The 72,089-nt window shown below is 40.2% G+C and overlaps 2 protein-coding genes across 3 annotated transcripts; both read right to left on the bottom strand.

The window, feature by feature from the left end:
* Window positions 1-6,605: 6,605 nt before the first annotated feature.
* Krt20 (keratin 20) lies at window positions 6,606-14,152 on the bottom strand. The gene is made up of 8 exons (XM_027947016.1): window positions 13,745-14,152; window positions 11,796-11,878; window positions 10,029-10,185; window positions 9,519-9,680; window positions 9,234-9,359; window positions 8,127-8,347; window positions 7,343-7,380; window positions 6,606-6,703 (listed from the first exon to the last, which is right to left on the bottom strand). The coding sequence occupies exons 1-8, from the start codon at window positions 14,150-14,152 to the stop codon at window positions 6,606-6,608; spliced, it is 1,293 nt and encodes a 430-aa protein (XP_027802817.1).
* Window positions 14,153-46,743: 32,591 nt separating this feature from the next.
* On the bottom strand, window positions 46,744-60,440 carry Krt23 (keratin 23). 2 transcript variants are annotated; one of them, XM_027947210.1, is made up of 8 exons: window positions 59,964-60,440; window positions 54,952-55,034; window positions 54,149-54,305; window positions 52,913-53,074; window positions 52,705-52,827; window positions 49,929-50,149; window positions 48,817-48,848; window positions 46,744-47,109 (listed from the first exon to the last, which is right to left on the bottom strand). In XM_027947210.1, the coding sequence occupies exons 1-8, from the start codon at window positions 60,357-60,359 to the stop codon at window positions 47,015-47,017; spliced, it is 1,269 nt and encodes a 422-aa protein (XP_027803011.1). In that variant the 5' UTR covers window positions 60,360-60,440; the 3' UTR covers window positions 46,744-47,014. The 2 variants fall into 2 exon arrangements, with proteins under 2 accessions (XP_027803011.1, XP_071458994.1); XM_071602893.1 differs by lacking the exons at window positions 54,149-54,305; window positions 54,952-55,034.
* Window positions 60,441-72,089: the final 11,649 nt, after the last annotated feature.

Below are 72,089 nucleotides of genomic sequence, written 5' to 3'. Positions count from 1 at the left end.
CGATGCCTGGGTCAACACACAGAGAATGACTCCTCAGGGTTTGTTAGAAATAACAGCATGCACGAAATCATGCAAACACACAGACAAACGTGTCCTTAGCTAGAATTTGGTGACTCTCACTGCATCTCCAGAGACCTTATAAAGTACAGATCAGCTTGTACTCCACACCCAGGAACCTGACATTATGTGTTATGGCTGTTAACTATTACTTACAAGAAGCATTCTCCCAACACCCAGTGATTCCACTTCACTGCCATAGAAATAAAAACAGAGGCTATTTCTTGCTCACAAAGCCAAAGAAATGTGCTAAATTCAAAACTATAACTCAGTGGTATGCTCACATAAGAGGGGAATATGGTTAACTTGTATTTTTGAAAATAGAACCAATTTTGTGCTGAAATGTATAATTTCCAACTTTAAAACTTATACAATGTAAATAATTTTGCTCCATATTTACACATTAAGTTTACATATTATACATTTACGTTTCTATAATATATTAACTTAGACTATCAGCATCTTAGAAAGGGACAATGTCTAATTTATTTTTATCCCGAATCCAAGCATAGTGTTTTGGCTAAACGTTGTCATTTCTTCCTTGGAGTTATTTCACTTGAAAGACTTTAAATCTTATTATATATATTTTTTGACACTGTGGATTGAACCCAGGGTGTGGTAACTGTGTTACATCCTTTTTTTTTTTTTTTTTTTTTTTGAGTTACGGTCTAGCTTGCTTAGGGCCTTGCTGAATTGCTGAGACTGGCCTTGAATTTATGATCTTCTGCTTAATCTTTCTGAGTCGGTGGGATTACAGTGCCACTGCACTCTGCAAGAATTTAATTCTTAATGTGTTTAAATGTGTCACTTAAAATGAATTTCATTTAAAATGATTATGGCCTAATTTATAGGTACACTTTAACCAAGATTTATTCTTAATCCAGGTAGGAGACGGAAGCAGCTTCAGAAGTTGAAAAGAGACATAATTCTTTAGTGGCTTGTTTTCGGAATGGGAGGCTGAGTGAGTCAGCCTCCTGGTGTGCCTGGTTAGCTCAGTGGGTTGAATCGTGGTGCTAACTATGAAGTATCCGTCTGAGAGCTTTCAGAGGTGACCATGATTTTCTTTGACAGCTGTATGAATGCATAGGCAGGCAGGTGGGAATGTTTAAAGCCAAAACAATCCTGGGCTTGTTGGCAAAGTGATTGCATAAGTTGAGGCACACAGGGAAATGACTAGATCCAGGGTGAACTAAGAATTATGTCTTCTTGGAGTAGGGGATGGGGTGTTGGTGGAGCTCAGTGGTAGAGCACCTACCTGGCACGTGTGAGGCCCTGGGTTCCACCCGGAGCACTGCAAACAAGAAGGAAAAAAGAATAATATATCTTCCACTGTTGTGAAGTTTAGGGAATATACACCATTGAGAAAATTATTTATGTGGCATTTAAAAATCTTTAGATTTTTTTTTAATTAGATAAAAGTGTGCACTTCTTTCGTGTCAGCTGGATTAGCTTCCTGGTCTTTGATGGCAGGATTTTTCATCTGAATTCTTTCCCTGAAAGATAGACCTGTCACTTTCTGCAGTTCACTGATACTTGGGCTGTAACATCTCTTGCTTTGAATAACACTTTAAAATCCTGGGAGTGAATAAAGAATATGGGGTTGCCTCTGTTTTATGTTGTGCTTTAAAAAAACACTTATTTATTTTAAATAGGTATATATGACAGCAGAATGCATTTTGATTCATTGTACACAATTGCAGCACAACTTTATATTTCTATGGTTGTACATGATGTAGCATCACGCCATATGTGCAGTCATATGTGTACCTAGGGTAATGATGTCCATCTCATTCCACCATCTTTCCTGCCCCCGTGCACCCTCCCTATGCTCCCTCTCCTTTGCCGAATCAAAGTTCCTCCATTTTCCCCATGCCTCCCCACTCCCCATTATGGATCAACATCCACTTATCAGAGAGAATATTCAGCCTTTGATTTTTTGGTTTGGCTTGCTTCACTTAGCATGATATTTTCCAACTCCATCCATTTACCTACAAATGCCGTAATTTTATTCTCTTTTAATGCAGAGTAATATTCCATTGTGTGTGTGTGTGTGTATATATATATATATATATATATATATCACAGTTTCTTTAACCATCCATCTGTTGAAGGGCATCTGAGTGTCTTCCACAATTTAGCTATTGTGTGAATTGAGCTGCTATGAATATTGATGTGGCTGCGTTACTATAGTATGCTGATTTTATATTGTGCTTTTGAGCTGCTGATGAACAAGATCCCAAGGGATCATGATGAGTGGTCCTGAGTTCTGGGCTTAAGCGCTCCATGGATCTTGAAGCAGGGGAGGATTCTAGAGGCAGTGTGTAGTTGTGGAGAGGAGCAGGATAAAATAATATCCCAGTGAGGAGAATTTTGGAAGTGAACCTCAGAGAGAAGAAAAGAGATGCTTGAAAGGGTGTTTGAAAATGATGGACATTCTGAATTACTGCTTTAAGCTGCAATTGTTACTTGGGGGTGTAATCAGGTACTTGAGACCAACCCTGAGTGAGTAAGGGTGAGAGAAGAAGGTGTCCAGGAGTGTCACTGGGCAGGCTTTGATTTCATGTCACTTGGTATCAGTCTCCTTTTTCAATGTGGCAGGGCTCAGTATAGAAACAGTCCCCAGAGCTCAGAAAAAATAGCTATCTCCGTCCTAACCTCGGTGGAGGGGTTTTCTCTGAGTTTTTAAGCTCCACTTCTGCATTGATGATTTCACACATGGCGAAGGAATACATGGATGATGATTCTAATGTGTGATCACATGTAGTCCTGAATCTAAGGACTACAGATCTTCCCTGGGTCTGGCTACCCGTCAAAAATAGGTTTGTGCTGTTCCAGTTTTTAATCTGTAGAAGATGAATACACACACACACAAAGGTTAATGTGTCGCTTTCACATAGAAACTACTGGCAGAACTGGAATTAGAAACCCGCCCTCTGGTTCCGCATGTCTGTATGGTCTCAGCTACTTTCTTTGAAAGATTGCTTGAAAGAAACTAGAGATAGATCAAAAAGCAGGGGAGAATCTGATTTAAGAATAATCATCCTACCTCTTATAACCAAGTGTCATTATTGCCACATGTCAGTGGTCATGCCTAATCAATTTCAAACGCATCTTCGTAGGTCTTTTATTAACCAGATTCATAGTCTCTGGTATTTGTATATCAAAGCTTCAGATCATCCTGAAGTGTGTCTTCGTAGGTGGAAGAGAATTCACTTCAGAATTCTTAACGTCTTTTTTTTTGGTATGATTTTTAAGTTTATTTTTCTCTAAAAAGTAAGTTCACATTAACTCAAAGAACAGATCATGAGAAAACAAGAGGAAATGGTGAGAAAAAGGGATGAACTGAATTGAGTATTGCAAAAACCCAGGATAAAACATTAACCTCATGCCCAAAGTAATTACCAGCTGGCATGACTTGGAAGGAAAGTAAGGAATAACCAAGGCTGAATCCTTTTTACTTCTTCAGAAAAGCAAAGGAATGAAAATATCTCTCCTGACAAAAGTCATGCTGAATCAAGTCTTGTGCGTGATGTTAGCTAACTAAGCTGGACAAGTGCCACTCTGGCTATTATATTTGGCTCGTGAAAATGGCAATTAGAAAAATAACAAAGCAACCCAGGGGAGGCAAATGCCTACTTCAAAAGAGGATCACATATTGCCTATTGCTTAAGAGGGCGTCATGGCTTTAGAAACAGCCCGAGGTTCCATCTTGCTTTGCTACTTGGTAGCCGTGACTTGGGGAAAGTACTTCTCTTATGTTTTCATATAAAATACCTATAAATAAAATGGATATAATATAATAAGGTGCAGCCACATGAAGTTGCTATTTGTTGTATATTGGTATAAGATTGTTGTGGGAGTTAAATGAGAAATGTGTGAAATACTTGCCGCACCGTTTGGCTCACAGTACTCAATAACTGGCAGATACTAGAAGAAAAAGTAGGCTCAAATCTCCATCATGTTGGCTTAGCTACTGAATTCCTCAACAACACTCCTAAAGTGCAAAAAGTAAAATCAAGAATCAATAAATGGGATGGTGTCCAATTAAAGCTTCTTCACAGCAAAAGAAGCAATCAAGAACATGAAGAGGGGGCTGGGGTGGTGGCTCAGTGGTAGAGCGCTTGCCTAGCACGTGTGAGGCCCTGAGTTTGATCCTCAGCACCACATAAAAATAAATAAATGAAGATATTGTGTCTATCTACAACTAAAAAAAAAATCAAAAAAGAAAAAAAGAACATGAAGAGGGAGCCTACGGAATGGGAGACAATCTTTGCCTCCTGCACCTCAGATAGAGCATTAACTTCCAGGATATGTAAAAACTCAAAAAAGTTAAAACACCCCCAAAACAAGTAACCCAGTCAATAAATGGGCAAAGGAACTGAAGAGACACTTCACAGAAGAAATATGATCTGTCAACAAAAATATGAAAAAAATGTTCAACCTCACTAGCAATTAGAAAAGTGCAATTAACACTACATTGAGGTTTTTATCTCACTCCAGTCAGAATGGCAATTATCAAGAATACAAATAAAAATAAATGTTGGCAAAGATGCAGGGAAAGAGACACACTCATAAATTGCTGGTGGGACTACAAACTGGTTCAACCACTGTGAAAACCAGTCTGGATATTCCTCAGACAACTTGGAATGGAACCCCCATTTGACCCAGTTATCTCACTCCTTGGCAGATACATAAAGGACTTAAAATCAGCATACTACAGCGACATCAATGTTTATTGCACATCAATGTTTATAGCAGCCCAATTAACAATAGCTAAGCTATGAGACCAATCTAGGTGTCCTTCAACAGGTGAATGGAAAAAGAAAAGGTGGTACATATACACAATGGAATATTACTCAGCTTTAAAGAAGACTAAAATTATGGGATTTGCTGGCAAATGGATGGAACTAGAGACTGTCATGCTAAGTGAAATAAGCCAATCCCACAAAAATCAAAGGTTGACTGTCCTCTCTGATATGTGGATGCTGATTCACAATAGGTGGGGACGGGGAGGGAGGAATGGAGGTTCACTGGATTGGACAAGGGGGAAGGGGTGGGGGAGATAGGATTGATGGGAATGGGAAAGACAGTAGAATGAATCAGACATAACTTTCCTATGTTCATATATGATTACACAACCAGTGTAACATCATGTACAACCACCAAAATGGTAAGTTATACTCCATGTATGTAAGATATGTCAAAATACTTTCTACTGTCATGTATAATTAAAAATAAAAATTAAAAATTAAAAAAAATAACTGGCAGATATTATTACTTTTAGGTGAGCCACATCATTATATCCCATATAATATTCAAACTCACTATCCTAATAATTTGGAAACTTCTATAAAAAATTTTAAGTTTGACCAACCAATCAATTCACTAGTATACAACTATACTAGGCAAATTAATTTTTCCTATAAACATTCACAGGCAGTTATCACTCACTAAGATGCAAAAATGGTGAGAATACAGTATGTATATTTTCACTTTTGAGCTATTTTGACTAACAATGCTGCAAACATTTGTGTACAACAGATCACACTGTATAATTCCATTCATATGAAACATCCACAATAGGCAAATTTGTTGAGAGAGGAAATAGGTTAATGGTTTTCAGGGGATGGAGGGAATGGAGAATGAGAATGGGAATGAATTTGGTGGGTGATAAAGTTAGATAGTGGTGATGGCTGCACAATCCTGTGAACATCACCAAAGGCCACTGAATTATACCCATTACATAGGTAGATTTCTGTGTGTGAATTACATTTCAGTAAAGCTGTTACTTAAAAACGGTGAGAAACATTTCATAATATACATTCGGCACATAAAGAAAGAGGGCACTCGATGATTTTAAGCAGTTTATTTTCAAAAGGAGATGCGGTCTGCCTTGAGAAGGGTCTCTCTCATTACAAGCAAGGTGTGTGTGCCTCATTCTTCTGCTGCTTAGCATCTGTGATTGGAATTTGACTCTCAAATTATTCAAGGAGCTGGGCTGAGTTTTAAAAAGCAGTAAAGACAATGAGGGAAAAGCAGACATAGCTTAAAAGTGGCAGAATTGTACTGATCCTGAAAAACCCAACAAGATTAACCAGGAAATTGGCTCAATTAAGAACCCAGGAGCTCCCAAAAGGAGATTTAGCAATTCAGAAATAGGAAAAAACAAAACAAAACAAAACAGAGACAGAGGTCTATTTGCAATTTGCATAGACTTCTCTGCTCTGGTGAGGTTTAGTATCATGGAAATGTGTATAATTGATATTAGCATCTAAAGCTTGTAATAGATGTGCTCCAAGATAAAGCTGGCAGTAATGGTGTTTTAAATATTTTAGAGCTCATTGGATTTCATTTTTGCAGGCAATTTGCAGCTCCTCTGATAAAAGGTTTATATTTAATTACATAGACTGATAAATAGGCTTCCCCTTCCCCCTTCTGATCACTACAAAGTATGAAGAGTGCTTTTAGATGGCCACTTTCTTATAGGGAGTAAAAATCACAGCCACGTTTCTTTTGAAACCTCAGCAGCGTCTCCTTCTGGCAGCTCTTTATATACTTTCTTCCACCTCTTGGACTTCAGATGACACAACCTTGCCATCCACTACTTCTTGCACGACTGTCTTAATCTTCCTGGTTTTCTTTACATCTGAGTGCATATCAGACAATAATGTTAATTCAGGCCCATGTCCATGATTTGTGAAATTCAACTTTAAATTATTATTATTATTATTTCATATTTATTTCCTTTTTTTTTTTTTTTGGTACCAGGGATTGAACTCAGGGGCACTCGAGCACTGAGCCACATCCCCAGCCCTATTTTGTATTTTATTTACATACAAGGTCTCACTGAGTTGCTTAGCGTCTCGCTTGTTTTGCTGAGGCTGGCTTTGAACTCTTGATTCTCCTGCCTCAGCCTCCCAAGTCACTGGGATTACAGACATGTGCCACCATGCCCGGCTTATTTCCTTCTTTTAGAATAAAAAAGTTGAACTCATCCTTTTTCTTAAATAATCTTAAATTCATTTTACAAATACATGCTGAAAATGCACCACCCTTCCCCCAATTTATAAATTTCTTACTCTTTCCACCCCAAACTGAAATACATGATCTTGAAATAAGTAAAGTTCACATTTGAGTTTTCTCTTTCCTTTTCAGGCTCTCAGGACAGCAATAACAAGGGCCAAGACAATGATCCTACCATAGGGATAAATTCCCACATGGAATTACTGGATAGCTGCTGAGATTTCAGAGTCAGAGAAAAAGTGCAAAACCGTGGAATACTTACCTCTCTCCTCCAGGTTGCTTAACTGAAGTTGCGCATTTCTTTGATTTTTTTTTTTTTTTTGGAAAAGAAAGAAAAAAAAGAAGAAGAAAGTATAATTGCCAGTTTGAAAATGGAGTGCTCTCCTGTCTTTTCTATTTCAAAGCCAAGTTGAGTGATATGTTTGGATGCTGTTTTTCTATTTTTTCCCCCTTTGACAAGGCTCGTTATTTCAAACTTGAATGATCTGCTTTTTAACTTGAAAAATACGTAGCTTCAAAACTGACCCACTGAACATATACTGGAAATTACTGTTATTAAAACAACAGAATAGAAGCTCAAGTCTTGGGTCCTTGAGTGTAGTCTTTGCAGACTACATTGTCGATGTCCTTGGGTATAGTCTTTGCAGACTATATTGCTCTAACATTGATGGTTCCCAGATTGGTTCCCATGAACCTCTGGGACCTGCTGATTACTTTGTGAGCCCTCAAGGAGAATTTTTAAAAAATTATTGTGCTTTCAGTTATATACCAATCATAAAAACGAACATAAGCATAATCTGTATGACTTAGATAACCATCTTCTAATTCATTCCTACCATATGACTTCAAAGGCCATACATGGTATTTTGGGTGTGTGTGTTACTTTTGGGTATATTTTTATCTTGATGTTCTGTGTGTGTGTGTGTGTGTGTGTGTGTAATTGCTTTTGTGCTACGATTGCGTTGGTGCTGGGTAATGAGTGGTGGAGAGCAAACTAGAATAGCTCACAGCTGTGGACACGTATTGCTTGATTCTAAGAGCCTTACTTTACATCTTCTCCTTCTAGAAGGTGGCGGTAAGTAGCAATTTCCTGCTCAAGCCTGGTCTTTATGTCAAGAAGAATACTGTATTCGTTGCTCTGACGTTCTGATTCACTCCGAATCTGCATCAGCTGGGACTCTAGAGAGCTCAGCCGCCCCTGGATGCTGGCCAGCTGGTTGCTGTAGCGAGCCTTGGTGTCCTCCAATGTGTGTTCCAGAGCTTCTTTCTAGGAGCACAAGACAGGCAGAGTGTTCCTTATGGGAGGACTAGATGTAGGAAATGACTCAATTTTAATTTCTCTTGGGAAGAATTTCTGCAGCTAGTCCTGGTGGGTATCAGTTTACAACCCTTTCTCCCTTTAACCATCAAGGCAGACTCAACCAGGCAGCGAGGATCCTGGCCCCTGGGTTTTTCCTCTGTGGTTTTCAGCTTTACACCCACCTTTGGTTCCCTCTGTGCGTTGCATTGTGTATTTGCTTCCCCACCCTGTGGGAAGGTTACACCTCCCATCCCTTCATCAGGACTGGCCACGTGATTTGTGTTGGAAATGGAGAATTACACTTCCTTGACCTATTGATGCCGGGGCTGGTCATGTGACTTTCTCCAGCTAAAGAAATGCAGGTGAAACTGACATGTGGCCCTGCCATTGGTCCTCTTCCTGCCACAACACTTGGGGGTGTCCCAGATGCAGCCTACTCCCTTAGCCTTGCCCCAGTGTCATGGAGCAGGGCTGCAGCCCAGCCACCCCATGATGAACGTGGTGTTGTTGGTGGTGACCACAGCATCACTTACCAAGGGCTGGCCAATTTGCTTAGCTTGCAATGTCTTGACTCCTATTCTCCAGCTTTAATATTCACTCAACTTTTAAGACCTAGCTTACACGCCACCTTCCAGGTGAACTCTCCCAGATCTACTCTTCCCTCTGCGTTGGGCAGTGCATTGCCCTTTCCTCGATTTCTTTCTGTCTTTTAATTCTTACTAGTTGTTTAACCTGTTTCCCCGTTGGCTTTGCCAGGGGAGAGGTTATTTCTTAGAGGTCTTTGCATTCCCAGGGTTCCTCACACTTGGTAAACACTCGCTGGATTGCGAAGTGGGAGGGAGCTGTGCTTTACCATGCTGAGATGGGTCTGGAGTTCTATCTCTAGGTTCTGATAGGTGCGTCTCAGCTCTGTAACTTGACTCTCCATTCCTTTTAGCTCTTCTGTGTTCACTAGGACTTGTTGCTGCAGAGCTTCTGTCTGAAATTCCAAGAATGGAAAAAAAAAATATGAGTAAGGAAAGGAAGGAAAGCAGGAAGGTAAGAAGGGAGGAAGAAAGGAAGGAGCAAGGAAGCAAGTGATCTCCTTTGGGAAGGCAGCTTCTATACATTTGCTCACACTGGGGAATTATTCTGTTACCTGTCTCTCAAACTGTTCTTTGGCCTCTTGAAGGTTCTTCTGGGCCATGACTTCGTATTTCTGCCTCATCTCATTCATGATGTCACCGAGGTTCAGGCCTGGAGCTGCATCCAGTTCCACATTGACAGTATTGCCCAGCTGCCGGCGCAGGACGTCCACTTCCTAAGAGAGTGAAAATCCTGATTTTAGTGTGGAGCACATTCTTAGATAAGGCTGGTCAGAGAAGACAGAAGATATCTATGGCTGCTTTCATTGGGTATGCGTAAAAAAGAAGGAGAATAATAACTTATGCCTGGCTTCTGGGGTCCAGGTATTGCTCTATGTCATCTGACCTAGAGCAGCCTTATGAAAAGGAGCGAGGGCTGCCATCATTATTGACATCTTCATCCTGGTCACTACCACCACCACCACCAACCGTTCCTCCTCCCCTATTGCTCCTCCTCATCCTCTTTATTCTTCTTATTGGAGCCATTCCATCATCCCCAGAACCACTTCTGATCATTTTCTCACCTCCTGATGCTCTTTTTTGAGGAGAATCAGGTCTTTGTTCAGCTCTTCAATCTGGACCTCCAAGTCTGTCTTTCTCAGGGTTAGATCATCAAAGAGCCTACTCAAGCCTTGGAGATCAGCCTCCACTGTTAGGCGCATCCCCCTCTCAGTCTCAAACCTGTGAATGAATTAGTGTGCAGAGACAGCTGAGGCTGAGGCCTTCTGAAGTCATTATAGGAGAGAGAATCTAATATAGTGAGATAGATTTTTTTTTAATGTGGAATATGTGATCAGTTGCAATACTTTATAATGTCTCCCTTTACACATTTATAAAATATGCATGAGAACCTAGGAATCAGATAATTTGCTCCATAATGTAATCTCTGTGATTTGCAATTACTTAAAAAGTTTCTACATTCTTTAAGTTTTTTTTTTTTGCACTGGAGGTTTAACCCAGGGGCGCTTAACCACTGAGCTACATCCCCAGCCCTTTTTGTTTTTTATTGAGACAGGGTCTTATTAAGTTGCATTAGGGTCTTGCTAAGTTGCTGAGGCTGACCTTGAACTTGAGATCCTCCTATCTTAGCCTCCAGAGCCACTGGAATGACTAGCTTGAGCCACCGTGTCCAGACACATTAAAAGAAAAATTTCAATTTTTAATTTCAATTGTTTTAATTACTGTGTTAGAAAATGATTCTTATTATTGATATTAATTATGGCTGGCTTTGCTTAATGAAAGCACATGATCCATTTATTTTTATTACTTAGTAAACAGATGTGCCTCGAATGGTCAGATATCCTCCTCTGCAATCTTAGAGACCCTCATTTTTAAAAAATAGCAAGCTTTAAAACAATGATAATGCAGTGGATCGCTCTGATGCTGACCTATAAAATTGGAATTAATGAACTTTTACTGCTTTAATCTTCAGATATACTTTCCCATTTCCTTCTTTTTTAAAAAAATATTTATTTTATAGTTGGACACAATACCTTTATTTCACTAATTTATTTTTTACGTGGTGCTGAGGATTGAACCCAGGGTCTCTCGAGAGGAGCTCTCTACCACTGAGCTACAACTCCAGCTCCCCGCATTTCCTTCTTTTTAATCCATTTTAGCATTAAAATGCTACCCTTCTAAGCCACAAAGGACTTTTTTTGTTGATACAGATTCAGGATGAGGAAGCCCCAGTGTGGGAGTAGTTTGATCACATGCATTACAGGACTGAAAGCAAGTGAACACAATGGAAATGCATTAATCATAGGTTTGTCTTAGCTCTTTGGTTGGTCAGACAATATTGTAAAACACTGGTAAACTAGTAAATATCGAAGGTCGCCATACATGTAGGTTCTTGAAGGAATCTGGGTATCTGCTTGGAGGTTCACTAAATGTAGACATCTGACTCTCTTTAGGTAACAGAAGGGCATTTGTACAGAAAAGGAATTTCAAGCTGTTTTGTTATTATGCCAAAGGACAGGATAAGATTCAGTGGGTGAAAAGGCAGATGCCAGGTTTCTGAAAAAGAATGTTTGGGCAACCAGAGCTAACCAACAAGAGCAGTAGCAATTATCGGAGGTATTCTGCTATGAACTTGGTGGCCGAATCTTAAGACTGTGGAAGAGAGGTCTATCCCTGAATGTTGGGCTGGATTAGGTAGCTTCTAACATCCCTTATGTCTTACATTCTGAAAACATTTAAAGGCAGTTTCTCCACCAACAATGTGGATTTCTGAAGGACTATTAAAAGGAATTCTTTTCCTGTAAGTTTTACTGTGCTTTTAGAACACCTACTTCAGTCTGAAGTCTTCAGCAGCCAGTTTAGCATTATCAATCTGCAGGACACATCGAGCATTTTGCAACTGAGCATCTGTAATCTGGGGAAAAAACACAGGAAAGACACTTTCAAATGGATAGGAGTTTAAAATGATTGGGTTTATTCTCAGATATACCCTCAGTTACATCAAAGATGTTCATGTCAAGAATCTCCACATAAGAATATGTATGAGGAATAATAACATGGGTATTTCATATAAAAAAAAAATGCATGAAGTGAACTCTGGTCCCCAGGGTTTGGCCCACTTTCTCGTTATTTTACAAAAGGAGACTTTCAGTCAACTTGGGTCATCAAGCTTTATTGAGTGCCTTGTCTTTAATGTTGTTCCTGTCTGGAACATTCCTGTCGTCCCTCTCAGCTGGCAAACTCCCACGTCTTTTTCACATCTCAGTTTAAGCAATGTGGCTTCAAGGCAGCCTTCAGTGACATCCTCAGAGCAGAGGTGGAATGACCAGCCCTTGCTTTCAGTGTCCTGCACAGCTTTCCTTGTCAGCATCGACCACTCTGAGTGGTAGCTTTGTCCATCCCTGTTTCCTCCTAATTCCCCCATTGTATTCTCCTATGCCCAGCAGGTACTCTGTGCCTCGTTAGTGTCCACTAAGTGTTGACACTTGGTGAAAGAACACTTGCCATATGATAGGGAGGTTAGGATCTAGGGATATCAGGATGGATAAACCCGGGGTCCTAAGAAGTGGTTAACTAGTGGGCGAGTTCTCTAACATGCATGCAGGGAGAAGTCTACTTGTAAAAGATGTTACCGTGACATGTCTCTTTCAGTGGATCTAGTCTTGGAGAGAGGGCTGCCTTCATATGCTGGCTCTGCCCAGCCACACGGGACTGATGGCCGAGCCTATGTATTTGGAATGATTCCAAGTTGATTCAGAAATCATGAGAGACATATGGCAGAATGGTTGGTTTATTATGAACATTTTTAGTGATAGCCTGAAAAAATGATCTGTTGACAGGAAGACTAATTTAAAGAGCATTGCTTCATGTGTGCATAGTTTCAGAAATCCTAACATAATCTCCTATAGAACCTGAATTCAAATTGCACTTGCGGTTATGATATGGCTCGAGAAAAAGAGACCTGCTGCTAAGTCAGTGAGTGGCCTTTGCTCTAAAGGAATATGAATTATAAAACAGAAATGAAAATGAAAGGGACACGTTTTTCTTGATTAGATAAGAACGGTAAAGCAAAAAAAAGTGCCTCAGGTCATATCTGACATCTTCAATTAGGAACAAAGTCTTCTACCCTTATTCCATATGAGATAAAATAGAGAATTACACCTGTCTTGGATAACAGAGGTGAAGGTCGTGATATGATTGCAATAAACGTGGATTGGAAGCAATAGAATATTTTATTATTGTAAAAGTGGTCTCTTAATCAGATTATTAAACAGGACATTTAAAAATTCTGGTATCATTAAGATCTATACTCCTGCTTCCCTATTTCCACTCTGAATCACTTTATTTGTTAAATCTATAGGATCCGAATACTTGTAACATTTACATGACTGAAAGTAGAAAGATCCCTGAACTGACTTTCAAAAGTGGGGATTGGGTGACAAACTAAGAAAAATTTATGATCACACATAAAGAGTTAGGTGTTTTCAGAAAAATTGTTTTCTATTCATGTATCCCTAACATGGTGAGCTGTGACAAAGATAGACTGTAAGATTGGAGGATAAAATTATTGTAATTAGATTTAAAAGTTTGATTTAAAGTCACCCTGTTATATAGTCAGATGCTCCAATATTAAGGGTGGATGATAGGTGTGGCATTTTTATAATTAAAGCATTGCAACCTAATTTGCTTTACAACATGCATTTAGACCCACCTAACTCTTGAGCTATCAGGAGAGGCACGACAGTGAGATAGTTTTAAAACACAGGCATCAGGGCCTTACCTGATCTTTCAGCTCTTGGATTTGTTTGTAATATGCACTGTAGTCACGGCCTGCGCTGGGCGCGTTGGCTTCGTACCACTGCTTGATCTGCATCTCAAGGTTGGAGTTGGACTGCTCAAGGGACCGCACTTTTTCTAGGTAGCTTGCCAGCCGGTCATTGAGGTTCTGCATGGCCATTTTCTCATTGCCAGCAAACAGGTCCCCGCCGCTGAGATCGCTCCCATAGTTTGCAACGTGTCGGGAGGTCGAGATGCGGGTGCCATGGCCTCCAGCCCCTCCATAAACGCTGGGTGCAGCCCCAAGACGCTGCACGCTCCCCTTCCTGTACAGGGAACTGCTCAAGTTGAGCACAGGGCCCTGCGAGGAGGAACTCAGGCTTCGATTGAAGCTTCTGCGACTGAAATCCATCGGGGACTCTGGGAGCAGCACCTGCAGCTTCAGGAAGGTTGGAGCAGCGTCTGTCATGGTGGCATTGGGCTGACATTTTTATGGAGTTCACAGAGAAGAAGCTCCTCCCTACTGCCATGTCACACACCTTAGGACTGACACAGTGCACTTTGCTTGGCTTTTTTTTTTCCTTTCCCCTTTCCCCTTTTGTACAGCAATGTGTTTTATTCCATTCCAGAAATTACCACTAGAGGCATATCTTGGAGGTTTTTTCCTCAGGGGTGATTTTATTTATTTATTTTTTAAATAAAGGTAACAAAAGTAACCAGGAAGGGGTATTCTTTTAGTCCCTGCACCTGCCTTGGCAGAGTTTTTCATCCTGGTAGGTACATAAAGAATATTTACAATTCTCATGAAGAATTTAAACATCTGAAACGACAGATGTGGGTACATATTGTAAGTCACACTGGTGATAAAGGAAAATGACTTATTTTTAGTTATGAATTGCTTTTCAGAACTTCTGTTTTATGTTTTTTTTGGCTTTAAGGTTAGACAGTATAGTTTATGATTATATATATATATATATATATATATATATATATATATATATAAAACAAATACAAAACCTTGAACATTTAAAACAGGAAAGAAACATTTGTACATCTAGAGATGCATTTTGGGGAAGCAAATTAAATGAATTTGGATCAGTGGTGAACTAGGTACTTTTGGAGTTTTTTTTTTTTTAATTTTAATATTCAATGACTAGAGAATGCATTTACAAATTTTAGCCACTGCCTGGCTTTAGGTCTAGTTACTGAGAAAGTTAAAATAAATAGCTTTTTTTTTTTTTTTGTAGTAGGCATGGTGCTCATAAGGTCAGCTCGATGCCACCATTTGACAGACTGCCTCAACCATTCTGAGGCTGTAGCTGCTGCTTCCCAGAATCCCTGATGATTTCCAAGTGCAGAGTCTTCCACAGAAGCCTGCTTTTCCTCGAAGACCCCCCACATCTACAGCACGAGTGTTCCATGTATAGGAAGGGTAGCGGCCAGTGCCTTGGGGTGACACTGAATTTCCCAGAGGCTCAAGCTTGTGTGTCCACCTTTAGACACATGGCAGGAGCTCACCAGTGGGACTGTGACTGGTGGCACTCACGAACTACTAGTTGAACAGTTTGCTCATTCTCTCCCTTTCTTTCAAGGCCCCTGGCTGAAATGCTTTGAAGCATTTATATGGCCACCTTGATCAACTTAATTAGAAGAGGTAAGTAAAAAGCAAACATGTCATTAATTCTCGTCTTACTCCTTATTTGAATTGAGATTTGTGTATGATTAAAAGTAAGGAAGTAAACAAACACAAACAAAAAAGAAAAAAATCGAAATTTACTCATCTTGTTTTAGTGGCCATTGGTGATGATGTTCTAAAAGCCAATTAAAAAAAAATGTGTTTTGAGAAATCAGTTGCCTTTTTACTTGTTTCTTTTCGTATTGCCTTTCTTCCCAAATAACGTAAGATCATTTTATTTCTGTCTTATAAATAACATGCTTTCAAATCCTCTGTTGCATTCAATTTGATCCCAGTTATAAGCTTTATAAAACTCACAATTATATGAAAGTAAAAGCTGAATGATACCATTAAACCTACTTCAGGTATTTTGTTAACAGATATCGCTTTAATAACAAATGTCACAACTAAAATCTGCAGTCAAGAAGAACTTGGTATAAACACAGTTACCATGTTCTTCTTTTGCATTATATATAAAAAATGAAAGTGGTATTTATTGTTAATTAATGGGGTGGGTTGAGGTTGTTTGACTAAAATCACTGGGAAATTGTCTATTTAAAATGACTCAAGTTTTGCAGGGAGTTAGTCTCAGTTCAGAGTTTCATATGCTAACCCACGTGATCCAGATATGTAGAAGAACAATTTAAATAAATTGTTAGCGTTATAGTTTGGATCTGGAGGGACCCCCAGAGGCCCATGTGTGGAAGGCTTGGTCTCTAACCTGTGGCGCTATTGGGAGGTGGTGGGAATTTTCGGAGGTGGGGCCTAGTGGAAGAGAGTTAAGAAAAATTGTCGGCTTTGCTTTCTGGCTGCCACCAGTGAGCAGCTCTCTGGGTACACTCCTGCTGTGATGTGCTGGGCTGCCATAGGCCCAAAGCAATGGTGCCAACTAACTTTGCACCCCAACCTCTGAGACTGAGCCAAAATACACCTTTCCTCCTATAAGTTGTTTATCTCTTTATTGGTCACAGTGACAAAGAGCTGACTAACAGCTCTCTGGCTGAAAAGGCAGTTGTTAAACACGATGCTTTCTGTTTTCTCCTTTAGCACCAGTCTTCCTTATGGCTGGACCCAGTGATATTTAAGTCAAAGAGTTCAAATTCCTTTTTTTTTTTTTAAAGAAATAACTTTGTGTGTTATCCCACCAGTTTTTGCTGCTATTTATGAGTTCTTAAGGTTTCAAATTTGAACTAAGATCTGATACAATAAGGCCATTACTATGAAGTCATTCAATCTCCTAATTTGTTTGAGTAGAAAAATTCCTATCAGAGAGCTTTTTGTCTTCTTTTGCCAGGGCAGGAGAACTGTGATTGAGCTTTTTGCTTTGGTAGATTATTTTCTCTTCTAGAGTGATCACAGGAAATCAAGCTAGTATTTCCTAGTAATTCATTTATTTTTGAGTTATGCCTGAGGACTGAGTCTCTACAGACCTCTGTCTGTTGACCCTTATTCATACACAGAGTAATGGATATTCCAGTAACCCTGATGTTCCACGCGGTTGGATGACTGCAGCTGTAAATGAGAACTTTGATTAGAGTCAACTTTCTTGTAGCTAATAAGAGGTGCATTTTGGGGGAGCTGTGGTTGTGGCTCAGCAGTAGAGTGCTCGCCTAGCACGTGCCAGGCCCTGGATTCGATCCTCAGCACCACATAGAAATAAAATAAAGATATTGTGTCCAACTACAACTAAAAAAAATTTTTAAAAGATGTGCATTTTTTTGACCTCTGAGATGACTCTGGTGAGGGTGTTAATGACTAATATTCCATTTGGTTTGTGGTTTGGAGTGCTATCTTAAGCACTATATTTCCAGAGGACTTTCTACTTTCTGTTTTTTTTTCCTTTGTCATGGACAAGCGATTGCAGCTCAGATATGATTGATGTAGAATCTGCAGTCTCTGGAGAGGTTGTCTTCTCCAGATGGTGGGTGGCGTACAGATGAAGGATATTTGACCAGTAGTTATTTTGTTGAAGCTGGGAGGTGGGTACAAGGGGTTTGATGTAGTAAACTTACATTATGGTAGTTTACACAGTTAATATGGCATGTTCAGGTTTGATTTATACTTATTTGGTAATTCTGCCCAGTTACACTTCAGTGAGTCCATTGATTTGTTATCTCAGTTGCTATGGAATCATCTAAGGGAAAATATAAATATACAGTCATCCATCACTTAATGGCAGAGATATAATGATAAATATGTTATTAGGTGACTTCTTTGTCCAAACATCACAGAGTCTAATTACACAAACCTGGATGGTATACCTAGCACACATCAGGACATACTACTTCACAATGTGTGTGTGTGTGTGTACATACATAAACTGGTAACATAGTCATTTTCTATCATTGTGAAGTAGTATGTCCTGAATGTAATTGTATGCTTGCACTTACATGTGCTTGCTTATACAATTAACCCCTCTGGAGACTTTTGTACAATTGTTGGTGCAGTATATTTGTTTACACCAGCATCACCACAGACAATGCATATTCTATGCATGTTCTGTGATGTCACTATGGCTGTGATGGCGATGATATCACTAGGCAGTATGAGCTTTTATCATCATTATAATCTTAAGTGCTCACCATCACTTTGTTGACCAAAATGTTGATAGCTGGCAGATGATTATGCCCAGAATAAAGGGTTTAAGAAGACTAAAGATAAACTTGAAAGTTGGAGTAATTACTAAGAGATTATAAGATCTGCCAAGCACATATAAAAAATAAGCCAGAAGAAATGAATAATATAATTAGGAGTTCAGAGGCCAGGTCCAGGAACATATTAAGCAAGGCTAAACAGAATCACTGAACTAGATGGCTGTGAGGAAATCCTGGGGATGCAGCCAAGTGATGAAGGGGGTCAGGGGGCATGCAGGCGAGAGCTAAATGGTCTAAATGTGTTTAGTGAGAGTTCCAGAACAAGGCAGAGAGCATTTGACAAAATAAAAATGAGAACTTTCCAGAGCTGTTTGAAGACACAAAGAGCTCAGAAAGTGCCATCTATGGAAACTTAGAATGAATTTCAGGAAAAATGAATAAAATCATGACTCCACACATCAGAACAGAAAACCAAATCATTAAGGGAAATGTACAAACAGGTAGAAGAAAGATCACCGACAAAGGCATGGTAATTAGACTGACAGCTGACTCCTCAAGAGCAACACGGACACTGGAAATGAACAGCATCTTTAATGTGCTGGGAGAATATAACAGCCATTCTGAAATTTTCTTACTCAGTGACATTATCTTTGAAGGAGGGTAAAACAGACATTTTCAGGATAACAACAACTGGGTTTACCATCAGTTTCTAGATTTTCACTAAATATATTCTGGAAGTATATATTTAAGCAAAAGGAAGGTGATTTCAGGTGGAAGTTCTGAGTTGCAAAAAAGAATAATGAATAAGAGTGCTAAGTATGTGATCAAACCCGAGTGAACATTGGCTGTAAAGTAATGTAAAGTTGGGACTTCCCTTTTCCCTTGGCTTCCCTTCTCCAATTTCTGTTACCTACAGCCAGACATATTAAATGGAGGATTCCTAGAATTTAATAATACATAAGTTTTAAATTAACAATTCATAATGTGCCATCATGAGGAGCATGATGAAAGTTCACGCTGCCCCTCTCCATCCTGCCCAGGATGTGAATCATCCCTTTATCCAGAGTATCTCTGTTGTATATGCTACTTGCCCTATAGTTATTAGTAGCCATCTCATTTATCAGATCTATTGTGCATTATCGCAGTACTTGTTTTCATCAAATCCTTATTTTACTTAATGATGACCCCAAAGGGCAATTGTACTGATGCAAAGGAGGCACAGAGCATAAAACTTGGAAGGATAGGTGAACTCTAAAACTATGTGGCTATGCTGCAAAGCATATAGGAAAAAAGAAGTTTCTACAGTATAGGGTTCTATACTACCTAAGGTGTTCAGGCATCCACTGGGGGACTTGGAACGTGTCCCCTCCATGGATAATGGGCTACTACTATATACATATTGTGAAGAAAAAAAAAACCAAACTAGAATTGAAATAGATGAGAACCAGAGGGGATGAATGAAGTAAGGTTATTTCAAGGTCCTGGACAGTTCAGGAAAAGGGTAAAAATACACATTAGCTTTATACATTGACAAGTTAAGGATGAATATTACATTTTCAATGTATAGTTTTTCTCTTCACACAGTGAGTAATGGCTCCTGTGTTGATCTGCAAATAAACCAAGGGATTAGCACAAAGAGCTCAGAAACTACTGTATATGGAAACTCAATTTCCAACTGGCTGAATGTTATAAATGAGTTAGGAAAGCAATGGAGTATTTCCATATTTAAAAATGGAATTATATTTCTATCTTAGGCAAATATTTATCTGATACACAAAAATAAACTCCAGGTTCATTAAAGATGTAAATGTGAAAGATAAAAACTATGATGTTTAGAAGGAAATACATGGAATAATGTCTGTAGAAATAGGGCAAAGGAGTGTTTCATAACCAGGATATAAAAAGCATAAACTGTGATGTACAAACTAGATACTGATTGAACAATTTTGTTCATGAAAAGATTCCATATTTATAACAAAAAAAGCCCCAAAACAAGGAGCAGATATTTACAAAATAGAATTGGCAAGAAATGGCCTGGTCCACATGTGCCAACTGGAAAAAGTTAAAAGGCTGGGCAGTACCAGCTGTGGTTGTGAGGAATTCTCCCCCACTCATGGCGGCTATATAATTAGGTACAGTTACTTTGGACAATAGTTTGACATTATCTCAGAAAGCAGAAGATGCATATGTCTCTCACTCAGTGATACCATTCCTAGGCATTTATGCCAGAGAAACTCTTATACATGTTTATCAGAAGATTTTTATGAGAATATTCCTAGGAGCATTGTTCATAGTGGGAGTACATATGCACACACAGGAAACAAAACTGAACAACTCCCAAAGGTAGGTAGGCATCTAAAGGCTTAATTTTTCAGAGCTTTGTCTAAATATTGTGTGAAAGTTTGTAAAATTAAAGCTATGTAGTCAGGCAAGGTAATACAGCTATGTAATGCAGGCAAGGTAGTCATGTGTGCTCTCTTCTGTACAATATTCATTCATCTGGACTTTAAAGACATAAAATGGCTATACGATCATTTAAAACCTGGCTTAAATCTATTTGCTTTGACTAAGTAAATTATTTATTCCTATGTAAAAACAATAACAAAAAACTAAATAACTCAAATGCTCATCGATAGAATGAATAAACACATTAACATATATTCATACAATGGGATACCATGCAGCAGGAAAAAATGAATAAGCTACATTATCAACATGCATGAATCTTCAAAGGCTTAGTGTTGAATTTAAAAAAAGGAACAAAATAATTCATCTGGGACAATTCAACTGATGTCAAGTATATAAATAGGCAAAACTGAGTCATGCATGCATAAAGGATATTCATATAGATAATATGTTAGACTGTAAATGACAGTCACAGGTCCCTCCTGTGTCTATATGCGTGTGTTCTTGGATTTGAGGGATATATGGATCATTTCCTGGTATAATAATAACATTTTTTAAAAAGGGGTTACTAAAATTGTGATACTGAAGTTTTTTTATCCCCTGCACATTATCATTTTCAATATAACAGTCTTATAATACAATATACTTGTACCAAGTACAAGGTTTGTAAAAAAAATACCAACTTATTTTGGCACACTCTAAGCTGTGTGGTTCAGGGCTGGGACACAGTTTTAACTGATGAGATGAATATCTTCTTTTGGTCCTAGAATCGGTCTCTGAAACCAAGTGTCTCCAAGTTCGTATTCAATCTCTAAATAGCCCCTTCACCCCTGCAACTGGGCCTGTCTGCGAGTGATTTCACCAGTGTTTAGTGTTAAAGCCAAGAACGTTGCATACTTATATCACCTGATGAAGAGAGAGCACAAGCGAATTCTTCCCATATCAGGAATAACTTGTTGCCAAGGCAAATCCTGACTTCTACACAGCATCACGGTAAAGCCTGACAATTTAAGGCAACAGCTTAGCTTCTGCTTCTAACCATGCACAATTTACGTGTTGAGGTCTAGTCTCAAGTGTCTGCCTAACAGGGCAAATCTGTTTCACTTCTGTGCAAAATCAACACTTACACACTCAGATCCAATGAGCAGTGCTCCAAGATCGCCCTCAGCCTACCTTCACGGTCACTTTCTCATCCCTCCAGATAGTGAGTTCCAGTAACACACCGCAGGCGACTCTCTGTTCTATGCTCGCACATGCGCTGTTCCCATCTTCTCTGGCTGTCATCTCTTCCGAGAAGCCATTTCCGGGCTCCCACATTCCTTCCCAGGGCAGAGAGGTTTTCTAAGGATGTAAGATGTTCAGTGTCAAAACAGGGTCAAGCCATACGGATCTCTCCTGTGCACCTCTCTCGGGTCCAGCAGGTATGTGCACACACTTTGGCCCAATTCCTCTGTTTGTGGTAGGGACAGAGGAGGCAAGGCACCGAAGACAGCAGGAAACAGTTTTATTTGGCTGCAGCCAGGTTCAGAGGGCACAGCTTCTGCTGTAATCAATCAATCCCCTGAACCCTGAGTTCAGGGAGTTTCAGAATTTTATACCCAGCATGTAGGAGGAGGGGCTCAGAAGTTCACATTTTGCTGAAGTTCACATAAAAGCAGTTTTTTGGGGGCTGGGGATATAGCTCAGTTGGTAGAGTGCTCACCTGGAATGCACAAGGCCTTGGGTTCAATCCCCAGCACCACCAAAAAAAAAAAAAAAAGAGTTTCTTTCTTTCACTGTTCTGGGCAAGTTAACCCTTCAGGACAACACCTTCTCCCCTTCTTTCCTCCCCCTGCCAGCTGTAACCATGGAGCCCAATTGGTAACTTCTCTTATCTTAGAAATGTAGACATCTCTGTGAAGCCCCAGCTCAAGGCCAGAGTCCTTGTTTAAACATTTCTACAAACTACTATACTGGACACATGTTTGTGAAAAACTAATAAGGAGTGTCCATCACCTGGAGTACTCTTTTCTTCCCAGCCAAATAAGACAGGGCAACACGAAAATAGGAAGTTTATCTACATTGAACTCTTTTGCAGAGACTCTTTTGCTGACAGTCCTAAAATCAGCCATGGTGAAGATTTCTGAAGAAGCCCAGTTAAGACTTTTCTGTGGAGAAAGGGGGTGACACTACATGTTGAACGAATGGGCTTGGGGCATGAGGACTCGGATGAGCCAGGAAGATAGACCCCTTGTGTCCCGACTTGGGTGAATGAGTGGGGACCCCCAAGGGCATCCCCTCTTAGGGTTGGGAGAGGGTTTGTGGGGCCATAGTGACTGGGAACATGGTTGTGGGCTTGGCCAGTGTGCAGTGCCTGCATCAGACCTAAGTGAAGAAGATTGCTGGGTATTCTGTTCTGGAGAGGCTGAAGGGACCTAACAAGCTATGTAGGAAGGTTTCCTCCAACTTATTGAGTCTCACATTTCTCCCTCCTGTGTTAATTACCACCACAATTTTAGTTCACTTTTATCTTCCAAAAATCCAGTCAAATCCTGGGAGAAGGTGCCATTTGGTACAGACTTCACCGCTGCCTGGGGTTTCTCTCTTTTTCTCCATCATCACATAAAGTTGATCATTTCATTCATTGTGAGAACCTAAAAATGTAGTCTATTTGGTGCTTGGACACAATTTGTGAAGTCTCTAGAAGATGTTGCCTAGCTATAGGTTGTAAGATCGTTAGTTAAATATTACCTTTAAGCTGTGGTGGGGCAGTTTGCTCAGAGAGCACACCAAGTCCCAGTTTGGTCCAAATGGAAGAGTCTTTATTTAGCCAGTCAGCCGGCGACTTCTCTCTAAACAGGACCCATAACACTCTCTCTGCAAGGAACAGCCCTGAGCCTGAGCATTTTAAGATATTTAAAGGCAAAAACCATATCTGGGTTGATGTAGCTGCAAGCAAGCAGGTACAGAAGCTGAACTGGGCATGAGCGAGACAATGCAGTGGGTACATTGGTTATTTCCCAAGGGACTTTCCAGGTAGGCATAGCAGCAAGCAAGCAGAAGGGATGTGGATCAACATGACCCTACTTCAGAACAAGTTAGAGAATGGTTACTGATATCTAGACAGTCAATCTCTGACAAGGTACATCACCCAAGAAAAATAGAAACCAAAGAGAACAATTTTACATTGTATAAGAATTGCTATTCTGTGTGTCGAAGGATGCTATGTTAGGTAACTATTAATGGGTACAGAGGCGGGGCTTTCCCACGGGAGAAGCATTTCTTACATGACATGAGTCTCAGGGTAAAATGGAGTCTGTTTGTTCATTGCCCATATAGTCTGGCCCATAAAATAAGTGACAACTGCCAATTAACATTGAACTTTTTGGGATGGCATTTGAAGGGGAAAAATGGTCAATGATTCAATTTTATGATGTACTAATATGTTATTTGAACAACCCAAACTGATTATTTTTGAAAACGAGTAAGCAAGTGGCAATTACTGTGTACTTTTGTTTTTCACTGTGCTCATTTTTAAACACAAAGAACTGTATTGGCTCTCATATCTGGAAAGGACCTTGAAAACCTCACAGGCCATCCTTCTCATTTTGTAAATGAGAAGGCTGAGGCATTCAGGGGTTAATGACTTGCCTGTGGCAACAGTACAAATATAGAAAGTTGAGATTAAGCAATATCTTTGCTCTCTAAATTGATTTCCACTGTTAGTTTGACCCAGGAAAACTCTTGCAAACACCACTCAATGTAGAAGCAAAATTGTCATCAATTAAATTACTGCTTAATAGGCTAATATAAGGTATATACTGCATGTATTCTATTTCCACCTCTTTGGACGTCTTCCTTGATTTACTCCTAATAGCACAAAATCGAAATGAAAGCTGTAAGATGTGCAGTGATCATGGACCCAGAATCCTCCCAGGGCAAGGTACAATGTATTTAAATACATCAAAGGAGATGAAGACATGTATTATTAATTAGTTTTTCAGAACACACATGGCAGATGTGTTTGCATTTCGCTTGGTGGGATGCCATGTCATTACTTTTTAATGTACACACATGGAACTAAAAAAAAATTATACATAGCACCATATTGAGTAGAAGAAGCCCATATTGGAAATTTGTTGCAAAGTAGAGGATGGAGGTTGAAATAAGAAAGAGAGATAGGGAGAGGGAGAGGGACAGAGAAAGAGAATGATACGGTCTTCCTAGAAGTTGTAAACAGGTTTTAGGAAAACTGCCCATAAAAATCAATATCAGGGGCTGGGGTGGAAGAGCACTCACCTAGCATGTGCAAGGTCCTGAGTTTGATCCTCAACACCACATAAAAATAAATACATAAAATAAAGGTGTACAACTAAAACTAGAATATTAAAAAAAATCAATACTAATCCAGATGCTGTGGCTCACGCCTGTAATCCCAGCAACTCTGGAGGCTGGGGCAAGAGGATCATGAATTCAAAGCCAGCTTCAACAATAGCAAGGTGCTAAGCAACTCAATGAGACCCTGTCACTAAATAAAATACAAAATAGAGCTGGGGATGTGGCTCAGTGGTCAAGTGCCCCTGAGTTCAATCCCTGTACCAAAAAAAAAAAAAAAAAAAAAAAAATCAATACTATGGTTCGAATGTGACTTGTCTCCTGTGAAACTCAGGTTAAACTTAATCCCCATTATGAGATATTAAGAGATAGGACCAAGGAGGACCTTTAAGAGGTCATTAGAACTCTGCACTTATGATCGGTTAATCCATTCACTCAGTTTATGGATTAGTGAGTTAATGAGTTATCTGCAGAGAGGTCTGCTATAAAAGCTAGTTTGACTAGGTCTCCCACACTCCCTCTCACTGTGTGATATATCCTGTGCACCAGGGGACTCTGCTAGCAGGAATGACATCATCAGATGTGGTCTCTCAACCTTGAACCAGACCCATGAACCAATATAAACCTCTTTTCTTTATGACTTATCCAGTCTGTGGTGTTATGTTACTAGCAACAGAAAACAGACTAAGACAGTCAATATCTTCTGGACCATGCATTTGGTAAAACATGAAAGAACTTTCTGACAATTGGTTTTTAAAAACAGAAAAATAATTTGTTTTCAACAAGCATTTGCTGAGTGCTTCCTGGGTGGTCCGAGTCTGGAGGAGATTGTGGTCCAGCAGAGGAAATACTGATGTGGGCATGTATAACAGGAGGAGGCAAGAGTCCTGAGAAAGTACTGCTGAAAATCAGAGGAGGAAGTGGGGCCTTTCAGCTGAAGAAATCAGGGCAGGCTTTGTGGAGGGCGAGCATGAAATAGGAATAGGATCTGAAATCCCGGAGAGTCTGGGGACAATTAGGGCACTTATTCACCCTAGACCTTGACTGGCTGTCAAGAATGGAAGGGCCAGCAAGTGCAAAGGCTTGGGGGCAGGGAAATGAGCAGGGGCGGGCCAGAGAGGAAATGATGAGTAGAGAGGGGATGAAATGAGGTAAGAAGTGGTCTTCATTAAATCTCTTAACATTCTAACAATAACAACTTTATTATTATTATTATCTATTTAACAGGGATTGAACCCAGGGGTGCTTAACCACTGAGCCACATCCCCAGCCCTTTTTTACTTTTTATTATGAGTCAGGGCCTTGCTAAATTGCTGAGGCTGGCTTTGGACTTGGGGAACCTCCTGGGCCACTGGGATTACAGGCGTGCACCGCTGCGCCTGGCCCAATAACCTCACTTTAATGGGAGTGGCTAAGAACAAAGAGGAAGTGTGGGATGTGGGGGCAGAACATGGAGACGGAGTCACCCTAAAGATGAAGAGTTGATGAGTCCCACAGTCTGCAGGCTCTCGGGCCCAGTTATGTGCTCGCTGTTCACTTGGAAAGCTAGCCTCTGGGCTGCACTGATGATTCTGAGCACTGTGCTCCACCGTAGACATTGCAGATTGAAACACAGACCTTGGAGATGTACATTTGAATCTGCCTGTGAGCAATCCTTTCATGATCCTGCTCCGGCATCAGAGGGGAGGGAGGATCAGCTCCATTGTGAGCAGCCTCTGAATTAAATTTAGAAAAGCAAAGGCTGAGAACTGGAACCACAGGGTTCCCTCGTGACAACAGCCCTTACCGACTACACACATTTTTGTGATTGGGGGTTTTAGTCCCAGGATGTGCTTCCCAGCCTGCTAAACCAAGGACTTTACGCCTTCTTGGGGACTCACTAGGTGTCAGAGGGGCCTTGGTTTATGAATTCTGTTTTCTAGAATGAGTTGCTTCTATTCGTCTCTCGCGATGTAACTAATATTTTCAACGCCTCATTGCTTGGTGTTTTCCATTTTTTTCTAAGCAATGAAAAGAAAGGAAAGCCTGGGGCCGTTTCTTTTGTGTTAGACGCATATTTGAGGGATATTCAATAATTGCAGCCCAGAGCAAAATAGAGCAGGATTTTATGGCCAAGTCTTACGTTGATAGAGTGGATAGGCTGATAGCCATGTTCCCTTTTCTCAAACAAATGCATCCCTGTGAAATGAACTGTCAGAAGAACCACAGGTTTAGGAAGCCTGGGGTAACTGAGGAGTAGTACATGGGTCCCGAGGAGCTGACGTTAATGTTGACACACGATGTTTCTGGGCAATTTGATCCATGCCAATAACTGAGTTTGTTTCCTGCTGCAGGATTCATTTTGCTCCTAAGTCATTTGAAGTTTTATTAAAGATTTACCTGGTGGCCTTTTAAAAGCACAGCATTTACTGTCATGTGTGTTTGGACACCATTTGTGCTTATTGAACATTAGTATGACACTGGACCAGAATGTTTTAAAACTCAACAAGAGCTTCTTAATGTCTAATTCAGGTCCTTCTTTCTCTAATTATACTGACATAGTGCCTTCGCAATGTCAAAACTGAAAAACTATATGACAAACCTGACCTAAGATACAATCATTGATTCATCTAAGAGTAAAAATAGAAACCAGTCATTTTTGGCCTGTCAGGCTCTTATATTAAAATGACAGTTCTTCATCTGTTTTGCTGTAATTATTATGACCATTTTGTCTCTGTCATCTTGCATCTGAGTCACCCAGAAATTTTATCCAACATTTTTAATGCAGAACATTGCATGCAGCCTCTTTTTAGAACTCCAATAAAGTCCTTCAAAGATCTGGCTTTTAACAATTCTATCAAAATGGACTTAGCAAGTAGTTCGGGTATTATTGTTAAGCTTGGTGTTTTAAAATCGCGCTTCAATATTTATACCCAGAGGTGATAATCCCCAGAGTAAAAGCGCTGCCGTTGAAATCTTCCATTTGGGATGAATCTGCTCTTTTGATGAAGAAGAATGCTGATTACAAAAACAATGCTTTAAACCTGAGCCCGGATGCAGAAATTTTAAATCTGTCTTTCAAAGATTATTTCACACAGCTTCGGCATAAAAAAAATCGTTGGCAATTTCTTCTGAATGACTCTTCCATTTTCTTCGTAAGTGTATTTTCCCAGAGTGTTGCTTAGATATGACCCATGTTATACTGAAATGCAGTGTGTGTGTGCGCGCGCACGCGTGTGTGCACATGGGTGCACATCTATGTGTATACACGTGTTCTGGCAGAAAGGATATGCCAGATGATGTGTTCCTTGATTTGGAGAAAAAAGGTTGATGGCTTACCTTTTCTACTTTCTAAATTATTGAGAAATATATGCATTTTTAAAAATAGAAGAAGAAAAAGAAGAGCTCTGTCTTGGTGCAAATATTCACTCACTGTTCAAAATGGCCCCACTTCCTTTTGGCCTCTCTGCTGCACTGATGATTCTGAGCACCGTGCTCCATTGTAGACATTGCAGATTGAAACAAAGACCTTGGAGATGTACATTTGAATCTGCCTGTGCCACTTGCTTGCTGTGTGAACTTAGACAAGGATCTTAACCTCTCTGAGTCTCACTTTTCCCACATGTCAGGTGGAGGATGGTGAGAAGAGCCAGCGGAGTAGTGTTGTGAGGATGAAATGAAATGCCACCCTTGAAATGACATGACATGACACTTGATCCGTAGGAAGCACCCAATGAGTTGTAGCCACTCATAGCAGCTGTGATCACAGGGGAAGTATGGTGATTACAAACTTGGTGGCGACAAGAAAAGGGCCACTAACATCTACCATTCAACATATACCAGGCAGGTAGCATTGTCATGGGTGTGGGTGGAATTCATGTAGCTAGTGTTAGATAAGCTGGAGGACAGCCTGTTGGGGGCAAACATAACTGAGCCAGTGTGATTACTTTGAAGTGTATATATCAAGTGACCCAAAAGTACTGCCAGTGGGAGGAGCTATGAATGATTGACATAGAGCAGCAACGGCAGGTATTCACAGAGCACTTAGATGGTGGACTGTGCTGAGCATTGAGGACCGAAAGATGCACAGACAAGCTCCTGTCCCAAAGTCTGCCAGCTTCTGTGTGAGTGTGAGTGTGAGTATGAGAGTGTGTGTGCATGAAGGTGTGTGTGAGTGAGGTTGGGTGGAAAGAACTTGAGAAGGAAACTTGGTGTAGCAAGACCTTGAAAGATGAACTCAGCTATCAGGTTGTCCCTCCCTTGGTGACATCCAGAGCTGGTCCTATATTCCCACCCTATGGAGTTTATAATCCAATGAAGATGGATAAGCAGAGCTCAGATCCCCTTCCAGAACTTTGTCTAACAGTGAGCCCCATACCGAAGTTGAAATCTCCTACTAAAACATATAAAAAAAGTAAAAAGAAACAGATGGAACTCATTTTAATAATGTACATATTTTCACCATATATATATGTATATACATATGTATTTTTTTAACCCCAAACATAGTCAATATAAAATTCTTTTTTTCCCCCCTGTGGTGCTGGGGATTGAACCCAGGGCCTTGTGCATGTGAGGCAAGCACTCTACCAACTGAGCTATATCCCCAGCCCTATATAAAATTCTTAATGAGATATTTTATTTGATTTTGGACCAAATCTTCAAAATGGGATGTGTTTTCTGCACTCACAGCACATCTCTAATTTGGCAATTCTAAGGGTGGTGCTTGGCCTCACAAAATGGATATGCTCTGGCCCCCATCTGCACCTTCCAAACCAGGAGGATCGAACAGGATCCATGATGACTCATCTGCCATGCTGTCTGATGACTTTAAAAGCTTGTCATTTGAGGAGATGACACACCCTCCCCTCTAATCATATTTGTGTAGTCCGTTTCCTTATCATAGGTTAGGTAAACCACGTTATCACAGTCAGGCCAAAGGTAGACCTCAGGTCAGCCCTCGGAATCAGTGGCATCTACTTAGGCTTTTCTTAATCAGGAGGTTGAGTTACTTAGCAAAAAATGAAGAGAGGCAAGAGGAAGAGGAGACAGGAACAAGTTTTTATTCAACTATGGAATGAATGACTCCACTGTTCTCATCCTTGCTCTTCTTTCCTGACATAAAGGAAATAGGAAAGGGAGAAGGAGAGAGAAGGGAGGAGGATGAGAATTTGCAAATTCATGGGCTTTCCCAGTCTGAGTTCCTCACCTAAGGCTGGCCTCATGGACATCTGACCTTAGAAGGGCTGGCTCTCATTTAATTCTCTGCTGTCACAGTGTTGAAAGTCCCAACAATTTTTTTGGACAGGGGTCCTGCCTTTCCATCAGGGCCCCACAAATTATGTAGGTGGTACTCTCCCCTGCAGGTGTAAGGGAGTGTGGAGATTAGGTAGGTTTTGGAGGAGTTTATGCTCTTTTTGACTTCTCCATCACTAAAATTTCTAGCCAAAGAAAGCAAGACAGCAAGCAAGCAATCAAGAAAGAAAGAGAAGAGAAAAGAAAACAGAAAACAGGTCTGGGGTAGAATTGGGCTTAATAATGCATTAGAAGCAGAGTGTCAGCGGAAGGCTAAATGCTGAAACTATGTATCAAATCACCATTTATCATAGGACAAAGAGCGAGTTCCTCAATTAATCAGCGCCTATCAACAGTCCCGCCCTCCCAGCCATCCCTCTAGGGTCCTATTCCTGGTGTTTGAATAGAGGCTAGTACTTCTGGGCAGTGCCAGTGAGTCAGCCGTCCCACTGATAATGAAAGTTTTATGTGGATGAAAGTGAACACGTTAACTTGTTTCTATTCTGTCAACAATTTAAGCAAAGAGCAAAAGTATATTGGTAGTTTTAGTGCTCTGATGCGAAATTGAATGTTTTGAGCCTTCTCAAAGCTTTGAGATCCAAGAAAATCACTTTAGTGCTAATCTACTTGGGATAAGCTGTAAAGCTTTCAATTCAGAATTTGTTCTGTGGACCAGCAGCATTGGCATCACCCCAAAGCTGGCTCCCCTACCATCTGCCCCAATAAGAATCTGCATTTTAGAAGCTCCCCAGGTGGTTTATGTGTGTAATAAAGTTTGAGAAGTGGTTCAACAGCTGCTTGTCTTGGTGAGGAAAGGGGGTTTAAACCATCCCCAAATGAATCTATTTAGTGCCTGAGCCACTTGGAAAGTTATGGGAGAGGAAGGGACCTCAGAGGGTGGTCCCAGACCAGCAGCACCAATATCACGGAAGCTTGTTGCAAATGAAGATTCTCAGACTTCCACCTCAAATCCTCTGTGGAAATTCTGGGGTAGGGGCAGGGTCCAGCCACCTGCATCTCTGTCCTAACAAGATTCCCAGGTGACCCGGATGCATGGCAAGGCTCGAGAACCACTGCTGGGGGCTGTTAGTGGTAACGGTGTGGGAAGGGTTGCAACTGATTGTATATTTTCATTTTGTTGGAGGCACTGGGAAATCAGGTCTGGTAGCGCCATGATCCTAGCTTTGAAAGAAGTGATGATGCTCTGATGATGAAACTATTACCTGAAATTTGTTATTTTTATTTTCGAGGGGACAGAAAAAAAGCTCAATGGTTGATTAAATAAGGTGCATGGAATGTCCTGAGATTGATGAATCGGAGGAAGTGAAGTGTTAAAGGAAAAGCAAGAGAGCCAACTTTGTCAGTGGTGGTGGTGACTCACTGCTGGGCTCACCTGGGACAGGAAGAATCCTTTCTCTCTTGCTTCAAAGTGTCAGGCAGTGCCCCGTGTTTTTCATTTGGGCTGCTTGAGCATCTATTGCAATGGGTCTGATGCTGTGATAGTCAAGCGGGGGTGGTCCAGATATCTCCAAGACACCGTCCATGATCCCAAAAGGCTTCAGCCTCATGGGAGATGTTGCTTAATAAATCAGTAATTAGAAAACAGTATGTGTTAGTGAAAAGATTTGGGGCTATAGAGATGGGATTCCCAAGGAAAGCTGGATGAGAGTGAGCCATGGAAGTCTTCCATAAGGTGGTGACATGCCCGTGCAGTGCTTAAGGAAGAGCGACTAGCCAGGCAGTCAGGAGGGACATGGGTAATGCATCCTGTGGATAAGTCATGACGTAAACCTGAGAATTTATTCAATCATCCCATAAATATTTATTCAGTGTCTGCTGTGTACCCGACACTGTTCTTTAATGAACAAAATAGACAAACATGGGTTCATTCTAGCAGAGGAATATAGACCCAACACACACACACACACACACACACACACACACACACACTAATGTGATTGATATAATCATGCTGGTGTGAGATGAGGTGGTGTAAGAATCCAGAACCTTTATCATCATCTTCCACAGCAGGAATTTAAGTCTATAGTGTCTTAAATTATGGATCAAGAAGGAGCATTATAAATATATTGTTTAGAAATATGCAAGCTTATACAAGAAGAAAGAGCTAAAATAGTCTGGAAAGAAAGGTTCAGGAGTGGGAGACTAGGGACTTGTATTTTTCAGGATGAGACTTTTCGAGCGTTCCATGTTCCGTTCACTCATTCATTCATTCATTCATTCACAAATATGCATAAATACGATTGTGGGCCAGCTCCTGATTGCAGGGATCCAGAAACACAAAATTTTCTGCCCTGGCAGAACCTAGCTTCCTGGGCCACAGCTAGAAAGGGTCGGGGTGGAGGGTGTTCTCTCATTTAGAGTAATGAGCTGGGCCTTGCTGGGAACGATATTTGAATAAAAATTGTAGAGGAAGAGCCATCTAGAAGTTGGGTGGGGGAACTTCCCGGGGCAAAGGTCTGGGGTGGTGAGTGTGGGTGGAGCAGAGGGCCCTGTGCTACTGCCGAGGGTTGGGAGGGACATGGGAGTAAAAGAGGGCAGAGGCAAACAGCCATGACCCGCTGATGGCCAATGTCCTGCAAGGACTCGGAATGTACTCTGTGTAACATGGGAAGCCACTGGATATTGTCTGTGGAGCAATTCCCTACTCTTTAAAAAAAGACACAAAGACCACACATGATAAACACGGATTTAAGTTAATGGTATAGGCAATGTATCACTTTTTCAAATGTATTTTTTTCCCAATCATTGAGATGGAAAGTAGTACCAGTGGCAAAAAAACGTGCACACAGATTTGAATGCAATTTAAAACGAAAAGCTAAAGAGCAAACTAGTAATGATTCAGGTGAGACCCTAATACCTCCCGAGTGGGGCAGCAGCTTAGGGCTCTGGTAACACAGTCTGCATGATTGCAGTTTCCTTTCCTACACGCGCCGCCCAGTCCAGCTCCCCTTCCACCAGCTGCCCCCAATCATTAGAAATTCCTAGGACCTCATAAAGATGCACAATTATTATGTATTAATCAAAAATAAAAAAAAATAAGCTTAAGGAGATGGAAATACTAACTACCCTGATTTGATCATTACACACTGTATGTATGTATTAAATTATCACATGGTAGCCCATAAATTTTTTGAGTCAAATAATATTTACTAAAAAGGAGACTAAAAGAAAAAAAACGGTTTATATTTGTTATATGAATTTTACTTCAATAAAAAATGAAATAAAAGGAAAAAAAACCATATGAGAGTATTTTGTATCAGCCAGGTACAAAAATGAGTAAGTCTGTCGTGGATGTAAACAGGACACGTGGCTAAAGGAGGGCAAGGCAGAGACAGGAGGAGAACAGATGCCATCTGGCAGATGTCACGCTGTTATCATGAGAGGTTGTTATTTGGTGTTGAAGTAGCTTTCATATCCCTTGGGAGAATGCTTTCCAAGCCTTTTCCCTTTTCTGACATCTAATTCAGTTGGCACATTAATTCTGAGACAAAAGTGCACAGGATAATGGTAACCTTCAGGACTGGCCTGTGCCGATAAATGGGTGTTGAGTGAGTGAGCAAGTCACCTTGAGTGATGACTCAAGAAGGCTCACCTGGAAACAGTCTGTCTCTCTTACCCATCGCACAGGTGTGTCACCTCCAGCCATGGAATGAATAGAGTGTCACAGTAGCCAATGGTGTCTCCCACGGAATGGCAAACAGCCATGACCCACTGATGGCCAATGTCCTGCAAGGACTCTGAATGTACTCTGTGTGACCTGGGAAGCCACGGAAGCTGACATGGGAAGCCAAGCTGAAGGATGGGTTTGAATACCCCAACTGCAACAAAGGACTGTAAAATACCTTCAGGGAGGTCTGGATTCAGAGTCCAACATAGTGAGCACACAGTTGATGGTCAACAAGTCCGTAAATTGTGAAGGAAAAATGCCCAGTTTATCTGTTTTAAAGGGGAAGAAAATATTTTTTTCCCTTAAAAATTCTGTTTTTGTGGTGTCCACTATCATTCAAAATGCATTTTGACATATACCTTAGTCTAAATAAGAAGTTTGCCTGTTTTTCTAGGTAAAAGTGAACATAAAAGAATCATATCAGCTTTGTCTTGGGGAAAAATTATCACAAGATCTGGCTGGGGTCAAAAGGCACAGGGTAACTGTGACCTTTGAGGAAATAATATCAATGTGATAAAATACATCATTTGGGATCTCAAGTCTTTTATTCCCCCCACTTTTTTTTTTTTTTAAATTGGTGCATCATAGTTGTACATACAGGCTCTCAAGTCTTTAAGATTCTATGTCATGCTTAAAAAATAAGTATGCGTTTCTCTTTGGCTCCCTCTGCTGGATGATTTTCTTTCTGCTTTGGCTCTTGTGATTGATAGCTCATACAGCTGTGAGGTTCTTGCTCGCTCTCCATCCACAAGATTATGTTGAATTATAATTAGATTCAGGAGAAACCCTTCAGCCAATGGTTCTCATTCAACTTCAATTGGGATCTGCTGGACGGTGTGATGTTCTCAGTGGAAGTTATAAAGGCTTTTGTTGTGTGCAACGGTTCTGTCCTGGAGGATGGAGTTCGGTCACACTGTTTGCAGATCTGAGAAATAAGAATCCATGATTCTTTGTGCTTTTAACCTAGGGACCATTGCATCAAACCATCATGGAAATTTAAAGGAATATATCAAAGTGTATGTATCAAGTGGAGCAGAGTGGCCCAAGTGACAAAACAGGTGCCATAAACGCCCAGTGTCCACTTCATCAGACAGAGGAGCTCAGAGGAGGCACTGGGGAAACTCATGTGGCTGGAGGGTTTGTGTCCTGTATCCCCAGCCTCCAAGCACCAAAGCCTGCCACACTGCACACCTCCAGACTCTCCTGGGTATCTTGTCCATTGTTGATGAACTAATTATATTCAGGTGCCATCTGCATGGATCAAGAGTGGAATATTGGCAATTTTGCATGAGTCAATGTATTTAGAACAAAACCCTTGGCCAGCATTCTGTATCAAATGAGAAATAAAATTCTTTGTTCATTGTTACAAGACTTCATGTGCCATAAAGTGGTGTAGAAGGCTAGAGTTAATTTTTTTTTTTTTTTTTTTAGGGAGCGGGGAGGTTTAAGGGAGGTAAAAACCCAGTGGATCCCGTTTAGGTAGAAATTCCTTGATATGATACATATAATACAAATCTCAAATTGCTATGATCTTTTTGGAATGAATTGTGAATGTCTGATACTCCTCTATTCCTCGTGAAACTGTGGACATGATCCTAGATCAGAAAATACATGGAGTCCGGGCCTAGGTTGCTATGAAGCCAGCAGGGGGAGCTCTTGCTCTTCATATCTAATAAGGGCCAAAGCAACCCTCCCAGGCTCTTAGTGAAACTCAGGTTTGTGACTCATAAGGGTGTGTGTGTGTGTGTGTGTGTGTGTGTGTGTGTGTGTGTGTTTTAGCTCAGTTTAAATTGGCAGTTTTGCAAAGGACAGCATGATGTATTTCTTAGTGCACAGCAAAAATTGAACATTATCTTGAAAACTATTTGGGAAACATACAATTTTTAAAATAAAAAACAATACATATCTTTTGTCTTACTTTTAATTTTTGCCATAAACATGAGTTACCTGAGGGGAAACACAGACACTTTTCAATCTTTAAAGTGATTACACTGATCCTAAACTATCCAATTCAAATTATCCACACCTGTTTTTAGTAGCCTGTGTTTAGTGAAGGGGTCAAGACCCTCTCCTGCTAGTGAAGATTTAATGGTCTGTTCACCTTTCTGAGACAGAGATATTGATGGATAGGTCTGACTGTTTCTACTGTAATTTTCTTTTTCTTTCTTTCCTTTTTTTTTTTTGTGGTGCTGGGATTTAACCCAGGGATGCTTTATCCCCAGTTTTTTATTTTTTTATTTTTAGACAGGCTATTGCTAAGTTGCTGAGGCTCATCTTGAACTTTCGATCCTCCTGCCTCAGCCTCCTGAGTTCCTGGTATAACAGGATTACAGGTGTGTACCACCATTCCTGGCTGTAATTTTCATTTTTCTCCTGCTCTGTCATCTGTAGCAGAAGTTGGAAATTTTTTTCTCTAAAGGCCAGAAGATAAATATGTAAGGGCTCGTGGGTCAGAGAGATACTGTTAGCCTAAGCACAGCCATAGAAATGTGTAGACTGAACGGTGTGGCTGTGTCCTATTGAAACTTTATGTGCAATTTGGCCACCCCTTTGACCTATAAACATCTATGGAGATTGAAAGCACAGTTAATATTTTCCCTTTACCTATTATTATATATTCTCTGTAGACTCAAACTCTTTTCTAATTAAGAAGAAAATAACCAAATCAGAAAGTCCTGTTTCAAATCCTTTTGAACTGTTCCTCTTACAACATTCCTGACAAGCAACTTTGCCCTCTGTTTGGAAATCTCGTACTCCCTGTCTTGCTCTGTAAAGAAGGTGGTGGCCCCAAAGGGCAGACAAGCTCTTGAGCAGCAGTGTAGCAATTTAGAAACCAGTGCTGTGGACATTGTAGACTTTTGAACTTTTCATTCAATCATTGTGTATTCTAAATTTTCAAAGAAAGATGCCACAGTATCAAGTAACCGGTGTGACTGGCCCGAAACATCCCAGGAGAATCTGGTTTAAGATTTTTCGAGAAGCTGATCCAAGAACATTTTCTTTCTCTCTTTGTTCTGTGGGGTGATACACAAGGTTTCTTTCTAGGATGCCTTGAAGACACAAATGCCAAGATGGAAATAAATCCTGACAAGTTATCTTGGAAAGCAAGCCAGCCCTGAGAGAAGGGATGATTGTTAGGGTAGGAACGGGGACTTTCTGTCCACCACCTGACCTTGAGAATGGATTGTTTCCTTCAAGTTTGAGTGGGAGGCCGAGGTCTGGATGGCTGTCTGCATTTTCAGCGACGCTTCCCTTGCTGATGGTAGCAGTTTAGATAGTTGTTACCCTCCCTTTTTAGGGACATTGTTCTGGGGCTGAACATGGAAGAGAAGAAATGAGAAGTGACCAAAAAAGGAAAATCCTGGAGGTAGAAGAGATACATCTTTCTGCCTTTTATAATGAGATTTTTTTTTTTTTTTTTTTTTGGTAAGCATCAGAGGTTACTGCAGGCACCAGAAAAATGGTGGGGGGTAGAAGTGAGTGCCTGCCCTTTTCTGCTAGGGCGACCCCAGTGAGCACACAGGCCCCTTCCAGATATCACTGGATCATTTAAGAGTAGCAGAGATCACTTAAAAAGTTTTATTTCTAAAGGATCCTTGGAGTCAGCTGTGAGTTCCTACCTTGACACACTTCTGGTGGGCAAAGTGGGGAGGATCAGAGCCCACGTCCTATCAGGAGATACTGGAAATGGACCAAAGCCCTGGACTCCCAGTCCCAGACTCCATCAGCACAGCTCCCCTATGTCAGACATCTGGGTCACTCCTGTTCAGGCTGCCCAGTCTCTGGACCCTGGGATGGGTCTCCAGCTGGCCCAGAGGTGTGGGTCCCCAGCATCCCTTGTCCAGTTTCCCAAAGACTCAGCATAGCTTTTCTGGAGGGCGTGGCTTTAACCTTTTGCATTGAAGAAATAGTAGGCTGATGCTGATAGAGAAGGAAACTGACCTGCATGTCTGCTCTCCTAAGGCAGCTCCAGTGTAGACTGAGATGGAACTGCCTCTTGGTCATGTTCGCCTCTTGGTGGCTGAGAGGTCATGGGGTAGGGGTGGAAGAGGGAACACTGGAGTGATAGTGTCTTCTCCCTTGGGCTGTGTTGATTTTTGGTGCATTCACACTTGATGTAGGGACAGAGGAAAGACCCAGAAAATACTTTAGCTCCTGGAGCAGGGCCTCTTCTAGAACTTTCTAACCACCTAACACTGTATGGAGAAGAGCAGGAGACTGAGTGAGAAAGGTAATAAGCCATGAACCCACAAAAGGATCTCTTGCCCTTGGCTCAGCCTCCTGCAGGGGTGCAGGGGTGGAGAGAGACCCCTCCTTCTGCAGGGCTGCCAACCGGTAAGTGTGTCCCTCCCCCACTCCCAGCACTGTTGCCAAGTACAGTCCAGTACATCCGGATGACTTCCATTCTCATGCATCGTGTACAAGTTAGCCCTTTTCTTGAGCTAAGCAAACACAACAAACAAACAAATAAATTAGATTTTCCACGGCTTCCCAAACATTTGTAATAATGCGTTTTCTTCTTGGAATGTCCTTCTCTGGTCTGCCAGCTGATTACTGTTTTCAGAGGACACTAATGACAACCCGGACGTGATGTCTACAAAGCCCCACATTAAGGAAGCTTGCGTGGCAAACCTGCCATTCAGGTAATGACTGCTGCTCTCTGGAAAAACAAGCTGATGCTCGTGAGGGGAAGGCCAGGTGGCAATGTCTGGATGCTGGAGAGGGGGCGAGGCCCGTCACCCCTGGCACCGTGGGCATGGGGTCGTGAATGGCTTTATGCAGTTTTTGTTAAGTTGGGAGATAGCTTCCAGAGGGTGGAAAGAGCTTTACCAAAGAGACATATTTCCTTTCTTCCTCCCAACTCGAATCAATTTCATTATCATAACGAGCAGAGGTAGTAATTATTAAGATTGCATACCGTGATCACAGGTGACAGGAATTGTAGCTGGGCCAAGGGACTATGTTGATATTTTAGTTTTCTTCTCCAAAGCTCTGACTTTTTATCTTCTTTTTGTCTTCCTGGTGGTGACTGGCTCCATAGCAGGCACAAGTAGGTGTCTAATAACTACTCCTTCGTTGGTTCTTTACTCCGACTCTGTCCATTCCCATGTGAATTTCTTGAAAACAAAGAAAAATGGTATCAATAATCATCATAAATGCAATCCAGCCCAAGCTGGTTTAGTGTGGAACAGGACATCATTTCAGTTTTATTTTTTTAGACTTGTTTTTTTCTTAAAACTTCAGCCATTGTTTGGCTCACTGAATAAAGAAATTGTCCTTGAAGACAATTTCGGATGATTTTTATAAGTGAATCCTCCTTTAGATAGAAACAGAAGCACACTTTTTAGTGCTGGGCTACTAACACAACAGACAACCTTAGTGTTTTTTCTTCTCTCTAATGGATCTGAGTTTTTGCGGGGGCAGTGCTGGGGACTGAACTCAGGAGCACTCAACCACTTTGCCACATCCCCAGCCCCATTTTGCATTTTATTTAGAGACAGGGTCTCACTGAATTGCTTAGCTCCTTGCTTTTGCTGAGGCTGGCTTTGAACTCATGATCCTCCTGCCTCAGCCTCCTGAGCCACTGGTATTACAGGTGTGCACCACTGCACCCAGCTAGATCTGATTTCTTGTGAACTTCTATGGCTTGAATTGTGCATGGAGTCCAGGAATAATGTGGAACAAGGTGATAAACCTCCTTAATTTTCAAAGTCCATTCTGTTTTCTATTGGCAAGAATGGAAGAAACACCCTCCTTCTAGGTCTCAATCAGTGCTCCTGCAGGTTTAGCTTGCTTTGAGCAAGACTATGCTAATGGAATTCCAATTATGCCACCTGTCCTGCTGTGTCATTCACCCAGCTCAATCTATATTGAGTTGATTGAGACTGGCTTATAGAAATGACATTCAGTTGAGGGGACCTGCCACGATATTGATGGATCGAGATCATCTATAATCACCACTTTGCTACTCCCAACTATGGTCCAGGGATCGGCATCTTCAGCATCATCTCAGAGCTTGTTAGAAATGCAGATTTGTGGGCCCCAACCCAGAGCTACAAGATCATAATCTGCATTTTAATAATATCCCCAGGTTGTATGTGTGCATGTACCTAAGACTTGGGTCAGGGCGGTGACTCGAAGCTACTGCATCCCAAGTCATTGGAGGTGATGAGTGGAAACCTTCACAATATGTTTTTGTGATAAGACTCTGGATAAAATATTTCCAGCTAATGATGGTTGAAAATATGTGGTGTAATGGTGGCCTGTCAATTATTTCTACCTTGTCTTCATCCATCTCATACCTTTATGTTCTTTGAGTGTGGGGGAGAGAAAATTTTGGAAAATTTTCTAATTCTAGGAATTAGAAATAAGTATAAGGTCCAGCTGGGCAGACATTTAAGGTGTGAGATCCTCTGGGTTTGAAATGTGCCATCAGCTCCCCTGGTGCGGACTGGTATAGCTTTAGGGTAGTTGCAAGTTAAGAGGTCATCTCTGTGCACAGAGCATTGAACACTTCCAGGTTTGGTTAATGAGGATGAAGTTCTTGGTTGTAAAAGTCTGTGCCTTTGTGATCCTGAGTGACTATTTCTGAATCATGTATATTGTTCTAGTACCATGTAAATGAGATCACACAACCCATTGCCTCTGAAATAATATGAATTCTGATTTAAAAATAGAAAACTCAAATTTCTCACCCCTGCATTCACACTTTAGACAAATCCATCAGCAACTATTCCTGAGACTGTATGGTCCATTGTTAAGATTTTACACAACTCTTTAGCAACTATTTTTGACATGGGTGACATGAAGCCCAAGTATGTTGGGTACAGATCCAGGTTCCATCATTTTATAGATGAATGATCAGAGGCAGGTTGATGTACTACACCCGAGCCTCAGTTTCCTTAGTCATAAAGTGAAGATAATAATGCCCTTCGGGGTTGTGACAAATGTTATATGAGATCATGATGTAAAGCTCAGTCAAGGATAGTTGTTATTTTAGAATTTCTTCTAGTATGTGTATATGTATATCACGTGAGCGAGGGCTATGTTGTGTCTGCATATCTTGAAATTAGCATAAATAGACGTGTAGTTTTTATGAGATGACTCATAATTCTATTAAATGGATTCTCATTTAAATTTCAAAGAGAAGTTTTGGTGAGTAGGACAGTCCATATACAGTATGATTAGTGTGCGCATACACACACACACAAGTTCTTAAGTAAAACTACCAAGTATAGTTAGGTCATCAGATGGTTAAGTACGTCAGAGGCACTGTCTTTCCTTTTTGCATGACCTCAGTGCAGATATATTTTAGAAATTCTCTAATCCTCATCAGAAAGATGATGACATGTGGATGTTGTAATAGAACAAATGAGATGGGGATGAGTCACACATGGGGTTGAACTGAGGCATGTAGTTGAGTTGGAAAACTAACATTGTTATGATAAACACTTCAGGGGATGTGTTCACACCCCAAATCCTAAAAGCATTTATTGATTAAAGACAATCTGAGAGTACAGCATTTGAAGTACAGCATTGTGAAGAATCATGCCTATAATGAATGAGTTATAGTCTAGGGTCTTAACAACTTATTAAATATATAACTGGGAGCTATCTGGTAATCATGACCATCTTAACCTGGAAAGAACTTATCTATCATCTTGGGGAAGGAAACATTGCTTACCTATGTTGAAACCTGATCATCTTTCAGTGAAACTCTGTGTGATGTTGTAAGCATAAATATTTAAAAGGAAATTGTTAATGTCTCTGGAATGAGGAACTTAAATACAGAGTCAAAAAGGAATCGAAACTCAAATATCAAGAGAATTTACCTGGGCATCCCCATGTTCTCTGGTGAGGAGCAGGGGATGTCCCTCCTCCTTGGTTTGGAGATACACCAGTTGATCCCCCTCTTCTGAAGAGGCAGAGAAAAGAGCTGTGAACATACCTGATAGAATTACTCACTGCCATCTTTGAAGAAGGTAGATTTTTATCTTGGAAGCTTTGATGCTTCATCTGTGGTTATGGAACTAATCCATTTCAATATTAAAATGACTAAAAATGGTGGTCAGTTTGATGGGAATGTAAATCAACATTTTAGCCTTAAGTCAGCTATTGTCACTGGGCAAGTAATAGACTCTTTACACCACTTCACTTATTCCCTGTTACATAAGAAACTATCCCCAAACTTATTGGCTTAAAACAACCATTTATTCACATTGCTACAGATCAGAATTTCAAATTTGGGATTTTGAGGATGGCTTATGTTTGCTCCATGATGTCTGGAGCCTCAGATTTTTGGTTTGCATGACTGAGAACTAGTTGGAATGGCTGGACCTGAGTCATGTGTCTGGAGGCTCAGTTATGACTATTGGTTGGTTTTTCAACTTTTCTTTATGTGACTCCTCCATGAGGCTAGCTTGGACTTCCTCACAGTATGGTGGTCTCAGGGTAATTGAACTTCATGCATGGAAGTTGGCCTTGTAGAGGGAGCATTCTAAGAGGAGAAATACCAATATGCAAGCATTTATTAAGCCTCTGATTATATCCTGCTTTCTGATTTTCATTGGTCAAATCGGGTCACATGTTCAAACCCAGAGAAAATTTGGGTGGGATTGCACAGAAGGGCATAAATACTTATAGTATGGATTCATTGGGGCCATCAATATCTATGGCATACTCAGATAATAATGGTATTATTTAGTGCCATTTTCTATTGTTAAAGATTAAATAGGTAAATATGTAAATATGGTATAATGTTGCTTAATGTCCTTAAAATACTATTGGATTTATGTTATTTTATCCCCCAAAATGGTTTGCTATACTCTTTCACATAAAATAAACTTTTAAAGACTGACCAGATGTTAAATTTAGTCTATGTTAAATATTTTAAGACCAACTGTAAAGAAAACAAAAACAATCCAATCTTTAGTACTTACCCCAGGCTTATTTTACTCTTGCAGTTATTGGTTTCAGCTGGAGTACATACCTTGTTGGGACTTTTCAATAGTTCATACATTTGGAATTGTTATTTTTAATTTGCTATGAGTTTTTAAAAACACATAATGCTTTTTATCCGCACCCCCACCCAATTCTGATGTTTCCATGTGCTGAAGATCCTGGAATGGAGTTAGGGTTTAGCTAATCTTTCTATATTTTAGCCTCTTCATCTCTCAAACAAGAAGGTTCAATAAGTTGTTGCCTACATTTTCTTTTTGCTTTCTTTCTTTCTTTCTTTCTTTTTTTTTTTGTGGTGCTGGGGATTGAACCCAGGGCCTTGTGCATGCAAGGCAAGCACTCTACCAGCTGAGCTATATCCCCAGCCCTACATTTTCTTTTAATGTCAACATTTAAAAAAATATGTGAAGCCTGAATGAATTATTAGAGAAATATAAAATATGCATTTGGGAAATAATTAAACAACCTGGGTATTTCTTTAAGGAAATAACTGCTTATATATTCCCCAAATTAATTCTTTTAGTCACTTGGGTTAGAGATGTATTCCTTAATAGTTTCTTATTTGCAAATGTTACTATTTACTTTGCTGTGAAAAAAATCTAAGAGGTAAAGGAATTGAGGAGGCTAAAACAACACAGGAAATTTTCATCATAGAAAATGATTATAGGAAAGCAACATCTTGTCCAAATATTTGATTATGTACGTGGAAGATATTTTGCTAAAATTAGATCAAAGTATGTTTGCAGAGTTTTGTGAAATACTTTTTGAAAGTGAAGTATTTGTCCTATTTCTTTGAGCTTTAAAGGATTTTAATTTTGAGACAGAGTCTCCCTGGGTTGCCTAAACTGGCCTTGAACTTGTGATTCTCCTGCCTCAGCCTTTCAGGTAGCTGGAATTACAAGTGTGTATCACCACACCTGGCTCTATTTGTCTTACTTCTAAATTTTATTCAGCTGTATTTCCTGGAATCAATTCTCTATAATTCTGTAAAATGAAACTCAAGCGTTTGAGAGTGATGTGACAGAGATTTTTATTTTTCTATTAGTTTCATTAATTTTTATGGGAACCATTAAAAGATTAGGAACATGAAAGGCATAACAAAGAAAAAAGAAAAAGCACTTACCTGAAGCAAGTAAAGCAGTAGGTCCCCAAACTTCAAACTTATTAATTGTGAAAAAATTTTTTTCCAATACTGGGGATCAAATCCAGGTCCTGGGAATCTATATTGAACTATATTAATGCCTGGGCCCCAACCATCAAAAAAATCTCGATTTTATTGGCATAGACTATGACCTGGGCATTAGAATTTTCATCTCCCCAGGTGATCCTTAGGGGAGCCAAGTGTGAGAACTCCTGAGTTGAAGAGATATCCCTGGGCTCCTTTCTGTTATCTCCCTTCCAGTTGCTGCTCTTTTGTCTTTATGAGCGCCCCACCCAGCACACCATTGTTATATCCCTTGATAATGAATTTTTATAAAGTTTAGTTCCCAATTTCACATGTCTTCCACAGGGTAGGTATGTAAAAATAATATTCCAGATATTATTTATAATAATCTATAAAGGCATATATTTCATTGGATTGAGCAATATCAGATAGATCCAAGCCTTGTAGGTGAATATGTTGACATAAACATTAAATTCCAAAGTAATAATACTTTACACTTCTCTAGATTATCCCATTATTTGTTTAATTGGGTTTTGGCTCACAGAAGGATAATTGCTATTTACTCAAAGTCTATCTGGAATGAAAACAATAGAATTTATTACCATCTCCTTTATGTGGGTTGGGTGCATGTTTGTTAAAACCAAATATAAACAGAAACTTCTTTGGTTGATAACTTACCTGAACATACAAGCTTTAATCAATTTGTAATGGGTATTTTGAAAGATTTTATTTTGGGCTGATTTAAACATGGGAAAAGGTTATTCTAGGTTACCTAGAGCCAAAGTTCACACAATTGTCTCTGTATTTAAGTGGTTTAATTTCTCTCTACATCTCTCTCCTTAGAGAAATAGGGGCAAGTCTTTACCAATAGGGTGACCACCACTCCATTTTGCTGAGACTGATGAGTTTCGGAGGAAAACTGTGATGATTTAATTGATATAATGAAAATTAATAGTAAGACCTTAAGAAGATTTTGGTCACTGAATGAAAAACTATTCATGTTATAGTTTACTATTACCAAGTCATACATAAACTATGATTGCAAATGGAAGCTTATTGATTGTGTTCTGGTTCTGGAATTGCAACTTTCTCTTTAGTTTGTCATATTCTTTTTTAATATTCTCCATGGGATTTTTCTAGTAACGCTCACATTTCACCTTGAGAAGAGTATGTGAAGCCATCCCAGGGTATTTGCAGGGGATTAGTTCCAGGGTGAATGACAAAAATCTAGATGTTTAAGTCCATTATATAAAATGGCACAGTATTTCCATATAACCTACACACTTTAAATCATCTCCAGATAACTTATAATACCTAACACAATGTAAATGCTACAATTATATTACTTATAATACCTAATAAATATAAATGCTGTGTAAACAGCTGCTTTATATTTTTAGGAAATGATGATAAGACATAAAAGTCTGTACATGTTCTGTACAGATCCATTTTTTTCCCCAAGAACATTCTATCTGTAGTTGGGTTGAATCTATGAATGTGGAATATGAGAGTATTGAGGGCTGACTGTATATTTTATGCACATTTTCTGGATTTTAAGAAAGTGATAATAACATCCAAAATAGTAGAATAAGTGAGTGCTAAAATAGAGAAAAATTAATTTTTAGATCTGCTTGGAAACTTTTGTACCTTCTCAATCTAAAGAAGTTCTTTTAGTCAAGTAAAATAGAAGAAATGAAGACTAATGAAGTCTAATTTGGGTCCATTCTTACCCCCAAATAAAATCAAAAGTTACTGCAGACAAATATTGCACAGAGAAAACTCATGTTTGTGTATTTGTTATATTTGATCCTCTTTGAAATGGCCACACAGTAAATATAAATAAATATAATTTTTACACCAGGGAATTTGCAGATTTTAGTTCAATCAAAGACACATTTTTGCCATGATATAATTATCCTGAGTTCCTTTTGCTCAACATGAGTTTGTTAGGGGCTGCTTTTCTTTTGAGTATTAGGGATAAGAAATACCAGTTGTTGTCTTCAAGGGAGGATGAATCCAGTTTTAACAGATGCCCAGTTTAGGAAATACCAAACACAGCCCTTTCAAACAGAGTATTGAGACATGGATTTTAAGATGTGTTAGATGATAATGGAACTAGACTATGCTCGCTTTTAGATTAATAACTGCCGGAGGAGCCAAGAATGTAGACCCAGCAGCACCAAGCCAGTATTTGGGTAAAACAACTTTACTGTTCTAAACCTCAGTGTATTTGCCTATAAAATGGGAGATTCTGACTAATCTGTGCCTATGGTCTCCTAAGTGGTTAATATCCTTGTGATTCCATGGACAATATTCTGACTGTCTTAAAGGCTATGTGGATTTCCACTTTTCCTTCTCCCCAGCAATGCTCCTGTCTACAAATTCAGAGTAGTGGCCCACACTCCTAGAATTGGAGAAGGTGGCATCTTCTCAGAGTTCAGAGGTACATGGTCCAGTCTGTAGCTCAGAATGGATCCAGCTCAACATAATGCTCTAGATCCTTATATTTTCAATTTAGATCTTGAGTGAGTCCCTGCTTTAATGTCTATCTGTAACAAGGTCCTATCATCCCCAGAATCTCCTTTCAAAGCTTCCATTCTTTCTTAGGACATTCAGCTCTTTTTCTTCTTTTAAAGGTGAGATAGAATAATTTTTGGTCATCTCACGCTCTCGGTAAACTTTTCTGGACCTCCTTTCTCTATTTCTCCTTCATTGTCTGCTGGCAGAGCCTGGTGAACTTTGTGAATAACCTCTCCTTCTGGGATGCCCAGCTTCAGGGTAACAATATTGCCTGGAGTTTGGCTGCTAAAGACTGAGGACACATCCAATGTGGTAAGATCCCCATGATCTTTCAATGCTCTGAGAACCTCTTGTTAGAACTAGACCTTGAGGTCTCATCTTGCCTTGGGACATAAGAAAAGACAGGATGCAACTTGTGTGGAGTTTTATTGGCTACAAACCAGATGCGCATTGATGGGAATCCGAAGACCGTAGTTAGGAAAGCAGAGTTTTTATCTTGCAAACTCATATTTTTGTTTTGAAAAGTTCAACAGTATATCAAGAGCATTATGAGGAGAAAAAAAAGTTTCTGGAGTTTGATAACTCCAAGGATACCTTTTAAGACTCACCCATTAGTGTCTAGGTAAGGGCTTTCCATAGGGGGGAAATAGTTTTTACAACAGGCAGAAATTATATTGGTTTCACTCATGCTTTTGGATCTCATTCACTTGAGAAAGAACTATTCTTCCATTGATGCTCTCCTGGGTGATGGCCTTGATCTTTGGAGCTGTAGATGCTGAAGGAGAGAGCACCAGAGAGGTCACTGCCTTGTTTTTCCCCCATTTGAACTATACTCATTTTCAGTCCCCTGCATGCAGTCCCTTGTGCCTTCCAAAATAATCACTAAACAATATGGTGGGCTCTGCTGCAGTGAACAGGGATCTCACCAAGGAGGATTTTCCCTCCACCTTCTGGGAACAATATCACTCTCTGGAGATCAGGACTTTCATTCTGCGTGTACCTGATATGGAAGCTCGTCCCTGGCCACGAGCATCTGAAGAGTGCTTTCTGTTTGTGCAGGTTTGTAGCTCTCACAGTACAGATTCTGCGAGTTCACAGAGCACTAAATGCCATTTTGGGATACGCATTTTAGGAAGCATATGCCATGTGATTCCGGGGGGGGGGGGGGTGAGAAACTAGGGCTGATTATCATGGCCACTGTTTTCAAAGCTATTTCTTATTTGAATAAGTACCTCACTGACATTTCAATAAAGCAATTCTAGACCCACTGGGAATAGCTGAAATTCTCAATAGAGACACACCGGAAACTTTTGCTAAAATCAAACTTTTCCTACAGCAGATTGGGTTATCCCACCAAGTACTGAGTTTCCCATCCCTGGATGTGCGGAAGGAGAGGCTGAAGGACCATCTATCAAATATTGCCAAAGGGCAGCCATTAGACTAGCTGTTCTGAGATGGTTAGTCCAACTCTAAGGAACTGCTCACATCTTAGAACAATTTTATCATGAACTAATTAGAAAGTGCCACTTGCTGCAGACTGGGCAGTCCTGAAACTTTTCTGAGAGGTATTAATGAAAATCTGAGAAAATAGGGTTTCCAAGTCAAAGATGTTTTGGACTATTGAATTAAAGCAAACCTTTTTGATATTTCTTTTTCTTCCTTGTTCCTTTTTTCACCTCATAGCAGTCCCTGTCCCATCTTTAACATACTGAAATGCAACCTGACTATTCAAGAAGAGGGTGATGGTGCATAACATGCCCAACCTTATCTGGCCATAGAACATGTCTTTCATAATACACTATTCAAACCTCACGGAGCACTAGTGTTCAACTGAAGTGAGTTTGAGAAATGATGTCTTAATTTCCTAGGAATTTAGTAAACAGACTCCATCACTTAACAGAGACAAAATACTCTAAATTATTCTTTTACTCTACTTCACTGCTTATAAAGAACTTTGCATATACTGATTGAGCATCCCTTATCTAAAAATCTGAAATCTGGAATGAGCAAAAATCCAAAACATTTTAAGCACTTGACATAATGCCACAGTGGAAAATCCCACACCATAAAACTTTGTTTGGTAAAACTTACTTAAAATATTGTTTAAAATTACCTACAGACCATATGTATAAAGTATATGTGAAACACAAATGAATTTTGTGTGTAGACTTGAGTCTCACCGACGTATCTCACTATGTACATAGAAATAGTCCAAAAAATATGAAATCTGAAACACTCTTGGTTCCAAGCATTTTAAATAAGGGATACTCAAACTGTGCACTTGTTGAGGACATAGGAGAGTTCCCTTTGTTTTGTATTACTTAATTTGTTAAGGTCTTTGATAATTCCTGGCTATTTGGGAGCCAAATAAAAGTTGAACACGGGACACTTGGGAATATACCTGAGGATCATGACAACTTAAAGAGTGGATAAACATTCATTTTAAAAAAGCAAATTCAAACAATGAAAGAATTCTTTTTACCTTTCATGCTTGATTTCGATTCTTCCATCATCCTGTTAAAGTGAGAAAGGTTAAAGCTCACATTAGTATTAATAGTGGTCATAAAACCTTGGGATGAACCAACTTCCGTTGCCTGCTTGTAACTTCTCAACTCTTTGATGAAGGTAATTGAGCTCCACAGTCTCAGGGTCATGAGTTCACGTGAGAACCCTCCTCCATCCGGAAGGCAGTTGCCTGCCCGCAACCCTGGGGTCTGGACAAGTCTTCCAAACCATCTCCTCCCTCCTTTCAGCCTGCTGAAGTCCTGGCCTCCACCAGGGTCTCTTCCAGAGTCTCAAGCCAGGAACCCTTGAACTTCTCAGACTGGGCAGTTTAGTCCAATGACATTTTATTTATGTATTTTGAAAACCCCCCCTTTTTTTTTGGATGGTGGTGGGGGGTAATAAAATGTATGTGTCCCTCACCCTCTTTCCATCTCTCTCTCTCTCTCTTTCTTTCCTTTAAATTTTGTAGTACTGGGGATTGAACTGAGGGGTACTCTACCTCTGAGCTACATCGCCAGCCCATTTTATTTCATTTTTGAGACAAGGTCTCACTAAGTTGCCCTTGAACTTGTGATCCTCTTGCCTCGGCCTCCTAAGTTCTGAGCTTACAGGTTTGTGCCACTCTGCCTGGTTTGTATGTGCCCTTTTTATGGCCAGCTATTGTTTCTTGGATCTGCCAGACACATCAGATTGCAAATCTAGATATCTCTTTTATCAATCTTTTCCTGCTTTCAGACTGAAACATTCTCCCTTCCCTCTCCTGTCCTTTTAAGCCAAAATGTGTGCTTTCCCACTGGGAAACACAATAGTTCAAACCATGGCTTTTTTTTTTTTTCCCCCTAGAGACTTTAACATCCTCATTGAAACTGTTCTGAATGCAAATCTTAGCACCCAGGGAGCATTACTGACTAGTTCCCATTTGTTGCTTAATAAAACAGAACCTAGGTATCTAGAACATAGGTATCTTCTAGAAGAAGTCAGCATTAGCCCTTTTCCTCTAGTAGCCAAATGTGCACACACATTTGCACACGTGGGTACCTGTGGGTACAGGCCTTTTGCACATTCCTCTCCCGCCAGCCTTTGCCTCACCCGTTGCTCTCCCCATCCAGGAGCTGGCGGTAGGTGGCAATCTCCTTCTCCAGGTGGGTTTTGATGCCCAGGAGCACCTTGTATTCACTGTTCTGACGCTCCAGGTCGTGGCGTAGCTGCATCAGCTCCTGCTCATAGTGGGAGATGATCTGCTGCATGTCCTGGAGCTGGCAGGAGTACCGAGACTGGGTCTCCGACAACATGTTTTCCAAAGCAGATTTCTGAAAGAGGAAATGATAGTTCTTTTGCTAACTGGCTGATGACTTGATAGATCCATCAGCGTGGGCCTGTTGAGTATTTAGCATATGCCAACCAGTCTGCTAGGTGTCCTGGTAGCTGCTGGGGACACTGAGGTGAGAATCAGGTTGACTTACAGGTTTGGGGCTTGGGTGTTGGGACTTTTGAAGTCATTTTCTGTCCATAAAACCATTTTACCAGGGGGTCCTGGCCAGTCCCCTGCACTCCTGGAGGGGTGATGGTTTAAAGTTCAAATTACAGATGAACAACAAATAATGCTTTTGGATGAACATTTCCCAAATATTGATGCAATATTACATGGGACAAGCTTCTACATAGGAAAAAACCTGTGTTTTTCTAACATTCAAGCTAATCGAAGTGTCCTATATTTTAACTTGGTATATCTAATAACTTTGGTCTCAAGTAATGCTTTCTGATTCTCACAGTGGTAAAAAATTATCATTTTTGAGGAAATTCCAGAACTGCAGAATGAAGTTTCTGGGCCAGATTATGAAAGGCTGAACTCAAGTCCATTTTTTGGTTTGGATTTAATACCGGCTCTTCTGGAGCACATAAGTTTAATCTTGAAGAGAAAATTGTAACTGCATTGGATTCTCCCACTTTAATGGCTACTTAATTTTCAGGGGCCCCTTAATGCTGCCTGGATAAGAAACCATAGGTTTCTAGTGTAGTCACTCTCTCTCCTCCCGGAGTGTTATTTCCTTCCTTCTTCTCTGTCCTCAAACTTCCCTTCTCTCCAACCTTTCTTTCAGTCCATGAACTCACTCACTTCTCAGAATCCTTGAGGAGATGAAAGCACTCAGGAGAGCACTCCCAGAGTCTCCTGCCGTTACTTCCAACCACAAACGTGAATCTGTGTCCAGGGACTCACTTTCCTCCTGTTGTGATGCATGAACTACTTGTGCTCCATGATCTCCGCAATGGCCCGCCATCTTGCCTGTTAGATGCTATTCTCTGCTCTGTTCGATTATTCTCACCTTATATCAGATATCTGCCTCCAACCATCATCCAAACTAATGGAAGTGTCCTATACTATTCTTCTGTTGTTCTTCACCTACAGCAAAGTTCTTCAAAGAGTTGCCTATACTAACTGAAATGAAATTCCTGTCTGTCCTGCTCCAAGGTAGCATACAAAGTCCAGTGCCATCGTGATGCCTCTCCCTTCTGCCCTTCTCCCATTTACTCCCTTAATTTTCTCTTCTCTTCTTTTCATTCAGTCCCTGTAGCCACACTGACTTCTCCACTGTTCCTCCAACCTATAGGACATACTTGTGTCTTCGGCGTTTGTTGTTCCCTTCACCTGGAATACTGACCTTAACCCCTCCCATAGCTACATAAACCACCTCCTTATGTCTTTCCGGCCTTTGTGCAGCCTGTCACCCAACAGTAAAGCCTTTCATGACCACCTTGCTTAAAATGGCAGCTTTCCTCTCTGCCACATCTAGCATGCTTCATTTCATTGTTGAGATTTTTTTTTTCCACCTAACAAGTACCTGTTTTGATGATTTGCCCATTTATTGTCTGGATGAAGGGTGCTGACTCCTTCATTACCAAGTCCTCAGATTTTAAAACAGTATCAGATAGGAGAACGAATGACAATGGTCTAAATGCTTCTCTGACCTCAAGAGGTTGTGGTGAAATGATGTGGGTTAAAATGTCAAGAAAGCTGCAAAACACCATGCCCCACATACTGCTGAGCTCATTATTGTCATCTCAACAGTGGCTATTTTTAGGCTCCGCTCACCATCACTGATTCATAAAACGTGACTTCATTTACCATGTGCTCCTGTGAGACAAATGAACTAAGTATGGGCTCTTAAGACGGAGAAGAGAATGGCACTCGGGAGTTATATTGATGAATGATCAGATTTCAGTAGGCTATGAAGGGAATCATAGAATTTTGAACGATTATGACCCCCCCTTACAATGCATTTTATGAAACTATAAAGATGATAGAAATGACTTAGACATGGTAACTTATAGTTTGCTGGGTGATAAGACAAATACATAAAGAATAGAGCAGTACTTTGGAGTTGCCAAGCCTGGATTTGCGACCCATCATGTTGGCATTGGAATTTCTCTGTGTTAGAGTTTGGGGGGTTAGCCTGGTTCTAAGTGGAGAGAGCACTGATAGAGATTTTGGGGATCTAGAGTCCCTATTCTTCTAACACCACATCATTTCACCACTGTTAATTTACGAGTTGTTGACCAACTTGCTTAACTGCCTAGAGCTTTGGCTTCCTCGTCTCTAAAATGGAGATGCTAAGACCTACCTAGAAAGGCTAATGTGAGGATTAACAGCACTTAAAATAATGAGGCACCTAGCCTGACATCTGGCACCATCTGCACACTATAAATGAAGCTCTTATTATCATTCTCATCATGAACAATTTGGATGGAGAGTAGAGAGTGAGAGATGTCCCAAGGGGAGTGGGGGTGTTGGGGCCCAGGAGAGAGGTGGAGGAAGACTTGGAGGAGGAGGTGGTACAGGACCCAGGTTTTCCTAGCTCCCACTTACCCTGTTGTGCTGTGTCTGCAGGTCAATCTCTAGGGCCTGGAAAGTGCGCTTCAGCTCGTGGATGTCACTTGGGCTGCCCTGCACAGCAGCTGGACTGGCTGTCTCTTGGGATAGGGCCGTTGACTGTGAGACCAAACACAGGCAGAGGCATCAGCATGGGGGCCACGTGGAATTGAACCTCTGGGGAGTCTGGACACCTTTCATTTACCTGTTCTTTAAACCAAGTATCCAAGTCTTGATGCTTCTTCTTTATGATAAGCTCATATTCCTGCCTCATATCCTCCAAGACCTTGATCAGATCTTCTCCTGGAGTTGTATTCACCTTCACATTGACATTGAAGTCATTTGGCACATGATGATCCCTCAGTTCCTGTTTAACAATAGAGAAAAAAAATCAACCAGCTATGCCAACCAGAAGGCTGGAATTTGTGTTGATTGGCAGAGGTAAATGGATCTTGAAAACATTTCAGCTGATGTGGTTGCTACACTTTTGCGGGTGTGGTTTGATTTCTCAATTATCGTTGATGACAAAACATTATTTACTTTTTTTTCCCCTAATAATTTTATAAAATAAAGAATAGCACAGACAGGTAATCAAATGTCTTCTGTAATTACTGACTTAATCTCTGTTGGAAAATATTTCAGAAACAATTATGCCTACATAAAATATTAGTTCCTCTGCAGGAATTGTTCATTGGTGAAGTGATTATGCAGCTAAGCAATGGAATATTCTAGGTTTTAGACCAAAGCTTTTGGGAAGCAGTTCAGTAACCAGAAGGTGGAGTTCAGTAATTGAAAGGTGTAGAGGCTTCTAAGATCTCTGTGTATGCTTCTGTAGGATTTCCTAAAAGCCAAGCAGCTGTAAGAAAGGTTTAATTAATAATCATCGTCTAACCAGCTCTTAGGAAACTGGGCTCTTTGATGTTCGGAAGCAATTTTGTTTGCCAAAAATGGGGATTGTTTTTCTATCATTTTATCAGTCTCAGGGACTTGAAATGAATGGTAATTCTTTAAAAGTCAGCTAAATACTTCCGGAAATTGGGATCCTTAATTTTTGCCATTAGTCATTTTACTTTGGTTCATAGCAGAGTCTTTTTATTCTACTGTCCCAAATTTGCCGCATGTTTGGCCAGTAAAGTTCACCCTCACACATTCATTCTTACAGTATCATATTAACAAAAGGGTCAAGGTAAACATTGTGTGTTAACAAAACTGTTGGCCAAGTCATCGTTAATTTTGATTGCATTTTGGTGGTTGTGTTTGACATCTAGGTAGGTAACCTTGAAACTGGAAAAATGAGGTACTCATATGATTCTTCATAGTTATTTGGGCATAAGGTCAACAGGACTGGCATTCAGGTGGTTTCCTCTTTGGTTATCGGATCACCTTGAACCGTGCAGGGAGAGAGCTCAGCTGAGCACTGGGGGTCCCTGGGCAGTCCTACCTGTTCATGGTGCTTCTTCATAAGGATGAGCTCTTTCCTCATTCCCTCCACCTCCTGTTCCAGGTCTGTTGTGACAATGGTCAGATCATCCAAGGTCTTTCGGAGGCCCTCAACTTCAATTTCCAAGTCTTTCTTAAAGGAGTGTTCATTTTCATACCTTTGGTTGGAAGGAAGGGAAGAACACACCTGTTGTTGGAAGGCCATGGGCTTGGTAAGGATCTGCCTTCGTTGAGACGTGAATATCTGACTTTTTAGGTTTAATCAGAACAAATGAATGCACACAGGATGTCCTCTGTATGTCGATTTCACACTCCACTTTTCTATGATAGTGACTCAATGTCCATTTTTTTTATTGAGTAAAGAGAAAAGAATAATAAACCGCCATACGCCCACCACCTATCTTGAGCAATGGTCAGTATTTTGCCAACTTGCTTCATCTATATTAACTGCTATAGTTTTTCAAAGTGAATTATAGACTTACAGACATATGACATTTTAACCCTGTATGCTTCAGAATGCATCTTTCAAGAAACCTTTCAAAAGTAAGCATAATAACATTATCATACTTAAAATGAATAACTCTAGCATCACCTAATTCTTGGTTCATAGTCAGATTTTTCCCCTCTATACTGTGTTTTATGTCTGGTTTGTTGAAACAAAGGTCCATTCAAGTACTGTACACGGCATTTGTTGTCATTTCAGCTTTTAATTATAACCCAGTGAGATTTCAGGTGTGACTAACGGCAAGGTGAGTTTTCCTTTTGGAAAGGAAATAAACAAAACCCTGTGAAAAAGGAACTTACTTGAGACTGAAGTCATCCACTGCCATTCTGGCATTGTCGATGAGAACAACCATCTGAGCATTGGTCATCTTGCCGTCCACTATCTGGAAAACACGCCCCAAGACTTTTTTCAGTCTGGCAGACCCACAACTGACAACTGCATTTCTTTTCTCTTCTTTTCTTTCTCTTTTTATTTTTGGCATCAGAGATTGAACCCAGGGGATGCTTTACCCCTGAACCACCCCAAGCCCTTTTTATTTAATTTTTTGAATTTGGAGACAGGGTCTCACTCAGTTGCTGAGGCTGGCTTTGAACTTCTGATTCTCCTGCCTCAGCTTCCTGAGTTGCTGGGATTACAGGTGTGCACTACTGTGCCTGGCTCTGACAGCTGTATTTCTGCCCTCTCATTTCCTGGGTTTGTGACTTGTCAGCAGAGACAACTTCTTTTTCCTCAGTGGAACAATGAGAATCAAATCAGCACATATTTACTGAGCACGGACTAGGTACAAAGCACAGATGATGTGTACAGGACAAGATCTACAGCTGGTTTCGCCTTTTTTCACATTGAGTTTTGTCAGGCTGGGGTTGGTGCAACTGTTTAAAGAATGGTTTTGGAAGAGGAAGGATGGAGATTGTTCAGAATGTCTTTCAGCTTTCAGTGTGATGAACAGGTCTTGTGGTTTTGCTTCCGGTCCCTCATGAGGAGATGTTAAAAACAACTTAGGCTCTGAGTTGTTTCTTATTGTGAATATTAGCTCCACTCTCCTGAAGCACAATCAGTGATGATGATTTTAGATGCCCATCATTATTACTTGTGATATGTTCACATTTCCCATCAGTGTTATTGAGCAACACTAACCCTGATTTTAAATGCATTCATTATCATAATCACATGACACATTTTTTCCCCCCAGAGGGCTAAAGCCACGTACATAATTTGCAGGCATGTGTCCATGTTTTTAGTGTAGTCCATCATGAGAATGCCCCACTGGTAGCTATTAAAACATTAACTGAACTAATTCTTTACCAGCTAATGAAGATGCTTAATAAGCTTCTCTGGGGTTAAAGCTTCCAGTTAAAGACTTTCACTAGATATTTAGATAGATTTTGTTTGCTTTAAAAAATGTTGTTGGAGGGGCTGGGCTTGTGGCTGAGTGGTAGAGCGCTTGCCTAGCACGTGAAGACACTGGGTTCGATTCTCAGCACCACATATAAATAAATAAAAGATCTACTGACAACTAAAAAATATAAAAAAAAAAATTGTTGTTGGAGGTGTTTGCTTGGACAATTGTGTATATAGTGTGTTATAATCATAGAAATAGTGAACATTTAATGTATGTCACTGTCCTTGGGGAAATGGAATGGAAGATAACCTCATTTTTCCAAAGTATGCTACTATTTTGGTACCAAGTATTAGCCAAGTATTGTGCCCAAACTGGAGCTGTCCTTTGGTTCTTTCTGTCTTTCTGACCATTCACGTGGTCTTGGGTGAGACATTTCACTCCCTGTGCTTCAGTTTCACAATTTGTTAAATAAGAAGTTTACACTACAAATAGGTGACCTTACTTGCTCTAAACTTCTACAGTTTAGTTGGAGTCAGAGAATCCTGTGATATTTCCATTGTATTTTTACAGCTAATCCCTTTATTTAGAAAGCATTTTCTTAGGACAAAACTACACCTCAATACAAAGGTACCTTTTAAAACTCTGGTCCTATTGAAAGCTCCACTGATTACTTGGAATTTGGGATCATGAATGGACAATAGGTGCCTTCAGAAGTGGTGAGAACCCGGGATCTGCACTCCGAGTGCAGACCTGGGATTCTGCTCCAGCACCAAAGTAAGTTTGGCTGAGCCTCAGTTTCTTCATCCATAAAAATGGCAAGAATAATAGCCACTTCATCAAAGAGTCATGAGAATTAAAAGGTATTAAACAAAATAATGTTGTAAAACAGCATATTCCGGGCATATTACATAGACACTGAAAAATTAGCTGTAATGGAATTAGTTCAGAAAAATATCAATTGTACAATTTTCTTTTTATAATTTTACAACTTTTATAATTAGAGTCGATGTGTGCATCGGACAAAGTGTCAAGTTTTATGAGTTGCGACACATCCTCCAACTTTTGCTGTTCGTGGTGGACATTGCCAGGCTGGCTCCTCACTGAATTTCTTTTTTCCCTTTGTGGGATTCCAAATGGTCCTATGATTTTTTCTTTTGCTCTAAAAAAGGAAACTGCAGATCTTTCTTTGTCTCCCGTCCACAGTGCTCCTTTGTCACATCCTTACCAGTACCTTTTCTTCTACGACCCTTACTCTTTGCATTCTCTAAACTCATGCAAAATGAGGAATAACTCCATGCCCCAAAGCCTGGGATCCTGAGGTAAGCCTTATTTCCTGTGTGTTGATTTATTCTATCTGACACACTCCTAGGACAACTAGGAAATTTTGCTTTATATATAACACAGAATCAGAAAAACTAAAAGACCACAGGCAGGTTTATTTGACTTTTCTGAGTTAAAGCAATAATATATTCATTGTAAAACCCACCAGCTAGCATTATCGTGGTTCATGAATGTAGGCTCTGAAATGTACTTAATATAAAACAGATTGAAAACTATTTTCCACGATCCAGGCTTACTAGATATGGTAATACAATATGCCACTATTTCTGAGACATCCTCCATGGTCATAAATGGATGAGGATGGATTGAGAAATAATACATGAGGCACAGGTTTTACATTGTATGTTGTAATAATCACCTGGCTTCTCCCCAAAGCCCTGAGTTCATTCTTTTAAAATCTATTGGTGTGCTAGCATAACATTGTTGCTCCAGGGTGTGTGATCTCCCAGGGAGAGGAAAATAGAATTTTTGTCCATAAACCAAAATGTTAAATATAGCACCATTGAGAATCACTCAGGAAGTTTTATGTAGACTATTCCTAGGAGTATGTCCCATTCTGTGTTTCAAAAGGATTGGATTAATTTTTGAATTCAACATCTTATAGGCTTTTTGAGTAATATTTAACACTCCAAAGTGGGGCAGAGTGCTATATCTACTCGAGTATTTCATTAAATACCAGGATAGTGCCAAACTCACGTTACTGTGGGATCTCTTTGGGCCAGTTTCCTCACTTGCAGATGGGGTAAGTCAGGACAGAAAGCATTGCTTTCTTCAAAGCTGGAGGAAAATGCATCTTCAGAAAAAGTCCAGAAAAGAGTGGAACTTGAAGCTGAAGAAGCTTCCTATTTAATCTTAAAACCCAGAATTCTGGGCCATCTGAGGGTGGACTAGTTGCTCCCTCCTCATAATCACACCTAATCACTTTTCTTGATTGTATTCTAAAGAATTTAAACACTCAGTCTCCGTCTCCTTCAGTTGAAATAAAAATACCTGCTTCACCGAGCTGTGATGATTAAATGAGATGCATACAAAATGTTTTGAATAATAATGCAAACGTGATGAATTTTACTTATTAGTAATATCTAAACATCAGTTTTGCATGAGGTCGGCTAGGCAACCCCAGGATGACAAGGAAATCATAAAGCCTTTGCAAACAGATCTGAGTTAGAATCCCACTCTGCCTCTTGCTAGCAGCTACTTCACTTTTATAAGTTTTAGTTTCCTAACAGAGCTCTGTCAGAATTAAATCAAATGACATGGACAATCCCATCATTGCAGAAAGCCCTTACCACAAATATGTATATCAAACACTCAACACGATGCCTGGGGAACAAGAAGTGCTCACTAATTGTTTCCCTCTCTCCTCTTCCTTTCCTCCCTTCTCTCTTCTGTTGGCTAATATATTATGTGCTCACATTTCTTCTGGGACTCATGTCCTCAGCTCTCCAATGGCAAGTATCTTCTATTCCCTCTCTTCTCAAACCAAAGCAACTTTAATAAATGAAAAAAACATGAGGAGGACTGTTGAGTCACCTTGTTTTTTTGGTAAAGACAACCATATACTATATAGTTAAGGTAATTACACAGTCAGTTATTAGGCTGATTATTCAATAATTAGGGTTCATTACAAGGACAGATTTATATTATCTTGATGGGTCCTTTCTACATGCTTGCAAGGACGACTGAGTGTTGGGAAATAACATGGTATAAATATCGGGAGCCTGTGATGCCCTTCCTGGGGGAGGTTAAGTCATGATCTTACAGGGATTTTCTGGGACTGTTTTATATAAGAGGGAAGTTAAGCAGCTTTAAAAAGAATAACCGGTAAGATGACTGGGTTCCCTCTACTTCTAGCCAAGTGACCCAGAACTCATGAGTTTGCTTTTCTGATGTTTGTTTGACTCGTTATTTACTTATTGAAGAATGTCCATACCCACCCAACTCTCGTATTTTAAAAACTATGCCCATTTTACTATTTTCTCCTAGCAATATCCTATTCTCAGAACCATGAGTAGCTTTATCATCTAGCAACCCCCTCCCCTGCAAAAAAAAAAAAAAAAAAGAATATTCAGGGACGTCACGATGATATATCTGCTAGTGGAGTGACGGCTTTTAGGCATGATCTCCAAAAGAATGTAACTCAGCTTTCTGTCGGTGGATCGCCACACTGTCACCAGGAATTTGAGGTGGAGCAGAACTGATGTAATGAGAAAGTAAATATTCTCCTGTGCCTTGTGTATGGAGCGTGCAACCTGCATACCAGCCCTTATCATTACGGTGCCATTGTTGATCATAAGTGATACAGCACGGGTGGCTGGTTGCCTCATTTTGTTTTCTTAGATTTTTTTCTTATTGTGTGAAATATCAGAGTCTCACTTTTTAAAAAGTCTATAACACTTCTCTTATTTTGTCTGCTTCATTTTCTACGTAACTGACACATAGGAGATCATTTATACCAAAAAGACTTTCCCAAGTCCATATTTAAGGTCTAATAAGAAGATAGCCTCAAATATCTTTGTGAGCAATTGAATCACTGCTACTTTCTTGGAAGTTGTCTTTTGTGCTGATTTTTCCTTGCCCTGGCGGTGAAGCCCCACCTGGAAGCTGCAGGGTCACACAGCACCTTACCTGTTCCTGCAGGTGGCTGATGTTTTCCTCGTATTGGGAGTAATCCTTCTGGCTGTCAGGGTCTCTCTGCTGATGCCACTGCAGGATGCGACTCTCCAGCTTCATGTTGGCCTCTTCCAGGGCGCGCACCTTGTCCAGGTAGGAGGCCAGGCGGTCGTTGAGGTTCTGCATGGTCTCTTTCCCATTTCCACTTAGGAGGGACCCACCTTTGCCAGACCCCCAAGACCCTCCATGAGGCAGGCAGCTTGGTGTGGCGAAGGAAAGGGAGATTTGGGCACCCCCTGCGCCACCGTGCACGCTGGGGGCCCGGGGGAAGCTCCCGGGCCGGGTCCTGGCACCTCTGGGGCCATGGAGAACGGCTGAAGGGGTTTGGCTAAAGCTGCGGCTGGAGTTCATGGTCCCATCTGTGTTTGGGGCTGGGCTGGGCTCTGCTCTGTTCTGCTCCCTGGCTCCACAGAACTGAGCCGCCCCAGACAGCCCTGGATGGTTTTATGCCCTTTGCTGTGGGAGTTCCCTTCTCTGACAACTGTACCAGCAAGATCATATCATTGTGCAACATGTGTTTCCTCTTGGTCAATCCCAAAGTGCCCTCGGGCCAGCACACACTGTTGTTGTTTAGAACCACATCAATATACCAGTTTGCTTCCTCCCTTCCAGTTGAACCCGGGAGGTGTGGCCCATGTCATCAGGTGGGTATTCGTCTCAGGTGTCCTTCTAATCTCCCTGAGGAATTTTTCCTTTGTCCCATTCATCCGAAAAAGGCCAGATTAAAGCCCACACTCGGGGTATTTGGTAGGGTACAGGTTTTCTTTTTTATAAAGGAGACATTAAGAGCGCTGGCACCCCCACACACACCCAGATAAACAAATTACCTCTAAAGCAAGAGTGAGAGAGATTCATAAAGGTGGTTCCAGATTGGAACTGAGTCTCAAGTCCTAGAAAAAAAAAAAAAAAACTACGCATGCTGAGGAAATAGAGATGGCTCTGAATATCTGATTCCTTTGTGACAGTTGCTGTTTGATGGAAAGTAATTTCAAAGGAATCACTCTTCAGAACAAACCTTCAATTATAGTCGTAATTAATGAACGAATGACCGAGCCTTCCACTTCCAGTTGCCTTTCATCCCAGCGCACCTCTAAACCAAACAACTCTGGCCTCTGCCCAGGACTTCCCTTGAACCCTGGAAGGAACAGCTGATGGCAACTGCCTGATAGGCCTGTCCCTGGCTGAGCCCTGGAAGGGTTGGCGTCTGTGCCTCTGTGACCTGCAGAGGGGGTGGCGGAAAGCAGGAAGCATGCCTTGGGTTGTTTGAATGCTTGGGGAATCTGCCAAGGTAAAGGTTAGGAATGAACAAAGACGTAGTCTGGGGGCAGGCGCGCTGGGCTGGTTACTGGTGACAAGATTTAAAAGGGACTTAAGAGTAAAGGGTTGGCATCAGAAGAGACGTTAGTGTTCCTGGTTTCTGTGCCACTGATTTTACAGAAGAGGCCAACTGAAGCCCAAAGGGGGATATGTCAAGGGAAATGTTCAGTTAGTGGTAAAGCCACAGTGGGATTCTGCCATATGGTGCTGTTGCTGGGTCGAGTCACCAAGGGGTCCTGTATGGCACTTCTCTTTCATAATGATAATGGGACTTCCCAGGGCACGTAGCCATTTGCTATTCTTTATTTAATTGTTACAACTCTTACTGTAGCCAGGCAAGTGTTATTGTCCCCATTTTACAGACAAAGAATCAGGACTCATAGAGGCAAATGATTCAGAGCTGATTTGCAGGAACAGTATAATGAGCACAGAAATTTGTAGGTGTCACTACCTTGGTTTGTGCCATCCCCTCAGCCTTAAAAGTCACCAACCCCTGCTTTCCCGGTAGTTCAAGGTTTACCGCCTTTAACAACCATTTTCTGAGTTCTCCTGCATGATTTGGATGACCCTTATAGTAGGATACAGCCTCATTTGGACCCAAGACCCTCCAGTGGAGGAGATCCACTGGGCCCAGCCACCTCCTGTGTCTGGACTGGGTCCAGCCCTACTCTTCACCGACCACTGTGTATGCCACATTTGTTACATGCCTTCTGGAAAAGCTTCAGTCTTCCATCTTCTAAGCACCCAAGTCTAGTTTCTTGGGGCTGTTTTATAAATGGTTGCTAACTCTGTCATGATCTTTTTGTGATTGAGGTTTTAACTCAGGACCTCAAATGCCATCACTTCTTACTCCTGTTAGGAGTGTGAATTACAGAATCAGAGGGAAAAGCCTCTCTCGGGAGTGCACAAGTCATCCATCAAGGCCATCTTTCCAATTGGAAATAAAGCCATCAAAGCCCACAGCTCTGCGCCTCCTGCTCCTGCAACAAAACCTACCAAGGAAAGTTCTCTGGATTGTCCTCATCTCACTATATACATGATGGACAAAAAATGTAACCATGACTAAAAGAAGCTTGGAGAGTGACTGTGGCCACTTGCATCTCTGACATGAGGAAAAGACCAAAGGGAGTGGTTTGAATTGTGGTTTTTAACATCTCCTGCAAAACTCAGGCTGAATTTAATCCCCATCATTAGGGGTTAGGAGGTGGGACGAGGTGGGACCTTTAAGAGATGATGAGGTCATGAGGGCTTTGTCTTCACGGACGGATTAATCCATGAATTAATGGATTAATTGGTTAGTGGGTTATCTTGAGAGTGAATCTATCATAGAAGCCAGTCTGGCTCTGGCTCTTTGTGTGTCCTTCTTGCTATGTAATAGCCTGAATTGCCTCAGGACCTTGCAGAGAGTCCCTATGGATAAGAAGCCCCTCCCCAAACACGGCCTCTCAACTTGGGACTTCCCAGTCTCTGGCACTGTAAGATACAAGCATCTCAGGTATTCTGTTATAGCAACAGAAAACTAAGACAGGGAGATATGATAAAAGTAGAATAAATAAGGGAAACACAGAGATTGTTGGAGGTGTGGTAGGAAGTTATGTTCTGATGGACATGAAAGGTTCCTGATTGCTGATTTTAACTCAGGGTTGTGGTTGCTTCTGACTCCTGTTGCCATGGACCCAGCCTTATGAAGGAGAATAGACACCCCAGTCTGTGCAAGGGTCAGGCTGAACTCCTAATCCCTAAACTCTCACCAGAATCCACAATGAAAACCCATTACCTCCCTGATCACTACAGGCGTGTCTGAAAGGCAGTGACTTATTAGCCCCATAAATTGGCCCACATCTCATTTTATGTTAGTGTGTGGGAGTTTTGATTTATAGGAGTAGACCTTGAGCAAAATGTTTCTTGTATTATACAACAGGACCAGGGTGGGGAAAAACTAGTGGTGAAATTTGAGAGGACTGGGAGAGACAATCTTTTCTAGTTCTATTGCATAACAATTTTCCTTTTAACTTCTAATGTGTGGGATGCCATTGGATTTTAAAAGAAACAAAACCTTTTTTTTTGTTTTTTGGTAAAAATAGTAATGCTTATTATAAAAATTCAAGCAACATATGAAAGTGCAAGAGAAAAGACTTAAAAACAAACACGCTGATTCCTCTACACAGACATAACCATTGGCAAAATTTGGTGAATATCATTTCAGAGGTACTCTCTATATGTCTATTGCAAGACACATGCATAGCTAGAACAACTTTAGAAAAATGAGCTCCTACAGTTTATTTTATTTTATAAAGAGTTAATTAAAATTTTTAACTGACAAATAAGAAATGAAAATGAATTCATATTAGTTAACTCTTTACTATAGAAGTTTAAACTTTCATCACATTTCTTTAAATTCTAAGTTTTTAAGAAGAGTAAAATGATCTATAAATTTCAGTATTTGTTGACTCTCAGAACTGGAAAGAACATTAACAAGTTATTTGTTTTGTTTTCATGTTTACCAGCAAATTTTTTATTGATTTAAAAAAAATAAACGACAGCGAAATGCATTACAATTCTTATTACATGTATACAGCACAATTTTTCATATCTCTGGTTGTATATAAAGTATGTTGACACCAATTCATGTCTTCATACATGTACTTTGGATGATGATATCTATCACATTCCACCATCCTTGCTAATCCCCTGCCTCCTCCCTTTCCCTCCCTCCCCTCTTCCCTATCTAGAATTCATCAATTCCTCCCATGTTCCCCCCTCCCTACCCCACTATGAGTCAGCCTCCTTATATCAGAGAAAACATTCAACATTTGTTTTTTTTGGGATTAACTAACTTCACTTAGCACTTCTCCAACGCCATCCATTTACCTGCAAATGCCATGATTTTATTCTCTTTTACTGCTGAGTAAAATTCCATTGTGTATATATGCCACATTTTTTTATCCATTCATCCACTGAAGGGCATCTAGTTTGGTGCCACAGTTGAGCTATTGTGAATTGTGTTTACCAGCAAATTACTGAGCCTATTTTTAAACTATGTTGAAAGAACTCAAAGGATGAAGACTCCCACTGCATTTTCAGTGGATGTCCAACATTTAATCATGATTTTGTTCAATGAGCATTTTGCCCATAATATAATTTTAAAATTTTCTTTTTTTTGCATTTCTGAAGAATTCCAGCTGTTTCAGAATCCAAGTGATATCTCTTTGCATGATTTTCCTGTTAAAAAATTTATAATTTTCACATTCAATTGATTTTTCTGATGAATTGAGGTGTCATCATGAAAAGGGAGTAGGTATTTTGTAGGAGAGGTGGGGTGGTGAGAGAATAAATGGGGACATGAGCAGGTGTATCAGAGGAGTCCTGTTGGCAGTTAGTTGACATTTCCTGAAGCACCGTCTGCCTTTTAAAGACATTAAATCCATCACAGAAGCATCTTATAAGCACCCTGTTTTTTTTTTATAGTGACAGAAGAATAGCCAAAATAATCCCCAAATACATTTTTACTGTGCATGACATTTCAGAACAGATGAGTAGTAGATCTTTAGGCCAAATTGCTACGTCATTATCCTATGACTTGGTGGGTTACATAAAAAGATAAAACATTTATAGAAATAAAACACAGAATCTGAAGCAATACCAAATTGAGCATTTTTTTTGTGTGTGCTTCAGTTTATCAAACTATGGCCAAGTTAAAAAAAAGACTAACCAATTTTCTCATATTTGTATTTATCCGGGAAAAAAGAGATGACAGAAGATTTGAGTTGATTAGTGTTACACTATACTATAAATACTATAGTATAGTATTTCCTAGGAGGAAAAGGGTCAACTTAAAGTTGCTTGCAAATAGTTTTAGTATATAGGAAATTTGGGTAAGTCATATGTTTCAGGAAATTTGTCATTATCTTCTAGATTTTCCACTTGACTGGAAGATAAATTTTCAAAACAGTTCTTAATGATCCTCTGGATTTTGACAATGTCTGGGTGATACCTTCTTTTTCATCTGTAATTTTGTTGAATTGCATTTTCTTTCTTTTGGTTAGTATGGCTAAGGGTTTATCAATCTTGTTTTATCTTTTCAAAGAACCAACTCTTTGTTGCATCGATCTGTTGAATTTTTTTATTATCAATTTCATTAACTTTGGCTCAAATCTTAAGTATTTCCTGCCTTCTTCTAGTTTTGAAATTAGTTAATACTTTTCTAAGGCCTTGAGATGTGAAATTAAACTGTTTATTTGGGATCTTTCTGTTATTTTTGTTTAGGCGCTCAATGCTATAAACTTTCTTCTCATAAGTGTCTTCATAGTGTCCCTGAGATTCTTGTATGTTGTATCTCTGTGTTCATTTGTTTCTACAGTTTTTAAATTCTTCCCCGATTTCTTTTCTGACCCATTCCTCATCAAAATATGTTAATCAATCTCCATGTGTTAATATGGTTTCTGTTAGGATGCAATTTTGATTCTTTTGTATTTGCTAACACATGCTTTGTGTTCTAAAATATAGTCTAGTTTGAAGTGAACTTCCTTGTTATCCCAGTGACATTATTCATGTAACTAGAAAATAAATCCTAGAATTCATATAGAAGAATAAAAGCCCTAGAATAACCAAAGCAATACTGAACAATAAAAGTGATGCTGGGGGCATCACAATACCAGATCTCAAATTATATTATAGAGTTACAGTTACCAAAACACCATAATATTGGCATCAAAACAGACATGAAGACCAATGGATAGAACAGAAGATACAGAGACAAACCCACATACTTATAAGTCATATGATCCTTGACAAAGGTTCTGAAAACATATATGGGAGAAAAGACAATCTTTAACACATGGTGCTGGGAAAACTGAATGTTCATATGTAGAAAAATGAAACTAGTTTTCTTTCTCGCACCCTGCACAAAAATTAACTCAAAGTGGAGCAAAGACCTAGGAATTAAACTAGAAACACTGGTTTAATTTAAAACTTCTAGCAACTGCTAGAAGAAAACATAGACTCAATACTCCAACATATTGACACAATTACTAGCTTTCTTAGTAAGACTTTTTAAAGCTCAAGAAATAAAACCAAGAATCAGCTGGGCGCAGTGGCATACGTCTGTAATCCCAGTGGCTCAGAGGCTGAGGCAAGAGGATCGTGAGTTCAAAGCCAGCCTCAGCAATTGTGAGGTGCTAAGCAACTCAGTGAGACCCTGTCTCTAAATAAAATACAAAATAGGGCTGGGGATGTGGCTCAGTGGTTGAGTGCCCCTGAGTTTAATTCTTTGTACCAAAAACCAACCAACCAACAACCAAAAACCAAACCAAACCAAACAAACAAAAAAAACCCCAACCCTCTCTCCCCCCAAAAAACCCTCCAAGAAACAATAAGTGGGATGATTTTAAATTAAAAACCTTCTGCACAGCAAAAGAAACAAGAGCATGAACAGATCCTACAGAATGGTAGAAAATCTTTGCCAACTTCAACAGGAGATTATTATCCAGAATATACATAGAGCTCAAAAAACCCCTTAACACCCTCCCCCCAAATAACCCAATCAATGAATGGGTAAATGAACTAAAAAGACATTTCTCAAAAGAAGAAATGAAAATAGTCAACAAATGTGAAAAAATGTTTAAGATCCCTAGCAATCAGAGAAATGCAAATCAAAATTATACTGAGATTCCATCTCACCCCAGTTAGGACAACAAGCATCAAAAATACACATAATAATAAATGCTAGGTAATATGTGGGGGAAAAGGTACATTTACACATTATTGGAATGGCAAGTTAGTACAACCACTTTGTAAAGCAGTTTGGAGATCTATCAAAAGACCAGGAATGGACCTGCCTTCTGACCAGAAAGAAGAAAAATCAGCATCCATATCAATATTTATAGCAGTAATCAAATTATGGAACCACCTAGGTATCTATCCTCAATAGATGACTGGATACAGAAAACATGGTGTATATACCCAATGAAGTTTTGTTCAGCAATCATGTCATTTGCTGGTAAATGGATGGAACTGGAAAACATTATGCTAAGTGAAATATGCCAGACTCAGAGTGAATGGCTGAGTGTTTTCTTTTGTGTGCAGAAGCTAGAGAGAAATAAGGAATTAAAGAAAAAAGGAGAGGATCTCATAAAAATAGATGGGAGAACAGTGGAGTAGAAGAAGGAGCGGGCAAGGGAGGAGGGATGGGAGAGGGGAGGAATAGAAGAATGAAATGAACCAAACAATGTCATATGCACGTATGAACCTATCGCAGTGAATTCCACTTTTATGTAGGACTCTAATGCACCAATTAAAAAATAAATCAGTTAGGGGCTGGGGATGTGACTCAGTGGTGGAGCAGTCCCCTCGCATGTGCAAGGCCCTGGGTTCAATCCTCAGCACCACATAAAAATAGATAAATAAGATAAAGGTATTGTGCCCAACTACAACTGAAAAATAAACATTTTTTTAAAAAAAAATAAGTCAATTAAAATGGTTTAAGATCATATGAAGAATTTTTATCAAATGGTCAGTAATGATACAGCAATGGTAGGGATTTTTCTTAGTTTGATTTTTAAAAGCAAGAAAAAAACTTGAAAAGGTCAACAAGACCTTATAAGTGAACACCAACGAATAGCACTGGGGAACTTTAAGAGTTAGGAAATTAGAAGAGGCAAAGATATTAGAATAATGGAAGAGAAAGCAGATATCAATCCAATAGGATCTGTATTCATAGAATCCAGTAATTGAAGTCTTTATGAAGGTCCAGATTAGTACAGTTCTAAGTGACGCGCACACACACACACACACACTCACACATACACACACACACACACACTCAAGAAAGATGCTTACTGCACATACTGAATGGCAAACCTCTGCCTAGTAATCTCACCACTTATTCAAGGCTCTGGCTGACTCATCTCCGATTTCCTATCATTTCCATCTTATGGCAGGTCCTCTATAAGTGTTGGTTAAACTTGGTCTTGGAAACTATATACAGCAGAGATGGATTGTGTGGATTAGACTTGATGAGATAGAATGAGAAGAAAATGAAGATGAGTCTGAGCATTCCCAACTGGGGGAAAAAAAAAATCAATGTAGTACTTTCATCTAAGCTGAGGTTCTATCATGGAAACCAATGGGTAGACCTTGAGAAGTTCGTCAAGCCTTTAAAATTACATGCAGAATTTTTCTCTGCCTGTCGGTCTTTCCCTGGGTTTTTGTTGACTTCAAAACAGTACAACATTGAAAAGGTAAGGATCCAGTAATGTAAACTTTAAAGGTTCCTTTCTTCTGTTGGCCTTTAATTACCAATAAAACATTTAGGATTTTCATGTTTTATAGGAATACAATATTGACCATGAAATAAGCCACTTTTGCAAAAATGTGCTTCATGCACTTCATTTTACTGGCAAAGAAATAGAAACCAACAGAGAAGAAGCAAGAGCACTTGGGTAGAGCTGGGATGCTTGCCATTGTGCTGAGGTTGAACTCTTTATTCCCTCTACCCTTGCTTTTTTAAGCCTTAGAAATGATGCTTTATGTTCACTAAAGTTTTTACTCTTGTGAGATATTTATTCAAGCACCTGTTTATTTGCAAATGGCCAGCTATATTTATGTTATTTTGCTTGACTTTTGGTACTGGGGATGAAACCGAGGGGCATTTTACCACTGAACCACATCCCCAGTCCTCTTTTATTTTTTTTAAAATTTGGAGACAGGGTTTTGCTAAGTTGTCGAGGCTGGTCTTGAACTTTTGATCTTCCTGCTTCAGCCTCCTGAGTCTCTGGGATTCCAGGTGTGCACCACTGTGCCTGGCATGGCTAGCTCTGCTTAAGATATTTTTGTTGCTTTTTCTTCCTACCTCCAAACTATCCATTTTGTCTCTAAATCTATGGTTGATTGAACTCCATAGTCACACACATAATTTGAATTAAAACCTTCTAATTTAGTTCTTTTAATTATTAATTTTACTGAGCGATTTCTGGGAACACAGAGGCTAGTAAGACACACCCTGCTTTTAAGGATTCTTTAGTGTCTGGATTGAAGGGTTTCATTTGCTTTGCTCTCTTTTCTTTTATTTCACCCTAGTTTTAGTATTTGCCAAATTGCCTGCCATATGAGGGCTTGGTCCATGGTGCTCAGCAACAGGTCTTCACCCATTTATACTTTAAATTCAGAATTCAACTTGCACCATCATCAACAGAGAAAGCCTTCTTTTCCTGGTTGTGGAGGTCTTTTCACCTGTGGGCGATGAAGTCATCATTTGAGTGACATATTTGTCACTCTATACCTGGACCTACGCCTTGGAAGAATAGACGGGCCTATCCCATGATACTGGGAGCTGAACCTCTTTTATCATTGCTGCCTTCACAAAAGGAGGCCCACTCCTTTCCCTCTCCCAGTTTCCTTCCCAGCCGACACCAAATGCTTCTGGGAAGGCAAGCCATGTTGCAGCTGGATAACTTTTGCAAAAAGACACCCTGCCTTAAGCCTGGCTTTAGAAAGACCCTTACGTCCTTTTGTGCTACCTTGGCCAGCCACCAGGCCTATTGGGGTGATTTTGTTCATTCGAGAGGACAGCAGAAAACCAGATCCCCATTAGTGGGTGGGGAGTGCTCTTTCTGCAAGTCTGAAATGGTTTTCCTCTTCTATGGTCTTAGTCCAATGTACATGATAGGTAATCAAATAAATCCCTATACAAAAGCTGCTGTCATCCATAATCCTTGAATCAACTTGCATGTTAGCTTTAGTGTTCACTGGGCGTTACTTTCCTTTTCTTTTGTCACATTTTTGAGTAACAGTCGTGTTGGTTGGCTGAGGTGTCATCTCATGCAATTTGCTAAAATGCTGTCCTTGTAGGTTTTGCCTTTAATCTGGCATTCCTGTGGTAGCAGGGCCAGGGTATCGAGGGCTGTGGGAAGGTCCTGCCCCCACGGCCCTGCCATTCTTCCCTAAGTGACAGTTGTTGGTGTTTCAACCATTTATTTGTTTGATTCACCAAAATGTTGCTTATTAAAGGTGAAACCTTAATCTATGGTTCACCCGTTCATTCATTGGTTCAACAAATATTTTTTGAATATTCATTCTCAGTCACTGCGCAGAAAGAGCAAGGAGAAAAGCCAGATGAGATGAAAAGCCAGCAATGCAGGGTTGTTCCAGGCCTTCTCAGGCCTGTTGTTTACTCTGACCTTCAACAGAGCACTGAAGGAAAATCATGGAGAGGTTCTGAGCAGGAGGGCTGAGCCACCAGCATACTGATTGTTCAAAAGATAGCCTTGGAGAAAAATCAATGAGGACAGGAGTATGCATTTGGAGACAAGGAGGAGGCTACTGCACCTGTCCAGACAGATTGTGATGGTTTACTTAACATTTTTTAATATATGTTTTTTTAGTTGTCAATGGACCTTTATTTTGTTTATTTATATGTGGTGCTGAGGATCGAACCCAGTGCCTCACATATGCCAGGCAAGTGCTCTACCACTGAGCCCCAGCCCCAGCCCCTACTTAACGCTTTTGGTAGAGGAATGGCATAATAACACAGGCAGGATGTGAGAGTGGTAGCTTCGCATTAATTATTTTCCTCCTGTGAAAAATGTCAATAATAAAATTCAATTAATTATTTTTATAATGTGTACATGCTGCAGTTGTCTGTTTGACAGGATTGTATAATAAACACAGTGTTAATTATGCTCCCAAGACTGTATCCATTTGATAACATTCCCTGATCAGTATGCTTTGAGATGGGAAGTAATCAGATATTTTGCTAAAGTGTTCTTTTTGTTCAAGGTTCTCACCTTATTTTATGAACAAGTAACTATTGTAGACTTTTTTTTTCCTTTTAAATAGATGAATGAATTAAAACAGCGAGAAGAGGAAAACTTTCCTGAGCTTGTCCTGTGGCAGAGGTGTGGGGGAGCCCGGGTTCCAGGTGACTATGGGCTTCCTGTTTTATCTGTGTGTTTGTGAAGGTTCTCTGTGTGTTTATAGTTCTTGCACATTTGCTTCTAAATGCATCTTTTCTTTCCTTGAGTGTATTCTTTGGTTACCTATTTCACTGCTTATAAATCACTAATCATGGATTGACTTTTATTTTGAGAAACAGTTTTATGATTTACATTTCTCTCTTTTGGTTAGGAATGCTTGCTTTTCAAAACTCTGTACTTCTAGTTTCAAAGATTTATTTTCTTTTTAAAAACCACCTCCCTGATGACTGCTCTACATCTAGGTTGCAGAGCAGGATTCTGGAAAGAATTTGGAACTGGGGGCTAAAGTTACTGCTTTGCCATTAACCCACCTGGAAACCTTAACCTCTCTGGTCTCAGTATTCTTATCATAAAAATGATACTACTAATAATATTCCCTGTAATTTTACAGGAAAGATTATCTGTAGGAGTTTATGTCTTATAAACATAGTTCATGTAAAGGTCAGTGTGGATTATGTTTGTTATAGTTAAAGCTTCATCCCAGGGTTTCATAAACTGACTTCCAGACCACTCACGTATAATCGAATCAAGCCTTTATTGAAGCACACTGGTGGTGGCTGACCAGAACATAAAGCTGTTCCCCTGATCAGCCCTGAAAAATTGTAAGGGCACTCCTTATAAGCCTGAGAACTGCAAAAGGGATGTTTGGGGGTCCAGCCAATGCAAGCAAGCCAGGTTACGGAAGCAGGACAGTGCAGTCAAGCGGAGGGAAGCCTAACCAATCACAGTTAGCCCAGTCACCCCAGTTACAGAAACAGAGCCCCATTACCCTAGTTACAGAAACAATACCCCA

The sequence above is a fragment of the Marmota flaviventris genome, chromosome 17 (assembly GCF_047511675.1).
Source record: "Marmota flaviventris isolate mMarFla1 chromosome 17, mMarFla1.hap1, whole genome shotgun sequence".
Lineage (NCBI taxonomy): Eukaryota > Metazoa > Chordata > Mammalia > Rodentia > Sciuridae > Marmota > Marmota flaviventris.
The sequence above is the reverse complement of the archived record's forward strand: the minus strand, read 5'-3'. Positions and strand labels throughout refer to the sequence as shown.

What these genes read in the sequence shown, in the direction of transcription:
- Krt23 (XM_027947210.1), bottom strand. Translation starts at nt 60,359, where the DNA reads ATGAACTCCAGCCGCAGCTTTAGCCAAACCCCTTCAGCCGTTCTCCAT. An exon ending in TGAAGAAGCACCATGAACAG is followed by an intron (nt 53,075 to 54,148) that starts GTAGGACTGCCC and finishes ATTGTTAAACAG; the next exon opens with GAACTGAGGGATCATCATGT. An exon ending in TGCAGACACAGCACAACAGG is followed by an intron (nt 50,150 to 52,704) that starts GTAAGTGGGAGC and finishes TTCCTCTTTCAG; the next exon opens with AAATCTGCTTTGGAAAACAT.
- Krt20 (XM_027947016.1), bottom strand. Translation starts at nt 14,152, where the DNA reads ATGGATTTCAGTCGCAGAAGCTTCAATCGAAGCCTGAGTTCCTCCTCG. An exon ending in TCCAAGAGCTGAAAGATCAG is followed by an intron (nt 11,879 to 13,744) that starts GTAAGGCCCTGA and finishes TTTTTTCCCCAG; the next exon opens with ATTACAGATGCTCAGTTGCA. An exon ending in CTAGAAGGAGAAGATGTAAA is followed by an intron (nt 7,381 to 8,126) that starts GTAAGGCTCTTA and finishes AAAAAATCAAAG; the next exon opens with AAATGCGCAACTTCAGTTAA.